We start from the raw sequence: 72,089 nt of genomic DNA, 5'->3' as shown, positions 1-72,089 counted from the left end.
TAAAATTTACGACTTTCTTATAATTGTATTAGCTGTAACATTAAATCGGTAACTTTTCTTATTGATAATTGTATTAGATTTAACCAGATTTAACCATTTTAAATATACTATATTAGATGTAACCTTAAATCGAACATATTTTATCGATAATTGTTTGAGATGTAACAGCAAACCTCCCACTGCTCAATTGACAATTATACTACATTTTACAGTAAATTTTACTACTTTTTGATAATTGTATTTCATGTTACCTTAAATTGGGGTCATTTTACAAATTCTACCACTTTCTATAGAGCATTGTCCTAGATATAATCTTAAATCAGTCACTTTTTTTTTTTATTGATAATTGTCTTACATTTTACAAGATTTAAAATTTTAAATATAATATATCAGACGTAACATTAATTCGAACATAATTTATGGATAATTGTTTTTGAGATGTAACAGCAAACCTTCCACTGCTCTATTGACAATTTTACTACATTTTACAGTAAATTTTACGACTTTCTTTTAATTGTATTTGATGATACCTTAAATCGGACATTTTACAAAATTCTACAACTTTTTATAGAGAATAGTTTTAGCAGTAACCTTAAATCGGTAACTTTTCTAATTGATAATTGTATTAGATTGAACAAGATTTAACCATTTTAAATATACTATATTAGATGTAACCTTAAATCGATGATTGTTTGAGATATAACAGCAAACCTTCCACTGCTCAATTGCCAAATTAACTACATTTTACAATAAAATTTACGACTTTCTTATAATTGTATTAGCTGTAACATTAAATCGGTAACTTTTCTTATTGATAATTGTATTAGATTTAACCAGATTTAACCATTTTAAATATACTATATTAGATGTAACCTGAAATCGAACATATTTTATCGATAATTGTTTGAGATGTAACAGCAAACCTCCCACTGCTCAATTGACAATTATACTACATTTTACAGTAAATTTTACTACTTTTTGATAATTGTATTTCATGTTACCTTAAATTGGGGTCATTTTACAAATTCTACCACTTTCTATAGAGCATTGTCCTAGATATAATCTTAAATCAGTCACTTTTTTTTTTATTGATAATTGTCTTACATTTTACAAGATTTAAAATTTTAAATATAATATATCAGACGTTACCTTTATTCGAACATAATTCATGGATAATTGTTTTTGAGATGTAACAGCAAACCTTCCACTGCTCTATTGACAATTTTACTACATTTTACAGTAAATTTTACGACTTTCTTATAATTGTATTTGATGATACCTTAAATCGGACATTTTACAAAATTCTATAACTTTTTATAGAGAATAGTTTTAGCAGTAACCTTAAATCGGTAACTTTTCTTATTGATAATTGTATTAGATTTAACAAGATTTAACCATTTTAAATATACTATATTAGATGTATCCTTAAATCGAACATATTTTATCGATAATTGTTTGAGATGTAACAGCAAACCTCCCACTGCTCAATTGACAATTATACTACATTTTACAGTAAATTTTACTACTTTTTGATAATTGTATTTCATGTTACCTTAAATTGGGGTCATTTTACAAAATTCTACCACTTTCTATAGTGCATTGTTCTAGATATAATCTTAAATCAGTCACTTTTTTAAAATTTATAATTGTCTTACATTTTACAAGATTTAAAATTTTAAATTTAATATATCAGACGTAACCTTAATCGAACATAATTTATGGATAATTGTTTTTGGGATGTAACAGCAAACCTTCCACTGCTCTATTGACAATTTTACTACATTTTACAGTAAATTTTACGACTTTCTTATAATTGTATTTGATGATACCTTAAATCGGACATTTTACAAAATTCTACAACTTTTTATAGTGAATAGTTTTAGCAGTAACCTTAAATCGGTAACTTTTCTTATTGATAATTGTATTATATTTAACAAGATTTAACGAATTTAATTATAATATATTAGATGTAACCTTAAATCTAACATATTTTATCGATAATTGTTTGAGATTTAACAGCAAACCTTCCACTGCTCAATTGACAATTTTTTCTACATTTTACAGTAAATTTTTACAGTTTTTGATAATTGAATTAGATTGATTGATTGATTGTTGTTTGCTTTACGCCGCATTAGCACAGAAAGGCTATATCGCGGCGAGAGCTAATTCGAATATTATAACAATTTAAGGTATATTTTTAAAATCAGACAAAAGGTCTTTCAATAAACTAAAATTCTAGACTAAAGCAAATTGATTATTTACAAATAAAAATCAACACTAAGATAACGTGATAAAAATTAAAATCGTTTTAAATATAACAACATTTTTATATTTTATAATATATTCCAATTTCTTTTAAGAATGAAACAATATTTGTAAATGGAATATTATTAAATAAATCATACATATTATTGACATTGAAATGCTTCTTCCGAATATCAGCAAAGTCAATACAATTGATTAAAACATGTTTAATAGTATACTTGCAGTTACAAGGTATACATTGTGGTTCTACTTCATTTTTTAAAAGATATTCGTGTGTTATTCTAGTATGACCAATACGACATCTAGAAATAACACACTGATCTTTTCTGCACATAAAATTATTGAAAAGTTTACATAAATTAGGTTTAATTTCATGTAATTTATTACCATCTTTTTTACTCCATTCATTTTTCAATATATTAAAAACATATTCTCTAATATTAGATTTAAAATCGGTATATGGTATATCACAGTTAGATAAAGGGTCACCCAGGGCATTCTTTGCCTCAAGGTCTACAGCTGTGTTTCCAAGGATTCCAACATGACTCGGCACCCATAGAAATAATATTTCTTTAAGAAGAATTTTTAAATTCCTCATTACATATAAAATTTTGAGAATTGTTGGGTTTTTAATTTTAGTATTTTGTATAGCTTGTAAGCATGACAGTGAATCAGAACATATAAAGTTTCTTGAAGACAAAATGCAGTAGGTAAAAAAGACTGAACTAGAAGCGTTAACTCGAGAAGATTTATTTTAAGACCTCGGCAATTCCATTGGATGATATTAGTCATGTTTTGTTAATAGACGGGCGAATGCTATCGAGTTTGCCAGCATTCTTATTTCGCTCACCCTGAGATTGTAATCTTTCGGGTGGCGGAACACTTTCGATTTCCATTTCTGATTCGTCGTTAAGTGTTGAAAATCTGTTGTGTGAGGAGAGTCGTCGATCTCCAGGACCATGCGCAGCTGGTTTTACTCCGCCTCGACCCCTACCCCGCGACCTCGAATCAGAAGACTTCTGAGAGGATGTATTTACTGGCTTCTTTTGGACATCCTTCTTTTCTGGAGAACGAAGAGGAGACGGGGCTCTAGTAGACTTTGTACTGGGTGTAGAAGATAACTTTTTAGATGCAGATGAAGGAAGACTATTTGAGATGGAAGAATCATCTATGTCATTGGGAAGATCCCAGACAGATTCACCGCCCCAACTGTCTGATTTAACTGCATCTTTTTTATCTGATTTCTTTTTTTCATTTTTTGTAGATGATAACATTGAGCTCTGTAAGGAAGATTGAGTTGATTGAGTACTGGTTTTAGAAGGCTTTGATTTTCTTGGAATAATTAATTTATCGGAAGTTTCTAATTGAACAGGCAACATTGTAAAAGTTTCAGCATCAATTGGCCACGTCATGCGAGTTTGTGTATTCTCATGACTGAATGAGCGGCCAACTTTGCTGGCGTACGATGGTTTGTTCGAAACTAGAGGATCACTCGAAACAGAAGCTATCTGTTTAGCTTCTGGGTAACTGATGTTTCTTTCTGTTTTTATTTTAATAATATTTGTTTCTTTCAGGTAAACAGGGCAGTCCCTAGATGATGAAAAATGGGATTCACCACAGTTTACGCATTTTGAAGATTCAGAGCTACAGGTTGTTCCCTCGTGTCCTTCGCCAGAACACTTGAAACATCTCTGCGTACCACGACATTGTTTGGTTCCATGACCAAACTTTTGACAGGTGAAGCATCGAATTGGGTTAGGGATGAATCTGTCAACTCTGATTCCGAAGCAACCTAAAGTAATAGATGAGGGAGGAGTTGGAGTTTTAAAGGTCAAAAGATATGTATTTAATTTGGTTATATTTCCATTCTTTTTTATTTGAAATCTAACAACATCAGATACACCTTGGTTTGTTAATTCATCACTAATTTCTTCCACGGTAAGATCACCCAGATATTGACTTCTGTCTCGAATGATTCCTTTGCAACTGTTCAAACTATTGTGAGGAGAGACAGAAACAGAAAAGTCTGTAATTTTTGTCATGGTCAGCAAATTTGTTGATTGACTTTTGTTGGAACATTCAACCAACAAATTCCCTGATCTCATTTTTGAAACTTTTTTAACTGTACCAGCAATGCTTTGAATTTGTTTATGAATTACAAAAGGAGATATTTTTGAAACTGGTTTTTCATCTGTTCCTTTTATTACAATAAATCGGGGCCAACTATCATCTTCCTGACAGGGCGCAGAGTCATCACATTTTCTTTTTTTTGTTGAAGCTAATTGAGAAGTTTGGTTTTTGTTTGCCATATGAAAGGAGAAAGATTCACTATCCTTGTCATCCACCCACCTCGGAGTGCCTACAAGGGCGATGCTGTGTTTCCGTGGCGAGCCGGGGTCAAGCGCTAATGCTGAAAGCAAGCTGCAAGTATAATGCAGCCTGTCCCCAAAATTAGCACCCAAGATCCACTGCGGAAAGCACCAGATGTTCCAAGAATAGTATACTCAAGCAGAGCGTATCCATCAAGCGAAATAGAAAGCGTACCACTTGATTGACCCATGAGCCATCGCCTTCTTCAGTTATCCGAAATATAAATAGCTTAATTTAAATACATGTGTAAATAATGAAAATTGTTACAAGAAAGCTTATTGTTGAGGATTAACTGAAGGGCTCGACATGACCAGCCGATTGATCGAACCGGGTCCATCCGACCTCCCGTTTAGATGATATCAGAGCCAAAGCAGCTTATTGAACTATAGTCTCGTCCGTCCGGGTATTTTCTGACCGTAAGGAGTCTGACTACAGCCCTCATCCGCAAGGATCTCGTCAACCACCGACACGGGTAGCAACCCACGGCCAACGGGTTGGAGAGCCTATTTTATTCAAAACATCGGGCAACTCGTACGATGTTCGGATCACTTTAGTCTGGTCTCTACCCTTCGACCTGTCCAGCATGGGTAACCCTACCAGGAGACGAAGCTCCAGCTGGCATAGCTTTTGGGGTCACTGAGACACGCAAGCCCCCCGACCACGGCAAGGATAGCGATCCACCGGGGGGAATTGAATTAGATGTTACCTGAGAAACTGTGGTCATTTTACAAAATTCTACCACTTTCAATAGAGAATTGTTCTAGATGTAATGTTAAATCGGTCACTTTTCTTATTGATAATTGTCTTGGATTTTACAAGATTTAAATTTTTCAATATAATATATCAGACGTAACCTCAATTCAAACATAATTTATGGATAATTGTTTTTGAGATGTAACAGCAAACATTCCACTGCCCTAATGACAATTTTACTACATTTTACAGTAAATTTTACGACTTCCTTATAATTGTATTTGAAGTTACCTGAAATCGGTCATTTTACAAAATTCTACATTTTTTTTAGAGAAAAGTTTTAGCTGTAACCTTAATTCGGTAACTTTCTTATTGATAATTGTATTAGATTTAACAAGATTTAACCATTTTAAATATACTATATTAGATGTAACCTTAAATCGAACATATTTTATCGATAATTGTTTGAGATGTAACTCCTTCTAAGTCAAGTGCATTGAAGTGTTTCAAATAGTAGTCAATCTTCAGCATGTAAAAGATAATTTGAAAAAACCCACCGATTCATTTGTCTGCACCTCAGTGAACTCATTACTCTCTCAGCATGATTTACCCAGCTTTCACATCTCACATGAATCGGCATTTATCTAAGTCAAATTCACGAAATAAAGCTATGTTCGAACAGCTTACTTTTTCCCACCATCTGTTATTGTTCGTAAGATAAACCTACGTTCTTCTTTTTCCAAATTTTAGTCATAAAAGCAGCATGCCTGAAAGGTGAATCGCTTGTAAAATCATCATTGACACACGTGTAAACTCCAAACTTTAGTCATAAAAGCAGCATGCCTGAAAGGAGAATCACTTGTAAAATTCATCATTGACACATGTGTAAACTTTGCCTCTAACAAATGATTTATCAACCATTTCTGACATTTGGCAGTTAAGAATAACTTCCAGCATCAACCCAGTCGACACAGCACACTCTGGGTCACCAAACGAAACCGTGGCTTTACCATACAAACTGTTTGACAAAACTGATTTGAAGGGTTCTGATCATAAAGGTTATTTCTTTCCATTATATATATTTATAAGGTTTGAAGACAAAGTTGCGATGGGGTTGGCTAGAATAGAGAGGACTCTTATAGAACACGCGCAAGTGTTGAGAAGATTAATCAGTGGCCAACCATACAGATCTGCTGATGGAGTTTAAGACCTTGATGATTTGATACCAACTCCTATGGAAACAGCAGATGAGCTGGCAGAGCTATATGCCAGATTTCTAAAAGACAGTGATTTTCCTTGGAAAACTGGTAAGACCAATCTTCTTTTTATTTTTGATTGATTTTTTTTGTGTTTTAACGCCATTTTTAGGCACCGCATTTAGGTTATTTCGTGGCGGTCAGCAAGTGCGGGGTTCGAACTCATAACCTCAGTGATGACTAGCTAGTGATTTCAGAAGAACTACTTATACCACTCGGCCCCTCTTATTACTTTGAACTAGTGCAGAAAAACATTCAAGCAAAAATGTCAATGGTAATTCTGATCCGTATTTGGTGAAAATCTGGGAAACTTAATAATTATCCTGGAATTGGCAAATGTTTACTTCATTCTATTCTTTGTTAAACGAATGTTTTAAAAAAATGTGCCCATGATATGTATTTTAGATCACAAGTAAAAGGTAATACTGAAGAAGCAGAAGTTGCAGACACTTTTCTTAAAATGTACTAGACAGCATGAATGGTAGATATTTCTTCAAAAGCCTTAGCTCCCCTAGAACAAAACTCAACTATTGCCTTTCGTCGGAGATGTAGTGACTTTAAGTAATCACTTAAAATCAATTGCTAAAAAATTAAAGAGATCAGGTATAAATGACCATGAACAATATGTGGAATGTACAAAGATGTGTCTTGCAGAACATTTACTTTTTTTAGACGAAGAAGCGGTGAGGCGGAAATAATGTTAATAGAAGAAAGCCCTTCAGGGAGGTGCTATGGTCCAGTTTTCTACATAATATGCTTCCAGATCCTACTCCTTTGACCACTTGAAGTTTCCTTAATCCTTTTAAAGTTTGTAGTTGTGGTGTCTCTGTACAGTGTGCATCTTCGTTCTGTTGGATGTCTTGGGCGATATCTTGTTCGGCTATAACGTTCTTCAACTTAGAATGAAAAATTATTAGAATGTCTCTTTTTGTTCTTGACAGGCGAAGTCTGTAACCATTTAATTCATTCTTTAGTGTTGCTTGGTATTCTTTGTCAACGATGTTCTCTAGTAGATAGAACTTTTTGACTGGTTTTGTATGTCGTTCATCTGTCGTCTTTCATCTTTTGTTACACAAACCATTGATGTATCCTTGGTCGCATCTACATTCTCAAATTTGGTGTCGTAATATTCTGTTCATCGGTTCGTTGCCCTTTCCTGGAAATTTATCAGATCAGAATCTAACTCAATTCCTGACAAAGAATGATGGGTTTTGGTCTTGTCTAAAGGCGACAATATGTATTCCTTCGAACGTAGCAGTACTCTGTATGCCGTTATTTGTTCGCTGATGTTATTATTTCTTTGGCCTGTCTGTCGCCTCTTCACTCCATACAATTCTTTGCACCTTTTACCAAGTTGCTTCAACTTGTCTAGATTTCTGGTGACCCGTATCCAGTCGTTTCCATCTGGTACACCACGAGGCATCCATGCTTGCACAGGTTTGAAATCCAGTCCTTCGCCAGTATAAGTGTCACCATTCAGCGAAACTGACTCTGTTTCATTGAAGAATTGTATCAGTTCATCTGGTACCGCTGTTCGTTGAATTGCCTCAACCATTTCAAGGTCTCTATATTTTGGATGGTTTCTGGCATGAAACAAGGGGGCAAATGCCGATTTCGCCGAAACTATTAGGTCGGTATTATTCTTTCTTAATCCGGCTCTCAGAAGATACGTAAGGGTCATCAAAGCCATATAAATGTAGTTAGGATTCGCAGCCTGAATAGTTGTATATGTAATGAACCCTTGAGGTGTGGCATCAACTCCATTACTGTGACAGTTTCTGACGTAGGGAACTAAAAGTTCTTTCATATTCCCTTCATATGCTGTTTCAATAATGGTCCAGGCTTTATGGTTGTCTGTGCAGTTTTTGGCAGCTTTTTGGGCATTTTCTGAACAGAATCCCATCAACTTGGCAAGTTCGTCCATAAACACATCCCAGTTAAGACTTGTGAAACTTTTCATCATGTTCATTTCTATGTGACCATTACCGGGCCTTAGTATTACCCACTGGAATTCTTTCAGTTGACACTTCTCTGTATATGGTATTTCTGAATGACAGTTGTTATGATGTTGCAGAAATTGGTCTTGCCCATGGAAACTGTCTTCTGATCTGACCATACACTTTTCATTTTATTTCAGCATTGACTTTTATAAAAACAATTATTAATAAGGTTATGATTTTGAAAGGGGTGCTTATGTTTTAGCCGTTTAAAATAGCGCTTTATGCGCGGGCTTTCTCGGAAGTGTTCATACCACTTTTCATTCTATTTCAGCATTGACTTTTATCAAAACAATTATTAATAAGGTAATGATAATGAAAGGGATGCTTATGTTTGAGCCGTTTCAAATAACGCTTTATGTGCTGGCATTCTCAGAAGTTTTCATACCAATGTCTATTCTAACTCCTTCCAAACTATCTCTCAATATTCATGCCTTTTTATTTCTCTTATGATGTGCAATATTTCATACATGTGTATTAGCCTCTACAATCTGTCATCATAATGAAATGTCTTATCTATGTGAATAAATACTATTTGTTATAAATTTTATGATTTTATAATTTTAAAGTTCAAAATCGTAAGTGACTTTTTTCTTCTTTTTTAGGTCTACTTATGTTCAATTAACTATGTCTAACAGCGGGGGCAGATTTCGAACAGGCTGTCGTAACCATCTCCATGAATCATGGCTCCAATTCCTTGACAAATATGAAGACGAAAATGCCACCAAATTAACAACAAACCTTAGGAGACCGCGTAATGTCCAGCTAAAACAGCTAGAACAATTATGCGAGAGACCATTCGTTCAAGACAAGCGACAACCATTAAAAGTATGTGAGCACTGCTTGAATGTCCTGCAAGAGCTCTGTCCTGCAACTACCCAGACTGAGATACATGGTCATGACTATGTATTGAATGCAAAGAAAAGATTGAAGGTAGACGAGAATACACAACCACCATCAGAATTTATAGAAGACGACAGATTTACTGTAGAATATGTATTATCTCCCAAGTTTTACCACCAGCTATCTACAGCACAATTAGAGCAAGTTGCAAGGATAATAGGGGATATTTTATCTAGTAGGCTTTCCAGAAGTTCTGTTGATCGTTTATATAGGGACATAGACTATCTACTCAACATAGATCCTGATGACTACAGCGACAAATATGACAGCATATTTCGCAGTTTTGTCAGTGCATTTACAAGCCACAACACAGAAACAACACAGACTTTGAAATGCCTTCTCTATGAAAATATTCTACATTTAAAGTACCAGAATGCTATTTTACCATTGTCATTTATGCAGAACATTTTACTATATACCCAGACCAACAGTAGAGAAGCAGTTAACTTAATTGGATCCAGTGGCCCATATTTTGAATAAGCATAGAAACTTTAAAAATATCTTCTTTTAAACTCACAAACCACATCTATCTTAACTGTAATAAGGTAATCAAGTAATATCAAAGATTTCTAAAAAAAAAAAAAAAAAAAAAAAAAAAAAAACATTTCATGAATAAGGAGTTGATGACAATAGGTCTATTCCAGGATAGTCTATTTTGAAAGATAGGTATCCACCCCATATCCCATGCAACTGCAGCATTTGGAGTATATTTACCCACTCCAAGAAAAAATATGCAAGCTCTATTATGGATGGCATTAATAAAAGAAAAGTTTTTGCAACCCCAAATACCAGCTCCATATTCAACAATTGGAAGCACCAAACTCTCATATAATTTTGAAAAGACATTATGAGTAACACCACTTAAGATTTTGCATTTAGCTATAACAAGGCCAAGTGCTCTATTTGCAGAAGCTGCAACAACTTTAGCAGTTACATTATAATCTAAATATTCACTTAAAACTAAACCTAAATATGTATAAGTAGTAGAGTATTCAATGATATCATTCCCACATTTAAATTCAACATGTGACTTATTAACAGAAGGTGTTCTAAAATGCACAATATTACACTTTTTGGAATTAATGGTCATAGAATTATCTCCACACCATATATTTAATGCATTTAACAGAGTTTGTAATTCTTTTTCGTCGTTTGCTACTAAAACCATATCATCAGCATAAAGCAAAATACAAACTTTTTCATCATTAATATCTATACCACACTCATATGATTTCAAGATTAAATAACAGAGGTGATAATGGACATCCTTGTTTGAGACCACTGTTGACATTAAACCATTCTGTTAAATAGCCGCTCAATCGTACTGAATATAATACATTTGAGTAAATAGACTGTATAGCAGCACAAAAATTTTCTGCAACACCCATCACATTCAACTTGGACCATAGTATATTTCTATTGATGGTATCATATGCCTTTTTAAAATCAATAAACGCAGTAGATCTACGAAGCATCTTTCGGACTTCAATTATGTTTGTAAGAGAAGACAATTGATCTATAGTGCTTCGATTTTGACGGAAACCATTTTGTTCGTCGACGAATATATTATTGTCATCTATCCATTGCGTTAGCCTTTCGTTTAAAATATCACAATAAAGCTAAAAAGAAACACAAGCTAATGCAATACACAAGCTAATTCGAACCAATTTTGAACACAATTATTTGAGTGTTATAATAAATTTTTATTAATGATACTGGTGCATATTTAACCTTTCATTCAACTCTTTAGTGCAGTTTTTATGAATTCGTCAAGCTTCAGTGGATTCAATCAACACTATGATAACTGGACACATTACACACAAGTTGGCGCGTGCCACGTAAAATGGTAACAAGTCTTTAATTTCTGAATATATTTACATTAAAAGTTAAATATATGCTCTTTATTTAAAACTTCATCGTACTGAATGACCTTGGTGCTTATATGACTGTTCTATCATGGCCTTAGTGCAGTTTCAGGACATTAATGCACCAAGGCGGCCTATGTTGTGTTTAGACGTACAGTTTTAATAGAACAAAAAACGCAATGACACGAAAAGTCACTCGTTCAAAGCACACCAGCGAATAAAGAAAAATAATACAAACACATTGACGGGATGTATAAGTACCGAGCGACGTCAAATGGGTATTACTGAAAACAGACCGAACAATAAAATTAATTTTGATAATAAAACAAAGACATCATCATTACATCTGAAAGTGAAATTAAATAATCTGGCTTCTTTGATCTTCTTGTTTTTGACAAGTGTCTGACGGAACTCCGATTCATATGAAAATTAGAAGAGGTCAGCAAGGACGGGCGCATATTGTTCTCATAGGAATTCCGACAATTTGTTGACAAGAGTTTTGACTCCAAATTCAACAAATATGTTGCAACAGGCCACCTACGGACCCCTCAAAAAGTTGTTACAAGGGTTCTTAACGTTCAAAGAGCGTGGCACTCTCTTTAAACGAGGCATCGGATTTAACGTCCTTATTCTGACCGGACGTGGCTGCAAACTTGATACATCCCTCACAGCCAAACAGATGCTCCACTTTGGCAAGCGTTTTACTGGAATAGCCCTTATAGTACAAAATGTATCTGGAAAAAAAACATAGTTAACATGGTTAATGAAAAACGATATGAGGAAAGCGCAACATCCGATATCATCATTTTTAACTGTTTCAACCCATATGAAGAAATAGCATTCACTTTCTGAATAGAGGAAATGTTGCCATTTTATACTCCGAGCTTTAAAGCTGGAACAAAATAATACTTATTATCTACCTCAACTGACAACAGAAATAGATTGGGGGAAAATGGCGGGGAAGAATGTCGCAGTGATTTGCGATTAATTATGGACGTTTTCTCTTGGAAAAGTGCAATTGTCAATAGTGAAACATTCTCATTTAATTATACATTTGTTAGCCTTTCAAGTGTGATATCTTTTCTTTTCATATTTGGATTAACATTACTGATTGTGTTGTTAAAACAATACTGCAGTAACAGGTTAATTTGTAATCAATATTTCAAATAAAACACAAAGAATCAGCGGCGAAAACCGAATAAAATAATCATCATAAATAGCTAGATAACATAACTTGGCAACATGTATTTTGAATCTTTAGATGCGTTCACTTTAACATATTTAAGAACCATTATAAAACAACAAAAGTGTATACACATCTTTCAGCTTCGTACGAAAACGTTAACAGTTAACGGTGTATATTAACGCTGAATCTACTCAAGAGTTGCCGAGTTTAGAAAAAAAATAACAATGCACATTGTGTCCTTTAAGACTTACAGTAATCACTATACAAAATATCAGTTTCTACCTTCGGAAATGCATATATAAGTTAAAGAAATATATGATTGTTTAGTATTGTATAGCAGATTGATTGATTGATTGTCGATTGCTTAACGTCCAGTGGCAAATATTTCATGCATATTCAGGACGAGAACAAATTAACAATAAATACAGTAGGTAGGTCCTGTAATGTATTCGTCAGGGAAGAAGGTCTGGAAAATGAGGGTTTATTGGATAGGGACAGACATTTTGCCTTGCAACAGGTCACCTACGGACCCCTCAAAGAGTTGTTGCAAGGGTTCTTAACGTGCAAAGAACGTGGCACTCTCTTTACACGAGGCATCGGATTTAACGTCCCCATTCTGACCGGACGTGACTGCGAACTTGTACATCCCGCACAGCCAAACGGACGCCCCACTTTAGCGAGGGTTTTACCGCCGGTCGGAGGAAGACCAATGGTGACCATATTTCTATCCCCCAGTCACCCTTGGGGGTGTTGGCTAAGAGAGTTCAACAACAATGTCATTATTATTTTATTGGAACAGAGTTTTTGGGCGATATGGCCATGAAATCTAGCAGGGAGACATCAATAGACTGTCAAAAGGTCATTGGTTGGGTGACAGCATTGTTTATGTTGCAATAAGGTGATTACTATTCAAGACTTATACTGCTTATATGCGGCATTCATCACAAGAAAGCATTTTGTTATCAGCATTATTCTATAGTATATGTTACTTGAATAAATAAGAAAAAAACAGGAATATAGCGAAAAAATGTTTGTTAGAAAATTTTTTACCAGGAAGATTACTTTAACACTTTAAGTTGTTTTTGATAAGTAAATATTATATGACCTTTGAAAAATAAAAATACATCCTTTTTTTTCAAAATATACAATTAATATGATTTAACACATACTGATTAATGTATTCCGAAGATATTATCAAGAGACATATGCAACAGAATCAACAGTACACATGTTTGGTCCAGTCTTCAGCAGGAAGCTTTTGGCAAAAGAAAATTGTTCTGATGATGGGTGATACTTAATTTATCACAAGTAATGTAATCAAAAATATATGAAAACAAATTATTATGCTTCACGTTAAAATGCCATATTATGATTTGCTAATAAGAGGGTATTAATTTACTCTATCATATGGCTGAAAGGGTGACAATTTTTTCATATCAACCTCTCGTCCAGATCAGTCAAACTGAATCAACAATTCAAAGGACAATGAATTGATAACATCAAGTTATTTAAGACAATTCTTAAGTTCTACATTGATGCTCAGATTTTATTATTTGACTGTCAAAATCAAATAATAAAACATTTTTCTTCACTAAGAACTGTTGATTTTTCTAATACCCATAACATTGTTATGTACATGTTACATTGTCTTCAAACCATTATAAAAATCAGGAGATTTCCATTAAAAGTATACAATTTCACTGAAACTAAACAAAAATTGATCTTACGTCATGGCCCTATGTAATCTTTAATAGTTTTATAAAAATATAAAATTCTTAAATTTTCTCATAAATAAGATTTTCCCCATGTAAATAGAAAAAAATTGCTGAATTGTTGTATAATTACAAGCTGGGGCATCTAGCTGTATCCCATGGACACATTCTTCTTTTATTTCTAAATATTGTTGTCATGTGGATAATTAAATTAAATTTTTTTTTCAGTTCGAGGTTGATGCTCCATTCATGTAATATAGATCTTGTTATAGTATATAGCCGGAGGATTGCATTTAAAGAGAAACAGTTGATATTGGTCCCAATATGTGACAAGTTAGTTTAGTGATGTATCTTCTTGAAATCATAACTCGATATTCAAAAGTATTATCTTATTTAATTTATTATTCATTTAAATTTTTGAAATTGATTTTGTGAAAGAAAATATCATTGAATAGACCAGGCTTATCATTTTGAATGACAAGTGCACATTTCTTAATACCAAGACGCTCGAATCAAAATAGTAAAAAGGTAAAAGAAAAAAATGTAGCATTTGATTAATTCAAATTAAGGCAAACAGATAATTTTGAAGTATTCATCTAATTAAGTAAGATATACCTAAAGCTAATATTATATGATTCATCTTTTAGTACATACTGGATCCTGGCATCCTTTTGGAAAAGACTTTGAGTTTAACAATAATGTGTTCAATGGGAGGTTGATATCGGAAGACAGCACAATCACTTGGAAGGTAACAAAATAAATAAACAAATTTCATTAAGGAAATAGTTTTATACCGATTTTTGAATCTCATAAATCAATTTGAATAGAAACAAATCAGTCATACATCTTAGGAATTTGAAACATACAGAGATATAATAAACATCTTGTCATAAATGTACCTACCGCCATGCATAAACAACACAATCAGAACTATTGCACATTTGATAATTTTACATATCAATCTAAAATGATTATTTACAAATGCAATAAAAAAGCATTTTCAAATAATAAATTTTGAGTTAAATGAAAAATTATGGAGAAGAACTTATAAAAATCGAATACTTGTTAGTTTAAGTATGAGTTCATCAAAATCAGAGCCTAATTATTAGGTTATAATTTGCCAGAGTTATGATTTGTACCAGTCTGTGTTTCTGTCCATTTTCTTTATAAACAAAGATCAACCAATAACAATATCCAAATCTATGTTAATCAAGATCAAGTTTTTTTTATTATGCTTTTCTGTTTTGCAGATACTATGCTGCAATGTATACAAAATCATTGGAAGATTTCAAAATCAGTCGTGCAAAGGTATAGTGTTTTGTTTGGTCTATTTTGTATGTATTTACTGCAATCTATTTTGTATGTATTTACTGCAACTAAGTAATTAACTAGTAGTATATGTAAAGAAAATGCTTGTGACAAATTAAACCCAGGATAAAATATCACAGAGGAAGAAATAAACAATTACATATACACTTATTTGCTAGTTTGTTATAAGGGTAATAGCAAAATTGTTGTCCTGGGTTATCCACTTTTGATTGAAGCAAAACATGAGGGCAATAGTAGGTATTTAAGGGACAACAAACTTGCTATAACCTAAATGAATTTGCTAATGAAACAACTATCTACCAAAAATCAAATAAAGTGGATGTGACAGTTTTCAAAGATGCCCCAACTATAAAATCTGAAACAAATATTCACACTCTTGTACATGCAAGCAGAAACCTGTAAACCATAAAAATTCTGTACAATTCTAGAGCTATGTCATTATATTATCTTAATAACTGAAAAAGTAAAAAGGAAATGTTGCTTTCAGTGGCATTGCAAAAATCTGCTGGCCTTATTCACGGAATACCCTGCTTATGGATGGAATTTCTTACCATCAGAGTACAAACATTACCTCTAATTAATCTGGATAGTGATATAACGGGAAAAGCAGTCTCCTCAGACAATAAGTTAACAACATTCAAGAATGTATTACCTCAGAAACAGAAGACCATTTTGAATTTCAGAATTGGTACAGGAAGAATGTTAAACAGAATTGACAGAAATGGCAAAGGAAAAAAATGCATAAGAGACATGACAAATACAGTGTATATAGTGTTTCTTCACCATAAACTCTGCAGAACGTTCATAATATGCTGATGAATGTTAATTCGTTTCTTCAATAACAAATTCCCAAGCTTCCTGGACTAAGGACAATATTCCATGGACAAAAAACGCAAAGTAAGAAGAAATGTCGAACAGAAAAAAAAAACAAGTTAAGGTTTATAACCCCTTCTGTAGCCTTTGAATTAGGAAATTTTCAAACTGCGATAGTATCAAAACAGCAAATATAATGAACCATAGAGATTGGCCATTTTGTTCATACACAAAGGGGAAACTTTGAGCAAAGCATTTTTATTTATAGTCTCATTGAATTTAATAGTTAAACGGGATTTTGAGGCAAATAAACCAAGATTTTTGTAGAAAATACAGACTTTAAACACGGAGAGTTTTGTTATAAAATTTGACATAGACGAGTTAATTTGTGTCACTACGCTTTTTGATTGAGTTACGCTTTCCAATTGATATTTTATAGTGTGTCTTTCTATGTTGTGATGTTATATTATTGTTTCTGTAAAAGGTAGAAGGTTTGGTACCATTAAAACGTTTAATCCCGCTTCAATTGTTTGCACCTGTCCTAAGTCAGGAATTTGATGTAAAGTGGTTGTCGTTTATTTACGTACTTCACAAGTGTTTCTCGTTTTTATACAGATTAGACCATTGGTTTTCCCGTTTGAATGGTTTACACTAGTAATTTATGGGGCCCTTTAGAGCTTGCTGTTCAGTGTGAGCCAATGCTCCCTCCCTGTTGATTGTTGGTTGCTTAACGTCCAGTGGCAAATATTTCATGCATATTCAGGACGAGAACAAGTTCACAATAAATACAGTAGGTAGGTTCTGTAAAAGATTTAGGGATTAAGGTCGGAGAAATTTAGAATGCCACGGAAAATAAGGGTATATTGGATAGGGACAGCAATTTAGCCTTGCAACAGGTCACCTACGGACCCCTCAAAGAGTTGTTGCAAGGGTTCTTAACGTGCATAGAGCGTGGCACTCTCTACACACGAGGCATCGGATTTAACGTCCCCATTCTGACCGGACGTGGCTGCAAATTTGTACATCCCGCACAGCCAAACGGACGCCCCACTTTAGCACGGGTTTTACTGCCGGTCGGAGGAAGACCAATGGTGACCATACTTCTATTCCCCAGTCACCCTTGGGGGGCCCTCCCTGTTGAGGACCGTACCTTGACCTATAATGATATACTTTTATAAATTGTAACTTGGATGGAGAGTTGTCGCATTGGCACTCATACCACATCTTCCTATATCTATAGATTACTCACTTGATTTTCTTGAACCACGCGCTGAGACTCTTAAGTCGAGCGCACCCGTGAAGGTGGACTTTAATTGGGCCATACTTATATTTGTTTAAACCAATATCTAAATTTATTAACTTGTTTAAAGGAAATTATTGCTAGCACTGGGGGCAATAATCCTTCATTTATCAAGCACCGAATTGCAAACTATGAGGGTACAAGGGGAAATGCTCTGGGCTTTCTATAAAATTTACATGTGTTTACATTGAATCAACACAAGGTTGGTTGTTGGTTGCTTAACGTCCTGTGGCAAATATTTCATGCACGTTCAGGACGAGAACAAGTTAACAATAAATACAATAGGTAGGTCTTGTCATAATAGAGGCCATTCGGGATGATGGTCAGGGAAATTTGGACTGCCACTCGAAAATGAGGGTATATTGGATAGGGTGAGAAATTTTTTCCTTGCAACAGGCCACCTGAAAGAGGTGTTGTTGCAGGGTTTTTTAACGTGCAAAGAGCGTGGCACACTCTTTACATGAGGCATCGGATTTAACGTCCCCATTCTGAGCGGACGTGACTGCGAACTTGGTACCTAACGCACAGCCACACGGACGCTCCACTTCGGCAAGCGTTTTACTGCGGGTCGGGAAAAGACTGAGTGACCATATTTCGTTTCCCCAGTCACCCTTGGGGGATATCAACACAAGGGTATATCATCCTTAAGTAATCCAAAATGTTGTTTTTTATATTTATTTAGTTCTTCATTTACAATTAGGGACGACATCAAAAGATCAATGTAAGATAAAAAAAACTTAAAACCAAACTGCTGCAATTTTTGTTTATCCGACATTGATTTTTACATATATACATATTGGTCAATCAATTTTTTCCAAATTAAGCCAAGAGGGGGGTGGGGGGTAAGTGAAAAAACTATGTGAATTAAGTTTTTTTTATCCTTCATTGAACTTTTGATGTCGTCCCTTAGTATACACCGTCATTGAAAATGAGAAATGAGGCCTCATTTCTTTTTGTTCTTTCCTAGATATTAACATAGTATTTAATACAACCAGTCAATGGCTGAAACCTTTGTAGGTCATTTCTTATGGACAATTTGTAAAGTCAGTCAAGCTCGTAAAAACTTCCATCATCAAACTTGTGACATAATATATTACATTAAATAAACTAGTCCCAGATTCAACTAGGGGTTCTTAATGACAAGTTTGAAATAAACGCTTCAATTTTTTTATTATCACAGTCTGTATAGTTCTATTAATTTTGGTCAGCGCTTTGGTTTTACTCATTTTTTTTATCACCCAAACCCTCAATATCTTTTCTTGTCATTCGAGTTTTCATCTAAGTTTGAACAATTGATTACAAATATTAATTAATTGGTTGAATCAGGATTATAAACTGTTCAACAGGCACTTCTCAAAGTAGGGTTTTACTTTCTTAGGTGTGTGTTACATCTTTTTAAAATCTTGTCGTCTGTGTCATATTATGATCAGATAGATTTGGAAAAAAAAACAGCGCTTTCATTCATCATCTTCTGATTCAGTTTGATTTCAAGTATTATTGATAGTGAATATTTCTTGATATCGGAACATCCTCTACATTAGTATATATATACAAAAAATAGATTAGCATACATGTCCATATTTACCTTTCCATATTAAGTAACAGTTTGCTGTCAGACTAGAGGAATATAGTAACAATTTGTAAAAAGAATAGCCATAGATAAGTCTAGAGTAATCAAATACACTTCTCTTGTGATTCTCAGTTCATCTGTTATTTTCAATGGTTGGGCATACTCATGGGGATATAGATACTGCATTCAGTAAACTATCAGATAAACTAAGGAAAAATGATGCAGAATCAATGGTCCATCTTATGAGCATGCGGCCATCAAGTCAACGAACCCAAGAATTATATAATGACTTGAATGGTTGGAACCCAATATAACTTTAGTAACGAGACAAACTGGGCCGCTCCATTACAAATTCTCCAGATATTAAACAAACAATCTTATAGAGGAATACAAAGGCCTTAAGCATAGACCATGGAAAAACAAATTTGAACTTTTATACAAGAAAAAATATGGAAAGGCACACATTTTTATTCTCGGACAATGTTTTTGACACACAGGACAGGTGGTGGCAGAGATTTCTAAACCATATCGAGGACTTTACAAAAAAAAAGCAAATGTTTATGCCAGGGAAAATGCAAAATGGCTGCTACCTCTGTTACCAAGGCGATTAGATTGCACGTTGCTTAACGTCCAGTGGCAAATGTTTCATGCATGTTCAGGACGAGAACAAGTTAACAATAAATACAATAGGTCGGTCTTGTCATAATAGAGGCCATTCGGGTGGTATTGATTCCTGATATTTTAGCCGTCTTTAGAGTATTACAAACAACTCTAAATATAAAAAAGAAGATGTGGTATGATTGCCAATGAGACAACTCTCCACAAGAGACCAAAATGACACAGAAATTAACAACTATAGGTCACCGTACGGCCTTCAACAATGAGCAAAGCCTTATTTATGTACAAAAAATGAACGAAAAAACAAATATGTAACACATAAACAAACGACAACCACTGAATTACAGGCTCCTGACTTAGGACAGGCACATACACACATAATGTGGCGGGGTTAAATATGTTAGCGGGATCCCAACCCTCCCCCTAACCTGGGACAGTGGTATAACAGAACTAGATAAGAACGAACTATAAAAATCAGTTGAAAAAGGTTTAACTCATCAGATGGACAAAAATATAAGTGGACGTGGCCGGGTACTTGTACATCCCAACAACAAAAAGACACTAGGGACAGATCTGAGAGTACTCGCAGTTAACTGACAGCTAGTTCAAAGCCACTAACAACTTATAAAAAAATCATGCATCTTAGACTAAATTATCAATCCGTACACATCCAACATCCAGTGGATTTAGTGTAAAGACGTCATAAACAGTCAGAGAAAAACATGACCTTGTGCAATGCCAAGATACAGGTAACGACAGATTGTAGATTGATGAATGTGTATATGTATATAACATACTAGTAATATTTAGTTTGCTTTTAATTTACTGATAACAAAATCAATATTTATACCAATAAAAAACAATATTCAATGATCTTATTATAGTGTTGAATTGGTAACCTTTTAGAATAAGTTTATTTAAAGGAGCGATAAGTTTACCAGAATCATTTCTAAATTTCCGGGCACGGTTAACAACATTTCCGTAAAAATGAGGATGTGCTATCCCGTTTGAAATAAGTTTTCTACAGGTACAACCAAACTTCAAAACCAAATCTTTATATCTATGGAAAAATTTAGTAAAGGTTTTAAGTAATTTATGGTAACGAAATCCCTGGTTTAATAATTTACCAGTAATACATAGATTACGTTCGTTAAAATCAAAAACGTCACAACAGACACGGGCATAGCGAACGAGCTGTGAAATATAAACATCGTAAGATGTTGCCAAAGGAACATCACCATCTAAAAATGGAAAATTAACAATAGGGAACGAAAAATCGTCCCTTTTGTCGTAAATTTTAGTGTGGAGTTTCCCGTTTAAAACCGAAATATCTAAATCTAGGAAAGAACAGTTATTACCGTTTAAATTTGATTTATTTAAAGTAAGTTCCTTGGGGTAAATGTCAGCAGTATATTGAGAAAATTCTTGATTATTTAGCGAAAAAATATCATCAAGATAACGGTACGTGTTGTTGAATTTATCAATTAAATGCAATTTTGACGGGTCTTTACTGAGTTTAGTCATAAACTGCGATTCATAACAGTACAAAAACAAGTCTGCTATTAAAGGGGGATGTTTTATGACTGGTGTAGATCAAATGGAGATTTAAGATTGGTTGAAGATGTTTCAGCAGAGGAGTTAGATGCGTTGCTATCTCGTTTTTATATATGCATTTGTTGAATTTTTATGTTTTATTCAAACGTACACATGTAATAAACATTATTTATGTCATTAAACAGTAAAATGCATATTTTTCAGCCCGGCGGTCGTGGCAGTCAAAAATAATAATCCCTATTTCTCTTTTAATTTATATTGATTGATTGATTGATTGCAAATTTGTACATCCCGCACAGCCAAACGGACGCCCCACTTTAGCAAGCGTTTTACTGCCGGTCGGAAGAAGACCAAGTGACCATACTTCTATTCCCCAGTCACCCTTGGGGGTTGTAACATTTGATACCGTAAAAAAAGACTTTAATCATGTGGCTGTTCTTCGGGAAAAAGAACATATCATCACAAAACAGCTATCAGATGGCACTTTTATCAAGAGCATGTTAGCATCAGTCACCCTTGGGGGCCTTTTAATGTATAACTTGTTCTCCTCTTGAATATACCTGAAATTTGTTTAATGGATTAACATCCATTTATCAAACAACGGGCAAAAAAATAACAAATGACTAAATGTGTTGAACCCAAATTGTATGTAACTACATGTACATGTATCTCTTTTTTATGTAAGCATGATTGTACAATAAACCACAGGGATTTTTATTTAATTTTAGGCGTTCGAAGAAAAGATGGAGAGGAGTATGAGCCTGGGACTCTAACTGGTGTCCAAAATAGTATAGATCGCCATCTAAAAGACAATAAGAGCAAGATCGACATTAAGAAAGACAAATTATTTGACCACTCAAGAAAAATATTGGAAACTAAACGTAAGGAATTAAAAGGCCAGGGTAAATGCAACAAAAATAACAGAGCAGAAGCAGTAGAGCCTGAAGACGTGAAATTGTTGTACAATAAACAGATACATGGAGCTGGTATGTTTATTATGTCATCCTAGATTTTGTATTGTTTTAGTTTGGATGTTAGATATACATTTTGTATGATAAACGTTCCTTATTTTACACCTAACTGAATCTTGAGCTCCCTCATGGATGGATAAAAATTTGCATTAAATGTGATCTCGCCACCTTTATATACAAATGTAGTTGAAATATTGCTGATTGATTGATTGATTGTTAGTTGCTTAACGTCCAGTGGCAAATATTTCATGCATATTCAGGACGAGAACAAGTTTACAATAAATACAATAGGTAGGTTCTGTAATAGATTAAGGGATTAAGGTCGGAGAAATTTAGACTGCCACGGGAAATGAGGGTATATTGGATAGGGACAGAAATTTAGCCTTGCAACAGGTCACCTACGGACCCCTCACAGAGTTGTTGCGAGGGTTCTTAACGTGCAAAGAGCGTGGCACTCTCTTTACACGAGGCATCGGATTTAACGTCCCCATTCTGACCGGACGTGGCTGCAAATTTGTACATCCCGCACAGCCAAACGGACGCCCCACTTTAGCGAGGGTTTTACCGCCGGTCGGAGGAAGACCAATGGTGACCATATTTCTATTCCCCAGTCACCCTTGGGGGGGAAATATTGCTGAAGTTGGCCTAAAAAAATCAATCACTATCATAAATGGTTCTTTTGCTGTAACATTTATAAAGTTAGAAAAGTACATGGAATAACATTTGTTTTTTACTGATTTATTTGAATTGAATTTCCATTTTAAAAAAAAGCTGAGATATGATATTTTTTATATTCTACACACATTTAAAAATGTCTCTCAAACTGTTGATTAAATTTTGTTATCATAACCAGTCTATTACACACTCTTAAAATTTGCATATTTGTACTATTTTTCTAATGTTTAGCTAATCCAACATCCTTGTTGAATACTGTCTGGTTTAATAATAGAATTTTCTTCGCATTCGACAAGAGCATTCAACCTTACTACTAGGTGATCTTGAGATAAAAAAAATGCAAAAGGCTTAGAATTAGTTGAATTTAATGGTAAGATATTATATTGATATTTATATTAGGCCAAACAAAAAAGTATGTGTGTTTACTGTTACATGCTGAAAAAATAGGGTATGTAGGTAGGGATTTTTTCTATTTTCATTTTTTTTTACATTGAGTCTATGGGAGCAACATTGTGACTTTAACAGTGCTTAATCAAAAAATGGTCCAAAAAAATTTAGGGTAGGGGATACAAATGGATATGGTTAAGAAACTATATAATCTGTAATTGCCACAAAATCGAAACATACACAAGACAAAAATTACAGAAAAGGATCATTGCTTTTATTGCAGTTCGATATCTTGAATGTTGAGGTTAGATGTTATATCGAAGATAGATTTCTCACCGTAATGTTAATGCAATTTTAAAACGAACCCTATTACCGGTCTATTTGATTATTATGTTATTGAAGACAAATTGAAACTGATTGCTGGTATATTTATTAAAGATTTTTTAACATTCATTATTTTAAAATTCTATATTTCCAGACGCATGCATGTACCTGTAGAAGAAGACACCAAATTCATTGTGTTTTAAATCACACTTAATGGAACTATTTACAACATGTACAGAATGTACGGCTGAAACTGTTGGAGAACTATTGTACACTAATGGCTCTATGGTGAAAACTAAACAAGTGTGTTAAATGTGTTTGAATGTTCCTAACTGGTTCAGTCAGCCTTTTTTTTGAATAAACCAGCCGGACATTTGACAATATCAGCAGGAATTTTGTTTTCTGGATCGGTACCAAGTAAGGCATTAAGGATGTTGAAATTTATGATGTTTTACTTGTACCCTGCAATAGGACATGTATGGCACAATTCGTTAGATGTGTTTTGTCATTTGATTTTGCCATGTGATTAGGGAATTTCCGATTGAATTTTCCTCGGAGTTAAGTATTTTTGTGATTTTACTTTTTAACAGAATGATTTATATGCCTATAATATACAGCAGCAAAAAAGATCTGTGACACTTGAAGGAGATGGTAGAGTTGACATTCCTGGACATTCAGCCAAGTTTGGCAATTATACCATGCTGGATCTAGATGAGGGAGTTGTTGTTGACATTCAACTTGTACAGGTTAGAATTTAAATATATATTTTGCATAAAATATTTAAATATAAAAAAGATGTGTTATATATATATGTATTGTATGGTCGTATGTGTTTTTTAGTTAAGTCGTGAGAGTTGTGTCCCTTTGTATGATGATGATGCATATTTGATGTGATGTTATCTGTCTCTTTGATTGATTGATTGATTGTTGGTTGCTTAACGTCCAGTGGCAAATATTTCATTCATATTCAGAACAAATTAACAATAAATACAATAGGTAGGTTCTGTAATAGAGGCGTATGGGGTTGAGATCGGAGAAATTTAGACTGCCACGGGAAATGAGGGTATATTGGATAGGGACAGAATTTTAGCCTTGCAACAGGCCACCTACGGACCCCTCAAAGAGTTGTTGCATTGGTTCTTAACGTGCAAAGAGCGTGGCACTCTCTTTACACGAGGCATCGGATTTAACGTCCCCATTCTGACCGGACGTGGCTGCAAATTTGTACATCCCGCACAGCCAAACGGACGCCCCACTTTGACGAGGGTTTTACCGCCGGTCGGAGGAAGACCAATGGTGACCATACTTCTATTCCCCAGTCACCCTTGGGGATCTGTCTCTTTGAAATAAACGTGCTATGGAAATAGATGTTTTTGTTGCTCTTAAGCAAATATAACTTTAGCGGCATGGGGAGGCAAGTATATGTCCCCCCATGTACGTAATAGATGTGGTATGATTGCCAATGAGACAACTCTCAACAAGACCAAAACGACACCAATGTTGTGCCGATATGGTACAAATAAGTAAGGTGTGTGTGTGTTAAACAGAATACCTTTAATATCTGTCGATATCACTCATTCTCAAGTTACGGTGGCTAAGGCATATGCTTAAATCAATTATAATAAAGGTTACAAAATTACATTAAAACCTTTCATACATTATACCTAAATGAACCTGTTAATTAAAACTGCTTTTCTTTTCTACTCACAAACATGGATAAAAAATTTACCAGCTCTTAGTTTTGGCGCCTTTAATGTCCAATTTTTGACAAAATATTTACGTGATCTGCAACTGACTGTTTTAAACATATTAAATAAAGCCAATGCTCATCAATATACTTCAAAATATTGAGTTGTCTAAATAGAACAACAGTTTTGACTTTCAAATTCACTTCTGATTACCATGGTCCGAAATTCATATGACCGAATCAGCCAAATCAAAACTGGGTCCGTTTTTAAACTGTAGCTGTTCCTTTTACTCTATAAAATCACTTTTTTTGATTTATTTTTTTTTCTCTGTTCAATGCATTGTAAGCAAACAATTTATGGCTGATACCTTTTTTTGAATAATTGCAATGAAAAAGAAATGTTGGCATGGTAGATATTTTAAACTTTTCATAGACCTGTGTAAAGGTAACGTAAATATCAATAATCTAACTTATAAAATTTCAATCCGAAATTCTGACTTTAAACATTGAAAGTTTTTTTAATGAATGTACAACGAATTTATCAACTCAGACATTTGTCTACCAACAAATAAGGGACAAAAATTTCAAATTTTTAATTGGTAACGTAAATATCAAAATGCAAAGATAATGCATGTTAAACAATTCAACAAATATGTTTTATTTATTTGTGTTCAATTCATGAGCTTCAAAGTTGTTCTCAATTCTAGTTCTGTCCTCTGGGCTTATTTTCCAAAAGCGTTTGCTCTTGCCGGAAGGCTCTAGATGATCAAGTTTATAGAAGACGTCTGATTTTTTGCACCATATCGTGTCAGGTGAAGTTGGCCACCTAAACATAGCTTTCGCTCTTTCGAGAAAGGTAACCTGTACATCTTCGTCATCCATATCTAAAATTTTCCCGATGTACCACTGACCTTCATAAACACATGCAATAAAGTCATCCACTGACACTTCTACTATTATTATTTCATGATAATCTTCATTTTGGATCTCATTACTTTCTTGCAATTCGTTTTGTGTGACTGTTTCTTCTGTGTGACTGTTATGATTTGTGTTACCTTCATATGTCTGTCTATTCCAGGATTCACAGAATTTCCCTTTCAAGCATGTGTCACAGTAGCATGATGTTTCTCTGGTGCAAAGTTCGGCCGTCTGTAAGTCATAGGCTACAGCATGAAACTTCATTGTTCCTTTAATTGGCTTCAGCTTTAGTTTATTTAGTTGGTCGAGCTTCTTCTTGCAATCTTCTTTTTTTACAAACAAAAACTTCACTTCTTTCATGTTTGAAGTTATAGACCAATCAAAAAATTCTTTTGGATCTTGAATAACAACTGCTCCTCTCTTCACTGCTTCGTCAGCCATTCTTTTGATTGTTCCACCAAGACCGTCGCAAGGTCCCTTGCCATGCCCAGCCTCAAAATAATTCCAACGGGCCTGAATTCCATAAACTGATGAATGATTTGCAACGAGGTCAAAAATGGTTTTATTGCGGTATTGGCTTGATGGACTATCCGTCCAGTAGTGGACAAACTCGACATTTGGACAGATTTCCTTCAAGACTGGAACTAAAGAATCAAGAAATGTGCACACTGTACTGGTACAATGAGAAAGTTCATCAGAAATTATTGCGATGCTTTTGTGTTCTAATTTTGATTGGCCACGGAAATATACAACTACTGGGTGTATGGTGACTGGGGTCTGGTTCCAATAGGCACTCTGTACCTCTACAAGAGACTTACACGAATAGTTCTCTGCAAAGTCCATTTGGACTAAAATTTCTTTCCCTTTAAGGCTATCTTTAAGTGTTTTGATTTCTCTATATTGACACCGTACTCTGTCAACGTGACTTGCAAACTGATTCATTTCAACTTTCATCATCTCTATAAATTCATTCTTCTCTACTGTATTTTCTATAATCTTCATTTTCTTTTTATCTTCAACAGCGACTTGTTTCCATACTCGATAAGCCACTCGATTTTCTAGCAGCTGGTCCATAGAACGCTCTATTTCAAGACTTTGACCTATTAAGTGTTCAGGATTTTCTCTTACGAAAATGTTGTATTTCTTAAGTGTCTGACACTCGAGGGCCATATTCTGATGTTTTATACATAGGCAGGATGTTCGGGATATGAACTTTGCTGTTAAGATATGGCGTGGACGTAAACGACAAAAGGTTGCCAACGAAATTTTCACTTGAGGGTTTTCTGCAGAAAATTTCTTATGTAGATCAGCAAGATAATTTGTTAGAATAATTGTTTGCTTCTTTTCTCCCTTCGAAATCTTAATTGCATCCCCTTTTCCTGGTTGCATGCGACTATTATCTTCTCTGCTCATGAAATCTTCAACATCTAAAGCAAGCTGTTTGACTGCACAAATACGTCTGTCTGGTCTTACCCGCTTTGTGGACACTTTTGTCAAAGTCTTTCTACATATACCAGTTCCTTTACTTATAGCAAGATTGAGTCTGTATTTCTTTGACAACTTTCCAGACGCTAGTCTAGCTATGGACTGTCTCTCATACATGGACGAAGTTGAAGCTCTTGCTTCTGAAATTTCGTGCAACACCACATTCTTCAACATTAACTTTCGCTTTACCCTCTCTCTTCTTCTGGGTGTCAAATTTAATTCTCTCAGTTCTAATTCAGTTTTGCTGTTAGGTGTACAAGGTTCAGATGGCCTTCTAGTTCCGGAATTAATCTTAGTGCTGAGCCTTTTCAGTTGTCTGGACTTTGCTTTTAATTTTTTCAGAAGCTTTTCCTTTTCTACTTTCAAACGCTTCATTGCACCATGGGCTCTAGCTAAAGCTCTTGTATTTTTCTTTTTTCCTCCTTTCCTCCTTCCAACAAGTGGCAACTTTACCACCAATGGGCTACCTATACTATCTTAACCACTGCTTTCTGTAACAGATTCATTCAAAACCATTGCTGCTGCATTTCTTTTGCGTCTATGTGTTTGGTTGTGGACTTTTGCTCTTTCGTTTCTTTTTTTTCTTTCCTTAGTTGGCAATTCAGCTGCTGGAACATAGTATTTAATCACCCTGGCTGATTCTTTCTTTAAATAATTCTTTCCCTCTTTCAATTTCTTTCTCTCTCTGTACTCTTTTTGGATTTGACTTCGTGACTTAGCCATGTATACCTGAAAAAGGAGTACATGTTGCATCAAACTGAACTATAATGTTCCAGTTTTATGTTAATTTAGTGATATCAAAATATGAACTATATTAGCAAACACTTTGTTTTGAACGAAGATAGGAATAATAAGAAGTCTAGTTAGGTAAACATAATGTATGTTATAATAATGTAATAAAAAATTTACCTTTAAGCAATAATAAAATTTTGATATTTACGTTACAATTAGACCCATAGGCAGATTAGTTGTAGTAATTGGTAAACTTGTATGTATTGTTTTTTGTTCATTTTGTTATCTTGATATAGCATAATATAAATGTTGAGATGCATTTTTAGCACGTTTTATTGATTTGATTGCTTAATTAATGGTGAAATTCCACGACAATTCTAGCATTACTACGCATCTTTTTAATGCAGCTACAGTAGAAAAACATTGGTTTCTATGAATTTTAACCACTGAAACTAGCATCATATATCTATAAACCAACTTTAAAATCACAAAGACAACTTTTTTTTTTATTGTATTCACTCTATAATTCAGTTATAGTTAGTAAAATTGTTACGTTACCCAATCGTAACGTAAATACTTTCCCCATTCAATTAACTTGTGTAAATGATCAGTACAAAAAGTGTATTTGAAAATGACAAGAACTAAGCATGGAATACAATTAAACTTCTACTTCATCAGTTTATTTCAAAACGTAAGAAAAAATATATATCAAACATCGTCATAGTTACATTGCTCTTCTATTTGCTTTTATCTCTCTACTGTAATGTATGGATATGTAACGCCATGAAATCTTGTAAACAACGTGTTAAACAATGACGTCATAGACGCTGTTTTTGAAAAGTGCTAAAATGATGATCAGTACCTGGGTCCGTTCCAAAGGTATATTTTGTATCGTAAATATCCCTAACGTAAATATTTTTGGCTAGATAGTAATTCGTTGTTAATACTAACTGTTTATGTAGAAGACAGTACAGATGTCAAAATTGTACATATACTTCCACCTCTCCAATAACTAAGAGCTGTTGACATTTGAGTTATGTGTTATTGTTGTGTCGTGCAACACGTAAATATCCCCTGTTTTTATAACCATGATCCTTGGTATGGAAAAAAATGCAAAATCAATGTGAACAGAACAATTTTGCTATTTGTCAGCTAAAACAATGTGTCTAAGGAATAAAACAAATAGGTTTTGTTTACTATAACTACATTTAATGCAGTGCTAACGTCGTTTAAGAAACACATTAATTCAAATAGTTTGGACTTGGTGACACTGGAAATTTAGAGTTCGTTTCAATCTGATTTTTAAAATGTGTTATGTGTATGCATTTTACAAGTATCAGTTGAAAAGTATGATAATTCTTCAAATAACTGCAGAATTTTTTGTGCACAAATAACTTAAATAACACGAGACTGAGATTTTAATAATTTGATACCTTGCCGTGGACAGTAACGTAAATACTGTTTTTGACGTTCATAAAGCTGGATTTTGTTTAAATTGTGAGAGTTACATGTGGAAAACAATTATTTCTATCTCCGCACCGGTATCCCCTATCCGACTATATATAGAAATGTACAAGTCTGTGGTTGAATATGTCTTTTACACTGCGGTACATAGAATTGCGACCCTAAATTGAGAATGAGTGATATCTGATGATTATTCTCAGTCTAGCAGACAGCAATAATATAAGACATGTGTTAATTACAGTAAACGGAACCCCAAGGGTGACTGGGGAAACGAAATATGGCCACTTGGTCTTCTCCCGACCGGCAGTAAAACGCTTGCCGAAGTGGGGCGTCCGATTGGCTGAGCGGGATGTATCAAGTTCGCAGTTACGTCCGGTCAGAAAGGGGACGTTAAATCCGATGTCTCGTGTAAAGAGAGCGCCACGCTCTTTGCACGTTAAAAACCCTTGCAAAAACTCTTTGAGGGGTCCGTAGGTGACCGCCGCTTCAACTCGAAAATAAATACATCTGATAAATAAAAGAACTAAGTGTTTTCAGTGTGAAAACCAATATTTCCTAATTTACTCCGGAGAAAATTCAAAACGGAAAGCATAAAAAGGTGTGTCAAAACTGCACCTCTTCATGCTATTAACAACAAATTTATTTTTCGTTACCTGTGTGACGTACGAAAAATTATTGTCATTTATTGTCTTTTTTTTCTTGTTAAACCAGGGCGGTATCTCCAACTGTAAAATCAGGTACTTTAAATGAATGACTTCATTTTACTTTAGTTTCAGTTATCTTCTTTTCGCATTTACTATCGGCTTGATCATTTATTAAGTCCTTAATGAATATGGCAAAATCAAAAGCTCTAACACATCAAATAAATGGACAACTGCTTGTCTACGTATGATCCTCCTTTATAAGGAGCACCACAATGAGTTATGGCGTATAACAGGATAATGTAATCCCTCTATAGAAGGATTATCCCTATATAAAGGTACAAACACCATATAGAGGGTTTGTTCCCATCCTGTTTACACTACTGGAACAATGCCCCGTAGATTGGCCGTGAAAATGTCCGTAAAAATGCTGGTGATTTTTAGTGTTTGTCACGGATAATTTACGGTGGGCCGTGAAACTTATCCGTGACAATGCCGGGGAATGACTGTCGTGAAAAGGCCGTGAAGAGGTGCCACCTGAAAACTTGGGTGAAAAGACCGTAGAAACCCTGTGAAAAAAAAATGTACACCGTGAAAAAGTCGTGATAATGCATTATGTGCCCATTGTGAAAAGACCGTGAAATGTAGATATAGTACAGTATATGCCTTTTTTTGTCGTGAAAAGGCCGTGAAAAGGTGCCAACTAAAAACTTGGGTAAAGAGACCGTAGAAACCCTGTGAAAAACCAAAATGTACACCGTGAAAAAGTTATGTGCCCATTGTGAAAAGACCGTGAAATGTACATGTACTACTGTGATAAACATCCATTCACTGATTGTGAAAACTCCTGTAAAATGTTAAATGTATTTTTCAGGCCATAATTTAACAAAAAAATTAAATGCTGTTTCAATCAAGTGAAGTCAACTGAAAACCTAGTGTAAACATCTACAGACAACTTATTTAAGTACAATGCAAGTGAGACTATGAAAAAACATATTAAAATGCTGTATTTTATTTAGTAATATTTGTGACAAAGAATAAAAATATTAATTTTAATAGAACTGTAGTAATTATGTAAAGAAAACATAAAAGCACACAAATGTCAATGTGATTAATAAGTAGCTAAAGTCAGCTGTAACATGTATTGTAGAAATTTTGTACACCGCTTGGGTCTGATTTTACCACTTCAGCAATATTTGTCTAATGTAATCCTTCACACTTCACTCTCCTTTTGAATAACTATTCCAGAAAAACATTTATAGAAGTTCCTGTTAATTCCCAGGAAATACTTTTAACTGAAAAGCTCTTCTTTCCAACTGGATTCCTGAACTATTTTATATAAAGACTGCTATATCCTTTTGCTCTTCATTCCTAGAATAAATCCCCCCAAGGGTGACTGGGGAATAGAAGTATGGTCACCATTGGTCTTCCTCCGACCGGCAGTAAAACTCTTGCTAATGTGGGGCGTCCGTTTGGCTGTGCGGGATGTACAAATTTGCAGCCACGTCCAGTCAGAATGGGGACGTTAAATCCGATGTCTCGTGTAAAGGGAGTGCCACGCTCTTTGCACGTTAAGAACCCTTGCAACAATTTTTCGAGGGGTCCGTAGGTGACCTGTTGCAAGGCTAAATTTCTGTCCCTATCCAATATACCCTCATTTCCCGTGGCAGTCTAAATTTCTCCAACCTTAATCCCGGACGGCCCCTATTACTGAACCTACCTATTGTATTTATTGTTAATTTGTTCTCGTCCTGAATATGCATGAAATATTTGCCACTGGACGTTAAGCAACCAACAATCCATCAATCCTAGAATAAATAAAGAAACATTACATATATTATACATGTATATAAAAAAACTATTTATATATTCAAATTAATTTTTGGCATTTATGTACATACATGTACTTAAAACAGCTACAATATTATTCCATGCAATACAGGACTTCACAGTTAATGACCCCATATTGAATAGGGGCAGATTTTCATACTGGAGGTGAAAATCGTATGAAAAATACTAAAAAACATCATAGATACAGAACAGCCACTTGGAAACATGCATAGGTTTTCCAATATTTTCATACTATTTTCCAGAAAATCTGCCCCCTATCCAATATGGCATCATTAGTTAACGAAGTTCTGTATTGTCAACTTATATTATTTTTTTAGATTTTTTTAAAGACTAAAGACACTTTTAAGACAAACTATTAAATTTAAATGTTTCTTTGAAGTAATAATATTATGGCTAAAGCCAAACTTGTCTAGACTAAGTGGCCGTAATGAGTCACAGCTATTTATTTTACAGGGGGCCAGGGGCGTAGCAAATTTTACTGCTTTCTGTTGTTAGTGTGATGAATTGTGATATTAATAATACTGTATATTATCTACAGACTCTGTGTGTACCCTTTCTTTTGTATAAACAATATTTGGTTGAATATTCGTTATGCCATAATCATGATAAAAGTTTTCTTTTTTAACTAATTTGTATACATATATATATGTTTGTTCCTGTTTAAAACCTGCAGCTACATGTTCTCCTGGATCTTTGGAAATGCCATACTTCAATCCAAAATGTATATACATGGAATGTAGCTGCGTTCCTGTTGCCTGTTTTATTGGCAAGAGGAAATTAAAGGTATTAATATATATATATACAAATTTAAGAGAAACATTCTTGAGTTTAATTAGTTCTTGTTGGAGTGATTACCAATCTTGGTAAATGTGGAACTCATTCTAAGTGATAGATTTTCATTTTTTCGTTGTCTAGGCATTAAGGTAGCCATCAGAATATGCAGGAAAAAGAATGTTGTTTGATCCAGGAATACAACCCCGTTTAGTTTTTTTTTCTACAGATGAATTACACATTTTGCATTATCAAGTTTAATCCTGTTTAATACCAGATATAGAATGCTACATCCAGTGAAAAATTAGAACCCACATATAAGTTTCCAAAAACTTCAAACTTGTCTTAATCAGCTTAATGCGTCTCCAACTGCAGACTTCATTAATGACACTTTTAAAAATTACACCGTCACAGAATCTCGGGCCTTTAACCTTGAGGAAGCAACAGGTAATCAGACAGTGAGTGCGTAATGGTTTGAACAAAGGGAAAAGCAGTGTAACTGCATCAAAATCACATGATGTACACGCATGAGGGAACAAACATAACCAGATAACCTAGTGAGGCGATTGTATAATAATAATCTAAATAGCTGGCATATTCAACAATACATGTACTTCAAAGTATTATTTTATTGTCCCGCCAGCAAATTATGCTAAAATAGTTATTCAAATTTCATAGGGTACATTTTTTGGAGTTAACCCAAAGAAATGTATTCATGCGCCAGGCCAATTCAAAAACACAAATATAGAATTTATGTGTGATAGAGGTCACTAGTAGAGAAATTTAATTCCTCATCTCCAATTTAACATAGTTATAGACTTCTATTTGTTTGTGAGTGATTTGGTCTAGTTTATACACCCATAAATTCCTTTAAAAAGCGTTTAATCCTATAATATTACAACTTTCATGTTGTTCTATGTTATAAACTGAGATGTACTCCTCCATAGCTTATAAGAGCAATATATTTTCCCCTAAAATACCTATGGTGATATATAAAAATAAAAAGATGTGGTATAATTAATAATGAGACAACTCTCCACCAGAGACCAAATAACAGAATGTTATTTCATTTTAAAATACATCTTTTCATTCTGTAATTTACCGTCAACTCTTCTGAATAAAAAATCTTTAAATAAAAATAACTTTTATCATAATTGGAAAACATAATTAAGTTAGAAGACGAATTTAATCCATCATTTTATCAGCAATATTCAAGAGTAAAGTTGTTATGGTTTTGTCTATCCTTTTCTATGATTTTTGATTAGTCACTTGTTATTACTTTTTGGTGTATTTTCCTTTGATCCTTTTTGTGACCATTTTTAATTTTCTCGACTTCATCTCACCTTATGGCTTCCATGAGCAACTCCTGGATTGAAAAGCTATTGTCAGGCCAAACTGCACGATCATTGATTCATGAAGCATTTGCCTACAACTTTTTGAGATTTTGATAATCAAATACCTGAATAAAACATAGCTGCTGATGTCCAGAAATTTTATTGATGATATACATGTTTATTGATGAAATACATATTTATTATAGCTGACTATGCGGTATGGGCTTTGCTCATTGTTGAAGGCCGTACGGTGACCTATAGTTGTTAATTTCTATGTCATTTGGTCTCATGTGGATAGTTGTCTCATTGGCAATTATACCACATCTTTCTTATATTATAAAATATAAAATTACTAAACTTGAAAAATATACTCACAATATGGGATGATCAAATTTTATTTTATCAACCACCATTTTGCATATCTATATACATAAAATAGAAAATTGTGAATATCACGATGATTACACTTATTTGCAGATGATTCATACAAATATACATTTCAAATGCAATTTACTTAAAATTAAATATAACTTCTATTTAAATATGAAAGATATGAATATTCTTTTATTCAAGCTAAAACCCTGTTAAACAATAAGCAAATCTTACAGAAATGTCTATTTATCTGTAGTGTGATTTAATATACAACCCATTTTGGAAATTGAATTATGACTTTAAGCATGTTTTTTCCATGTTGTATTGGAATAAGAAGTATAGAATAACCATAAACTCCATTTTCATTCTCAATTTTATTGTCCCGAAATATAAAATTTATTTGTACAAGGCTTAGAAACATCTGTTCATCTATCCTGTTTTGAGCAGAGTAAAAAAAAAAATATATTTCGAGACAATGTATGGCTATTCTTTATATACTACAACCCCTACAACTGTTCGAAATGTTATTTCAGGTAATAACCATTACTTTTTTAATTCGGAGTGAGCAACGTAAAAATTCCGCGAACCTGTACCTTTTAATGACGTCATAAATAAAACTCTACCAAAACGCATTGTCCATGTCATAAACAATGCAATATACGGTCAGTGACTGTATATCACAGATGAATATACACTACCAACAATTTGCCTAACGTTTACATGTACATTAAATGCCGCTATATAAATAGTACTTTTAGGAAACACCACTAATCAGTACATTAAATACCACTATATAAACAGTACATTTAATGCCGCTATATGAACAGTACTTTTAAAAAACATCACTAATCAGTACATTAAATGCCGATATATAAACAGTACTTTTAAGAAACATCACTAATCAGTACATTTATTTATATATCATTTTTAGTAATGTTGAGAAAAAATTGTTTTCGGTACTGAAAATTTCGGTCACTTTCCAGTACTGAAAATTTCAGTATTTTTTCAGTACTGAATATTTCAGTCATTTTTCAGTACTGAAAATTTCAGTCATTTTTAAGTACTGTAAATTTCAGTCATTTTTCAGTACTGAATATTTCAGTCATTTTTCAGTACTGTAAATTTCAGTCATTTTTCAGTACTGTAAATTTCAGTCATTTTTCTGTACTGAATATTTCAGTCATTTTTCAGTACTGAATATTTCAGTCATTTTTCAGTACTGAATATTTCAGTCATTTTTCAGTACTGTAAAGTTTAGTAGTTTTTCAGTTCTGAACATTTCAATCAACTTTCAGTAATGAAATAGTATTCATATTTTATACCTAATCAAAAAGTCATCTAAGAACTATACTATTGTAAGATGATTTTTGTTAAGTATTCTTTCATTTAACTTTCCATTTTGCCTTGAAAGTTTTTTCGATGAACCACATGCTTACGCTGCATTTTGTTTATATATCTTATTAACCTTGTTTATATCTTGTTTCATTTTTGGCTGCTGCTTTAATGTTAAAGTTGAATATTCAAATAGACACTTCAGCTAGAACAGATGTGTCTCCTAAAGGTAAGGAGTGTTACACTAACAGAGATTTGAGTTTCCATGCAATATTATATCCTCATTGTTAATGTGTATGAAAAGCAGATTTTCAGCAATGTCATTTATAAGTCACAATGCCACAGTCTTTAACAGTAGGTAGTCCATGCCATGCAATAAGCTGCGACTTGCTTCAACAAAAATTAAAATGGTAATACTATTCTGACGTGCAACACAAAATTTCACTCAGTAAAGTAAATGCTAAACTACACAATTACATACCAATGGCACTATGTCCTTTTTTGACTTTGGACAGACTCATATAAATGTGGCGGACTTACACTTTTGCTGACCTCAAATGTAAATTACATTATGATTACTGGTTACTCCTGTTCTTTGGTTGAAAGATTGCAATCCTACCACATGTCCTTGTTTTTTATTACCACATTAAACTATAGATTATAAAGTAGTCCATATCAGAACTGTTACTGTTTAAACGTCAAACAGTGGTTATAATGATAAGACAGTTTACTTGTTTGAACTACTTAAACTGCAAATCCAGTCTTAAATGTAAAGTTCACATATTTCCTTACTAGATACAAAGTTTTTTTTCTGGTACATTGACTATTTTGTATGGTTATATTTTGCAAAGGTACTTTTTAGAAAGTACACACCTATCAATATCTCTTGGCCCAGTTTAACCAATTTTTTGGGATACCTCATTTAAAGTGACACTAGCAGACATTGTCCTTTGACATTGTAATGTCTAATATTTGCAGGGTATTTCTATGGAGAATTTTGTGGAGACGATACCCATGTTGACTCCATATCAATACGGATGAAGTTTTCATGATTTTTTGGTTATGAAATTAAGCATGCAGGGAGAACTTGACAAAAAAGTTAAAATGTTCGTGATTAAATTGTATTTTAGGTATCTGACAATTGATTATTTTTTTACAAAAAATCTTTTTTTTTAAGAAATGTCTTGAAATACTCAACATTAGTATTTTGTATTCAACGAGAACAAATTGTAAACCGACTTTATGGTTTTCTTATCTTTTTATTTGTGTGGTTTTAATGTTGAAGGACAATTTTGAATGAAGAGCTGAATAATTTTAGGGTATTAAGGCATCATTCGTTTATACTAATTTGAATAAAAAGAAATGTTAGCTAGGTTATTGCACATGCACATCAATTTTTAACAAGGATATTCAAGTTAATTACATATTATAGTTATTAACCAAGCAAGTCTGTATACATCATTTAATCTGCACGGCTCGGGTGACCCTAAATAACCCGAACAATGTAGGACGCCTATCTGTTGTTGAAAACAATACTATACGTTGTACTCTGGTAGTCATTAGTTTGGGTTTTTTTTTTGTCATTTGCTTGCTGACTTATTGACGTACAACCTACATCTCCTACAGTTTTAGTTCCGTTTTGTGTACTTTTAAATCGATGTATGAAAAATCATAACTGAAAGGGTTATTGAGTATATTAATTTACTTTCTTTCCCTCAATAATATGCTTAGAGGAAGTGAACCGAGGAGAAATTTACCAATATTTGAAATATTAAGTAAACAGAAAAAAAAATGTTTCACTTTTCAATCTTTGACTTCCCCCGTTCCCCCTTCAATTTTTTTCTACTGTATTAATTTTTAAGACAATTCGCATCTAAACAATTGATCTGCAGCTTATTATCCCTCGCCCTGTTTGAGGTAGTTAAAGTTGCACACGTTTGCTGTGCATTATCCAGATTATAGCACAGTAAGAACGAAGAGATTTCACCCATTTGATGTGTTAACCAGATGTTATTGTACAGTATATATGCATCAAGACTATGCAAGGTCCTAAAAACTGTCCACATTTGAGTACGAACATGATTAAATATCTTAAGAAAACATTAATCCAAATAGTCCAACAACAATGAGTTTCAAGTTTTTTATTGTTCTCTTTCCTCCCTCCTCAAGAGTCCTTGGTAGAGGGAAAGGCGTGTTTCTTTTTCCTTTCCCTCAATTTCAGTATGTAGATCTTCCACCTTTCTCCAAAAGGTTCCCTTTGGCGGATTTTCTCTATGAAGAAATCTCTATAAAATAAATGAATACAAAAATTGATTTAATTCCCACTAAAAACAAAGGAATTTCCCGGCATAATATTTTAGTAATAAATTAATAAAATGTAAAAGAATTTTGCAAATGTTTGAATAGTATTGTTATCAAATATATCATTTCAAGACTGCGTTCAATGAAATCCAAAAAATGGCGGCATAAACAGGCATATCAAACACAACGTGAAAATGACATATCGTAAGGTCAGACTTAAAGAACATTCCCATCTCAAAATGATTAATCAACTTTATCTTCATTTTCCGGTAAAACTCTTAATTTTCAAAACAATTACAGTACCTAAAAGTATTTGGTCTTGTCCGAAATATGCCTGAAATATTTGCAATTTGACATTAAGCAAACCATCAATCAATCAATTGGTATTTAGTGTAAATTTAAGTATCGTGTCTTTCTTAAGTAACAGAAATATTCATAATAGAAAAGTCATTTTTTTTGTCAATATATTACAAGAATATTTTGTATGAATGCCAATCAGACAACTCTTTGCTGGTGATCAAATCACACAGAAATCAACCACAATAGGTCACCGTACGGCCTTCAACAATGAGCAAAGCCCATACCACATAGTCATGTATGCAGCTTAAAAAGGCCCCGAAATGACAAATATAAAACAATTCAAACGAGAAAACTAACGGCCTAATTAATATACAAAAAATAACGAAAAGAAAATATGTAACACAGCACAAAACGACTGACTTGGGACAGGCACATACATATAGAATGTGGCGTAAATTTTATATGTGATTGATTTTGTTACTGGATGTGGTGGTTTTTTTTAATGAAAATTCTTATTTACCATTATCAACACCATTTGTTTTCTGTAATCAACAACTTCTTTGTCTGCTGTTGATGCGTCGGTGTAGTTTCCGAACAAACTCCGTAGTTGCTTCTCTTTAGTTTGTTCCATAGTTGCTCTGAGCTACAATACGAAATTTTAAATTGATCATGTGACAGCATGCAGTGTGGAAGCAAATGTAACTAGTGAATACATAACAGATTTAGCACTTAGCAGTCAAATGAACTTCTACGTTTTTTTTCTTTTTCTTAAGTTCGAGTAGATGCAGGTGAATGGCATTTTCTTGAACTTAATGTGAACTTGCTGACTGTGAACTTCATGCTTTGCTTAATCTTAGCTTAATTTCAGCCTTCATTGTTAAGTGATAATTAAATTTAGTTGCAGTTGATTTGGATATTATTCAAAATATACATTATTTGGTTTTGTGGTTTGGTTTTTATTTATTTTAGTTCATTTATATGTTTTGGAGTTTAGTGCGATGTCTATTTTCACTGAGCTAGTACTCATTATTGGTTAGGGGCCAGCTGAAGACAGCCTCTGTGTGTGGGGTTTACTCGCTGTGTTGAAAGCCCGTCGATGGCCTTGGGCAGTTTTCTGTTCTGTTGTCGGTGTGTTGTCTCTTTGACACAATGCACATCTCCATTCACAATTTCATCTTGTTAGTAGATAGGTATAAAAAAAAAATCTGTTTTTTTTTATTGAATTGTATGACAGTAACATAACCTAGCTTTATTCAAACTACATTTACCGTTCTATAAATGGCTGGCCTGTATTCAGTTGAATACTTTCTTTTTACAAAAGATAAAGCTTTCTTTATTTCGGAAATTTTTGCCTGCCTGCCCATTTCCTCTTGTATCAATTCACTTACTTCAGTCTACAAGAAGAATAGAAAGTTTTCCTCCTAGACCTTATATTAAACAAGATTGCACACGCTGAAATATCTTGCCTTTCTTACTTACCATTGATTTTATGTTGTTAAGCTTTAATTACTACAACTATCACATAAACTGAACTGGATCCAAGACAATGAGGTCAAGGTCAGATAAACCCAACTTGAAATACTTGTACATTTTACAATCAATTCATACACCAAATTTGCTTTGAATATATTTGATATATTGCACAATGTTTCTATGAAACAACATTTAACAAGGAAAATTTAACATTGATCAATGAACCATGAAAATGATGTCAAGGTCAAATGAGCCCCGCCAGACAGACGTGTACATCATATATTTATTACATGCTTTATATATTGTTGACATATTCCATATCATAGAATCTGAGAAACAAAAAATAACTAGGACAATTTAAGATTGACCACTGAGGTCATGGTCAGAACATTATTGCCAGATAGACATATACACCTTACAATCATTCATACAACAAATATAGTTGGCCTATTGCTTTAAGTATTAGACACCCGTCGTGACTTTATTGAGCGAAAATACCATCAAAACGTAGAAAGTCACTGTTCATGCAATATATGAAGCCTCAAATAAAGTAATCCATTACACAGTTTAAAGATCAACTATAAAAGTCTATCTTGTTCAAGTAAGTGTGTTAAAAACGGCCATTGACTATACTCTTATGGATACAAGTTTCCTTTTTAGACTCATATCTTATTAACGAAATAGACCAAGTACCGGCATTCATATCAAATAAGAAGATGATAAGTAAGTATCGTTGTCAATGAGACAGCTCTCCACCAGAGACCAAATAACGTAAAAGACAACAACTTTAGGTCACTGTACCGCCTTCAACCGAATGAGAAAACCATATCGAAAAGTAATTTATAAAAGGCCCCAAAATTATAAAAGTAAAAAAATTCAAACGAGAAAACTAACGTCTTTATTGATTTACAAAACAATAAACGGAAACAAATATGATATACTACACCAAACGACATTCACCGATTTACAGGATCGTGACTTGGGACATACACATACAAAATGTGGCGGGACAAACATGCATGTATGCTGACCTGAGACAGTTGTGTAACAGTAAAACATCAGGACAAGCTATAAATACCAGATCGATACAAAACACAAATAACACAACTTACAGAAACACCAAAGACACAAAGTTTAGAAATACCCGTCGATACTGAAAGCTTCTTGAAAGCCAAAACAAGCAATAAAAAGGTAACGTTTATGATGCTAAAGTATCAAACCGAAGGATTTAACATATAGTCGTCATTAACAGTCATAGAAATACATAACTGTGTGCAATGTTTAAATATATACATGTAAGTAGCGACAGATTGTAGGACTGTGAATGCTCATATGTTCAGATTGATATGAATTTACTGACAACACAATTAAATTGTATTGAGCACCGACTAAAAACCAGCAAATATCGAATATAACAGCCGTTTCCACGAATTCCGAAAATGATAATTCCTGGTTGACGAAATACAATCAATACAATAAAAACTTTATTATTATAGCACTCACTTTGCAAGCATCCGGAATTGAGAACATATTACGGCCAAAATACCGCTTTGCAATTACGGCTATATCCCTTTTTATCTGGCCTTCTACCCTAAATTGATGGCTTTGTTGCATGGTCTGATGCATAGCCTTAATTTCCATTTCCATGTCCTGTAACATTTTGAAGATGTTTCTGTCTGTAAAATAATACATTACGGCTGTTTGACCATTTGCTTTGTATGTTTTAATATATATGCCCCAAAAAGAAAGTGTGAAAGTACTAAGGAACCCAAAAAAAGCAATTTTAAGATAAATACCTTGACATTATTAAAGTCGAAATTTACAGGGCCGTAACTAGTCTCTTTTAAAAGTGAGGCAAAATATATTCGGCGAGGGGTCTGGGAAAAAGCTTTGGAAAAATTGACGCAAAATTGTGCATTTTGAGCGTTTCTCGGACCCGTTCTCAATCTGAAACGCAAGTTTTGTTTTAATTATGTTTTCGACAATATTCTGGTCTCAAATCAAAATATATAGATTCATTGTAAGACTCTTAGTTTTTAAGGACAACATCAAAAGACCGATAAGAAGGATTAAGCAAAAATCGTATTTCACATAATTAAATGTGTGGCTGCTGTTTTTTTTGTTTTTTTTTTTTGGCAGGCAGAAAACGTATTGTACCTGTCAATTATTTTTTTAAGAGTTAAGAGGGGGCTGATTATCATTTATTTAACTATGTGAATTCAGATTTTATAACGCATTTCAATTACAACTACTTGATGTAGTTGCTAACTGGGATAAAAGGGTACACTCAGGGTAGTCTCAGGAAAACTGTTCTTAGACCTCATTGCTACATTTTATACCGGCTGATAATGTCGGATCTGTCTGTTCTGGTCTTGTATTGTGTTTAGACTTTGGTGTATTTTTTTGTGACTTTGAAATTTATTCACAGTACAATACTTTAAGTATCGCTTAAGTTGACGCTAGGGGCCGTCTTGACCTTGTTGTAGGGTATGAATGATTCTTTCATTGTTGAAGACCCTCAAGCGACTGTCAAGATGAAGAACAAAAATAAAAACCCTGCATGTTCATTGATAATTTGTACTTTTTCTATGTAGTGTGTGCGATTTTGCCCCGTGCACATTTACTCCATATCCATTTACTTTCTATTTAAGGGCCTGAACACAGCTAAATGCAAGTTTAGCCTTCAGTGTAAAAGGTCGTATGGCAATACATGATTTTTCTTTTTAAATGATTTGATTCCGGGAGATTGGTTGTCTCACTTTAATTTAACCCATGTCAGCTTTTTCAATGAGTTTTATTTACAGAAAAGAGAGCCAGTCTTGTATTCTTTAATATAAAGTTTAATTTTCCATGAAAAAAACGACCAATTTTTCTATGTCCGGTAGCATGGAATCTTCTCAAACCATTTTTTCGAACAATATCTGGACATCGGTGGACATGCAACATTGCCAAACCACACAACCTTTCACCCGTCATCGTTGATCTTTCTCAAGTCTTAAGTCTACTCAAAGCAGAGAATGAACGTTTACAACATACAGATGTTACGAGAAGAAACCAACAACAGCTTAATATTGGACAACTAAAGCGTTAGTCATAAAGATTGATTGATTGATTGGTGTCCGCTTAACGCCGCCTTAGAACAAAAAATTGAGAGCTAATTTCAAATAGTTTTACAATTTAAAGTAGGTTTTAAAATTAGACAAAAGGTCCTTAAATATAATAAAACTCAAGTTTAAAACAAAATTACTAAATTAAATTTACAAATGAAATTCAACACTAAGACAATAGTCATAAAGAAGGGCAATAAACGACCAAAAGACAAACCCGGTAACAGATAAGACACATAACGACAAACAATATAGACCATCAACACTGAAAACTAAAAATAAATGAGGAACATGGATCCCGAAAAACAGGGGACGACATCAGAGGATGAACAGAACTTGCTTCTTGCAAGACACTCGCCGTGAAAACAATTTGATATGAAGGCAAGCTTTTGTTTCAATTTATCATTTTTTTTTCGAAATGTTCAACATGAGACATTTGCCTTATTTGCCTCCATGTAGTTACGGTCCTGATTTAATTAAAAAGAAATGGAGAAAAAAATAAGGAGGTGTGGTATGATAACAATGATTACCAATGATACAATTATCCACCAAATTTCAAACGAAGTAAATGTAAGCAATTAAAAGGCAAATGTACGGTTTTCAACAATGTGAAAAATACACACCAAATATTTGGCTATAAAGGAGACACTTTGTATTTATATTAAATCTGTTTCTGACCCTATAATCATCTTACATCTTTAACTGTTGATTTTGTTTTACCGACACCACATTGAAGAAAAATCTACGTATCAAAAGTTTTAAAACATTTTTATGCCCCACCTACGATAGTAGAGGGGCATTATGTTTTCTGGTCTGTGCGTTCGTTCGTTCGTCCGTCTGTCCCGCTCCAGGTTAAATTTTTTGGTCAAGGTAGTTTTTGATGAAGTTGAAATTCAATCAACTTGAAACTTAGTACACATGTACCCTATGATATGATCTGTCTAATTTGAATGACAAATTAGAGTTTTGGCCACAATTTTACGGTCCACTAAACATAGAAAATGATAGTGCGAGTGGGGCATCAGTGTACTATGGACACATTCTTGTTTTAAATTTAGATCGTTTTTCGTAAATTTTATATATTTCCTATACAATATTTATGTTCACCTATTTTGAAAGATATAAATCATATATACTTAAGACTAGACAAAGTGATGCCCCCGCACTCCACTGTGAAGTAACTGTATTATAAAAAAGTCAATGTGAGACTTTCTTTGAGATATTGTTGTGTATGGGAGACAAATTGATGCCCCACAGATGCAACGTGTTATTTAAAAATAACTATAACATTTAACCGCATACACCCCAAAAAATGACAAAGTAATTTTATCTCCCAAAAGCAAAAATTAATAAATTAATCCTGACCACAATCACACCTTCAACATATGTACAAACAGCCATCATAGTGAAAACTGCCTAGCATTAAAACTGTAGGAGGAGTTATCTGGAAACAGTTAACGCTCCTCTTATGCAAGTATATACATCAAAATGGGATGGACTGACGGACGGAAGGACAGACATACAGACAGACAGACAGACAGGGGTAAAACAATATACCCCAAACTTTCAGTTACAAATCTAAGAGATAAAAGGGATTTTTTTCGATATTTAGTTGTTCAACGAGCCAATTGAAAGGTGTATGCGAAATATTTTAAGAAAATCTATGACATAAATTGAGAATGGAAATAGGGAATGTGTCTTTATCACAGCTAGAAAACTTTGGTAGTGTCACTTTGATCTTTCTTGCGTTTATGGCCTTTTATAATCTTGTATGGATCATCTGTGTCTCATGGACACATTCCCCATTTATTTCTTAATAAGACACTTGTTCTCCACTTGTAGTAAACTGTTACTTGACCTTAATTGCCAATTTCTTACCTGGAACATGGTCTTGGTTGTCACTTGTTCCTGAAACATTTGTGTGAGAAAGATGCGTATAAGAAATTGCTAAGTAAAAAATTATAACGAACAATAAATAAAACTTAAGATGATTTGCGACGTTTAACACACCGTGCAAATCCCGCACCCTTCAAGTGGGCTTCACCTGGCCCCGTAACAAAAATGTATACTAGTTAAACGAAAAAAGACCTAACCCTTAGGTCAGAAACATATAAATGAACCACAATTAAAAAGAACATAAAAGACTAACAAAGGACAGAGGTTCCGGATTTAGGACAGTTGCCAAAAGCTACGGGGTTATAAGTGTTTTGTTTTCCTCTAGCCAATGTCGAATAAACAAATACACACTTACACCGCTGTTCCATGTTAGGGGAGGGTTTAGTTCCTGCTAACATGTTTATCCCAGCCACATTGTGTATGGGCCTGTCCAAAGTCAGGAGCCTGTAATTCAGTGGTTGTCGTTTGTTGCTGTGCTACCTATTTGTTTTTCGTTCATTACTTTCTACATGAATTGGGCCGTTAGTTTTCTGGTTTGTATTGTTTTTACATTTGTCATTTCTGGGCCTTTTATAGCTGACTATGCGGTATAGACTATGCTCATTTTCGAAGGCGTTACGCCAACCTATAGTTGTTTATTTCTGTATCATGCTTGTATTAAGTCATAAATGGCTCTATATTGCAACCCTTATATTTTGCGCAGTCATGATGCATTGACTGTATATTTTTTTCCAATTCTTTTTTGTATATACTTAGCAATTAAAACATATTTCTAAGTGCAGAATATTATTTTTTCTCATGGAGAGTCTGCTTTTTATAATTTTATATTAGAAAATATCTCTACATAAAAAGTAGTTTTCTCGATTTGCACCTTGCATGTAATTTAAACTGATTAGAAATAAGGGAAATAAAATAACTGGTTATGGATTCTGGAACTGTGTTACTACTAGAGAAAGAATAAGATTTGTTCAACCCTTGATTAGCCAAATGTTCCAAGAAATGATGTATTTGTAGTTGTTCATAGTATTTTATAAAAATCTAATGGCTAAAGTGTAATAAAAGAGTACGTATAATTCACCTTCATTTCTTTCAACAATCTGTGAAATTGTTTGGCTCTCAAAGCTGTCTGGAACATAATCCAACTGATCCTAAATTAATGAATTAAAAACTTCATAAACTGATTTTGAAATTGTAGTTTCTTAATCTGTATTCAAATAGTATTTTTTTTCATTGTATGGTTACTAAAATAATGCTAAGGGCAGCATAAATCGTTAATGACGAATACTTAGGAGATATCTGTATTGTATTTTAAGCTACGACGGCATCTATTGGTTATTTGATGGTCGCAAATTAAGAGTACGGGTATTTGTCACCATCAAATCACCAATTGATGCCGTCAGAGCTTTAAATACAACATTGTTATCTCCATTCTAATGAAAATGACAGAAAACAACGTCCAATATACATTTAAATTTGTCATACGTCGATTGCACATTCGCGCACGTTTAAATAGCACCAATTGTTGATACCATGAAAATTGGTGACGTTATCCTATGAAAATGAACCTTAAAACATTTTCATAGAAAACTATAAATTCTGCTTATGTGTTGTAAAATTTCACTTTATCTTTCAAACAAGTTGAAGAAGTGTCTGCATTACAGATCAAAACTTGAGTAAACACTTAAACTGAAGTTTCATGCTCCAGTCAAAATATATGACATTTTTGCTCCTGTCCAAATTCAGGAGCCTCTATTAGTCTTGCATGTTTTTCAATTTTAGTTTATTTATATGTTTTGGAGTTTAGTGTGACGTACATTTTCACTGAATTAGTACACAATTTTAGTAAGGGGCCAGCTGAGGACCACCTCCTGTTGTGGGATTTTCATGCTGCGTTGAAAACCCATTGGTGGCCTTCGGCTGTTGTCTGGTTTTTGGTCTTGTTGTTTCTTTGACATATTCCCCATTTCCATTCTCAATTTTGATAATTCTATTTGATGCCAAGACAACTATGACGAAAATTTATCTTGTACCATAAACATTTGAATGAATCGTTTAAGTAGATTCAATGAGATGTAAAACGTTGATCGAGGCACACTTTGTGTGAACCTCAGGAGCTTGCTGAACATGTGTGCTTAGTCAACAATTTAACAGCCATAATGTAATTACAAAAACGATGCTAAAATCACTATGTATAAAATCCATTTCTTATAAATAATCAAAAAGTCATTTCACTTTTGCTATTACGTTCACAGAACCTTTGTCAGTTGTTACCTAAATCTTTTTGTGCAGTTGTATGTCTGCTTTGAATACAGTTTGTTGTGTCAATTGTTTCTTAAAAATATATAGAAGGTTAATGCCAAGTTCTACCAACCACTCTATTTTGATTTCTTTGAAGATTTTCTGCACTTTCTGTTTCTTCTTCTACTTCATTCTATTTTATGATGAAAGACATAAAGACATATATAGTTTAGCAGCAAGAACTTTTTATCTACAAACCATCTAGATGATGAATTTAAAACTGCTGACAGTATTCACTTTTAAAGCTTTTATATGATCATATTCATACATTTTAGTATAAGCTTTTTGTTTAATTCTATGAAAATTTTGAACTGTCAATTCTTCACATTTGACTTCGATTTAACGGAATTTACCATGTATTTTTTTTTAAACGGACGAAGAAGAAAGTACAAATAACAATCTTTCGAATGTTATACATCATGAAATGGCCGTTTGTGCGGTGGCTACATTAAATTCGTTCACTTAAATTCTGTTTGAAGTTTGTCACTCCAATTGAAGACTTCATTGATTGTTGAGTCTTTAAAAAATATACCTAATTCTGGGCGACATAATGAGAATAATCAAAACAAGAAGACAACTTTTGTGTTATCATCCCAGCACAGTTTATCTAATTTTTCTAAGCGTAGATGTTTTCTACTAACTAATACTTAATTATGATTTATATACATGTAATACCTCAAGTGGCATCAAGAAAAGTTTTCTCAGCATTTCAGCCATATCTGGATCTAGGAATGATAGTAAAGAAAATATATACTTATTACATAATTAAAGCAGCAACTTATGTCTGTAACACGGTAAAAAAGTCAAATTTGATCAAATATGCATTGGGATTACCCAGTTGTTTAAACCCATTGCCCCAGCAGTTCTGTATGGCTAGGGATTATAGACTTTGCTCTTATAAATAGCTATTAGGTAGTACTTCATCGAAGGGGCAACGAATTTATGGGATGAACATTCCTAGGGTACGAAAATTACGTCCGTAACATGGAAATAAAGCCAAATTCGATAAAATACGCGGAAAAATAGTCCAATTTTATCAAAGATGCACTGGGGTCACCCACTAGTTTAAACCCATTGCACCGGCAGTTCTGTATGGCTAAGGATTATAGACTCTACTCTAATAAATAACTATTGGGTAGTACTACAACGAGGGGAACGATTTTATGGGATAATCATTCATAGAGAACGAAAATTGCGTCCGTAACATGGAAATAAAGCCAAATTCAACCCATTGTCTCGGTAGTTCTTTATGGCTAGGCATTATAGATGCTGCCCTAATGAATATTTATTGGATAGTACTTCAAGGTTAGAGTAAAAAATTTCTGGGCTAAGCATTGTTAAAGGCCCAAAATTCCGTCCGTTACACAGAAAAAAAGTCAAATTTTATAAAATATGCACTGAAGTCACCCACTTGTTCAAACCAATTGCCTCGGCATTTCAGTATGGCTAGGCATTATAGACTCTGCTTTAATAAATAGCTATTGGAGAGTACTACAACGAATGGGCAAAGAGTTTCCGGGGTAAACATTCGTAGAGGACGAAAATTGCGTCCAAATCAGAAAATAAAGAAAAATCTGATCAAATATACACTTCGGTCACCCACTTGTTCAAACCCATTGCCCCGGCAGTTATATATGGCTAGGAATTATAGACTCTGCATGCCCTCATAAATTATATAGCTATTGGGTAGAACTACAATGAGGGGGCAACGAATTTCTGGGGTATGAATGAAAATGTTAATACTTTAACACGTTTAAACCCGCTGAATTTGATGCCCAGTAGTTGTCGTTTGTTGATATGGTCCATAAGTGTTTCTCGCTTCTCATTTTTTATATAGATTATAGACCGTTTATCTTCCCTTTTCAATGGTTTTACACTTGTCATTTTTGGGGCCCTTTATGGCTTGCTGTTCGGTGTGAGCTAAGCTTCTGTGTTGAAGACCGTACTTTGACCTATAATGGTTTACTTTTACAAATTGTTACTAGGATGGAGAGTTATTTTTTGATATTTTATAAAAAAAATTTGGCACTCATACCACATCTTCTTATATCTATTTAGATGATAATCACAAGTTAGTGTTCACATCCTTAAAAATTGAATAACAGATGTTTTGTTCAATTTCTTCAAATATTTAGAACAACCTGGGAACAGTATATCTAACATATATGTTCCTGGAAAACTTCACATTAGTCCGTGCTCACTTTTCATTTTTTTTTAAGAAATGGATGCTTGTAACATATTTAATTTGCTCATTCAGTTTAAACATGGAAGTAATATTGTTTGAATATTACTTCCATGGTTTAAATGATGACTTTTTGAGAACGTTGCATGGCGAAGTTTCCATAAATTTCCTTTTTTAAGTGAAGAATTCATCTGTTGATATATACTGTGAACGTTTTGTGTATATTCATATGCGGACCCAGGGGGTCTAGTCCGCCCCCTTTCGTGGGAACAATTTGGTTGATTATATAGGGAATCACTGAAGCATGACTCGACCCCCCCGGCTCATTTTTAATTAAGACTTGTATGACTTGTATATATGACGGTGCATTACGTTTGCGCGCATTACCATTACATTTGTGAGCAAAAATCATTACGTTTGCGCACAGCTTTTGATAACATTTGCGTGCATTTATTTGGCAGGTAACTACAGGTAATAGTACTTATTTATTTATTAATTTATTCAATTATTTACTAGTACAAATACCCTTTCCGTTAGTCTTACTCTGAGTCCCCTACACACCAACGAGGAAGTGGAACCCAAGTGGGATTTCAAGCAGAATAAGTCCGTTTTATTATATTCTGTCAGTATGGAAAGTAAATCCATCGTATACTATAAATGATTTTTACCCGGTTTGTAATTTTTTGGCCCGATTTAAAAAACATAACAAAATAGGGCCAATTTTAACCCTTCGTGAACCTTCTCCTTTGTGACGATGACCCTCGGCGACTGAGCTCGGCGATATTTGATCTTTCAACGTTCACGTCTCCATTAAATCGGAATAGATCTACTCGTGTTCCGTGCGACAATTTCTATTGCATTTTTTTTTAAACATACCCTGAAGACCCTCAATGGTTTCAATGTTTTTCTATTATCTGCTTCAGTGAAGACACCAATGGATAGATCGTATGTAAATTAGCCACGTGTAAGTGATTTGTTGGACTTCATCTTACTTTTATATCAAAATATACGTTACTTTAGTGTTTTGCAAATCACCTGTTATTGTCTCTCTAAGACTATCAAAAATTCTTCTTTTTTTTGTTTTAAAAATATGTCTTCTTTTAATCTTTATAATATGTCTCGTGAAATAGTTGCAGACGAAAATTATACTCCAAGGTTTTAAAAACGTTTGAATCGACGCGTTCTAAAGAGCTTTTACAAGCGCTTCAATCACCTGATCACTGCACGAGCATTCTGCTTCTGATTCTGCATTTGAAATGTTTCAGTGTAATCCTTGCGAATTTTCAACAGAAAAACAGAGCAATTACTACAAACATCTAGAAACAAAAAAGCATAAAGATGTAATAGGTTTATTGCAGTTTTGTGAAGAAGAACAAAGTACAGAGACAAATGATGTGTGGCAAGAGAACTTCAACATTGACAGTGAAAGTGCAACTAAACAGGAACTCGATGACTCAGAGATTTTTACAGACGACTACTTCCCTTTCGCCAACAGGCTAGAGCTACTGCTCTACGTGTTACGTGGATCAAAATATCACTGTATAGTAAGCGCTTTTATAATCATATATATTGCAATCTTCAATCTTGCAATCATGGTGTCCGGTAGTCCAAATAGTTATGACGTCTTGAAAGGCTATTATATTTTTTTTCTTTGACGCCTTACATCGATGTAAGGCGTCAAAGAAAAAAAATATAATAGCCTTTCAAGACGTCATAATTATTTGGACTAGGTGTCCGGTCAAGCAAATTAGTATCAATCCCGGGGGGGTTACTGACTATCCTTTTGGCTATAACTGTGCCGACAGCACTTGCCAAATCATACCCTGTTCTAACTAGAAAACATTGAAAAATATACCCTGTTCTAAACAGATATATTGAAAAACATACCCTGTTCTAGACACACCCAAGAAAATGTAAAATAGATGCTGTTCTAGACCCGGGACCGGGTTCTAGACTGTATCTTAAACAGTTAAATAAGCGATCCTGTTCTAGACAAATACTTTGTTTAAAAAAAGACCCTGTTCTCACCAGCAGGGCATGAAAAAGCGACCTTGTTCTAACCAGCAGGACATGAAAAGGGACCCTGTTCTAACCAGCAGGGCATGAAAAAGTGACCCTGTTTTGCGGCACACTCGTACCACTAAAAATATAGGAAGTAAACCCCCCCCCCCGGGTATCAATTTCCAAAAATACACTTTATATGGATGCATAAAAATATGAAAAAATCTTGCACTGAAGTTTCTTTATGATATATAAATGCATTTCACATGTTTCAAGAATTGGATAAATATTATTTTTCACCAGTAATTCGTTTCATATGACTTTAAGAAGATGTGGTATGATTGCCAATGAGACTATGAAATCATCCTGATAGTGATAATTAAATGACAACAACTACATGTCTATGCACAACCTTCAACTATGAGTAAAACTAATGCATCAAAGTAAGCTATATCATGATAGAAGGCCCAGAAATGACAAATAATAAACAATAGAAAAAAGAAAATTAATGGCCTGATTTAATTTATACTGTACAAAATATTAAAAATGAAAAACAAATATGATGTATAATTTAACAGCCAAAAAAGATGACTACTAAAATTGTGAACTACATGCATGCAGACTTCCACATACAGGAAGTTGTTGGTTAACCAAACCCTTCGCCAAACCTGGAACAATGGTGTACATTGCAACTCTTTCTATTTTTAGGATCAAGAACTTTTTAAGTTTATTTTACACATAATCAGAGTAGTAGTTGAAGACAATATAAAGAGTATTCCTCCATTCCATAAGATATGGAATCTTGACATTGAAGGATTAGAACTTAAACCATCAGTGGTAAGATACATGTAATCTAGCTGTTTTGACAAATTTGCTATTTTTAGAATACTTTTAATTGAAAATGGATAGTAATGAAATTTTCCCTACAAATGTATGTATGTTATAATGTACAATGTATTACTTATTTAAAAAAAATTGCCATGATTTTACCACTACAAATTTTAGATGAACATCGAAAAGTCAGAAAGAAAAAATTCCATAGCACAATCACAAATTGCTAATATGACCATGCAAAATTTTCAACAAAAAACCAGAAAATTATGATACTAAGAATTTCAGAGAACTTTTCAATATCTTACAAAGCTGTAAGATGAATATAATTATGCCATATTTGTCATTTTTTTTGGTTTATTGCTTTGTGCATGAATTGTGCAGTTAAGTTTCCTTGTTTGAATTATAATAATGGATAGATTATAAAATGATAGGGTTTGGAAATTAATATAGGGACCAGGAGAGGCAATTTATATTATTATACCTTACATATATTACAAACAATTCTATTGGGTAACACCTTATCATGTGACATGGAATAATTCAGTTAATTTTCATTTAATTGCAAGGGAGGACAAATAATCCTTAAAATATACACCAGCGATGAATGACCCTATCATTCACCGGCGAATAACCTTTTGAGTGTCTAGATTTGCACTTGAGTTATCTCCCATGAAAATGACGTCACAGACGTAAATAAACAAAATGGCATTGTTCACGTTACACTGACAGCCTATCGAGAGACGAGGAAATAAGGCTTTGGACACGACTAGAGTGCCAGCAGCCAATGAAATCTCTTATAAACGGTCCTTTTCAGGGCCATCAATATTTAACAAAAAGATTCTACCTTTGTTGTACATTCGAGAAATTCCAGAACACAAATGTATTTTCAAACCTCAGCTTGTGTTTGTTATTAAAGAAGATAGTAAGTGTTCTAAATGCCCTTCCACTGTTAGTTCGGTATATCATAAAACAATTGTGGCCCTTAGAATCCATGAATATCCAAAATTGTCAACCCTTAAAAGTTATTTCACTTCGGGCTGCGCCCTCATTGAAATAACCTTCTTGTGTTGACAATTTTGGATATTCACCTTTTCAACGGGCCATAATTGTTTATTGTTTAAAGATAAACTTTAATGTTATTTCTTTCAGTCTTCTAATAAGGGTTTGGAAATTAATATAGGGACCAGGAGAGGCAATTTATATTGATTAAAGACAAACTTTAATGTTTTTCTTTCAGTCTTCTAATAAAGATACCGACAAAGACATCTTTTATATAAAGCCATCTAGTATAATTGAAATGCAGCTTTCAAAGAAAAACACAGCAATACAGTTACAAAGGTAGTTCATAATGTTATTTTTCTATTATTCTTTATACCAGCCTACCACTTAATTGTTTCATCAGCTTTAAGTTATTTAAGTGTTATCTTAAGTCTAAAAGAGAGGTGAAAGATACCAAAGGGACATTCAAACTCATGAGTCAAAGATAATGGCTATAATAGAAAAATACTCAACAGTCACAAACAATTTAATGGTTCTTTGAAATTTTTTATTTATTTATAGAAAAGAAAGTTAAGAATTTTAAAAATATTGAAATATGTACAGATTTTCTTTACAATTATCAAGATTTAGTTGGGCAAAGCTTGAAATGAAATACTGGTAAACTACCATGTAATATACCATTGCAAGTCTTGATATTTAGGTGTATCATAAGCAGGGGTCAAAATTGGCGCTGGTCTGGTGGACCGAGACCAGTAGAATTTGCGTTGGACCAGTAGATTTTGTCAGCTGGTGGTCCGGCGGACCAGTAGAAATTTGTCGATAAAACTCCGATTGCAACCCAAAATCGGTTTGTTTGCAAACAATTTTACCTGCAAAATCAATTACACTGTACTGGCGGTACTAAGTATTACAATTGATCAAGTTAATTAATATCGTGAGCGTCCTTCACAACAACACAAAATGTGGAAATTTTTGGAAGGACATCTCTACAAAAAAATAAAAAAGTGTCTTTCAAGAGGAAGATCGGAATAAAGTTTAAGAAATTGACAAAAGGAAACGTTAATATAAAAAATCCTTGGAAAAAGATCGCGAATTGTTAAATTATATAGTCGACCGCAATGTAGTGAATTAAATAACAAGTGAAAAATTTGTCCCGGCTATTCAAATGTGGCATTTCTGGGCAGCGCTCCAGACAACCCAGTCAGGCGCCCTATGGTCGTCGTGATGATTGTGATGACATGGAAGACAATGTTGACATTTTTTCTGTTCTTGATACTGATTTTGATAAAGAAAATCATTTAGATTATCAAAACCATTATCAAAATCAGGATGGAGACTCTCTCTTTTTCTTGTCTAACATATGTAAAAGAAAGCACGAAAATAAAAGTAAATACCTATCATTTATATTAGTGTTTGTCAAATTAATGTCATTTTTGCAGGACCAGTAGATTTGCACCGGGACCAGTAGATTATTCAGTCCACTGGTCCGGCTGGCCAGTATACATAAAAGCTTAAATTCGACCCCTGATCATAAGCCAAAGATCAAGACTTAGTGACTACCATGTACTTCATCAATAATTAAAACATCCTATACCCAATGCTCAAGCCCAAATTTGGGTTATATCATCAGGTCACATGTTTTCTGTATCATGTCAAAAAGTTTACCGTATCATGTCAAAATGTTTACCGTAACATGTCAAAATGTTAACTGTAACATGTACATTAGCTTAATAAAGATTAGGTACTGTAACATGTGTAACCATTGAACATCCCATCGGGATTTTTCACTGACAGGGATAATTGAACCTGTTTAGATATCAACAAGATTCATATTTATCCACCTGATATATATCTGATCTACCTGATAACTGTACCGCCAATTAACGGAACAGCCTGTTTACTGAACAGCTCAGGTTAACTCTGAACCACCGGTTATCACAGTTACTGTATCTTTATTAAAAGGGTGCAAACATTAATCTTCCATTCCTCCTCTGATGATGGCCCCTTTATAATAACATTTTTTTTCTTTCAAAAATAGATTTCCCAGACAAAGCAACTTTTTTGAAGGTCAAAGTAGTGGAAGCAAGTGGAAGACTGAAATAAAGTCTTTGATGGCAAAAAATTCATCTTCAGAAAGAATATATATTGGTGACAACGTTCAGAATGGCACAAATGGAGAGTGTGGGACTGTTGTTCAGTTTTTTTCCCAGGTAATAATGTAGATTTAATGAAGAAATGTTATTTCCACTTCTGAGAGACCAAATGACACAGGAATAAGGTTATTTTAAGTCAATAAAGTACAGCTACTCTGACATGTTGTACGTTGTATAATTGAATTAAAATGTTATCATTGCATGTTAAGTGTAACAATTCTGAATATATATGAACGAAAGTTGTGGATCTTGCCTTAAACAAATAACACATTTTAAATTTAAACACATTATGTAAGAAAACCTTTGTTCACACATGTATCTAATATTTTTATAACTGTATATGACTTCTTTAGCTCAGATTCAGTCATCTGTTTAGACATGGCAACTACATCCTATATTGTCATTGACACTTATTATTATGTTTTTTAGGAATTTGAAAATACACATCAAGTATATGCATCTGTAAAGTGTGAAAGGTTGGTATAAACACTACAAATGTAAAGAGAAATAAAATAATGAACTGGTATACATTCATTTTGTGTACATTATAAAAGTTGAAGACAGCAATTGAACATCATTAAATGCTGTTTTTTCTTCTTAAAATTACAGTGCATGGTTATTTCAATGTGTAGCAGGAATTTATCTTGCTATCAAACCAGTGAATCTGCATTTTTTTTTAAATTATTAACATTGAACAGATTGAAAATATAATATTGAATAAATACAACATGCACTCATGCAGTTTTTTATACGCCTGTCAATTTTTGACGGGACGTATTATGGTATACAAATGTCCGGTGTCCGTCCGTCTGTCTGTCCGGCGTAAACATGTAGCACCGTAACTTGAGAATGACTTATCCAAATTTCATGAAACTTAACATAGTTGTTTCTTTTGATGGTCAAACGATCTGTATACTTTTTGGTGAAAATAAGATTAAAACTTTTTGAGTTACAGGACTTAGCAACTAAAACAGGTGTGTGTTTTTTTCACATGTCACGCCGTATCTCAAAAACAGTTTATCATTATTGCTTAAAACTTTACACACTTCTTAGTTATATTTACCTTAAGATCTGTATACTTTTTGGTGATATTCAAAATTTTATTTTTGAGTTATTGAGTATTTTGTAAAAAAAGGGGGAGGGGTTTTTCACATGTCGCGCCGTATCTCAAAAACGATTTATGATTATTGCTTAAAATTTTACACACTTCTTAGTTATATTAATCTAAAGATCTGTGTAATTTATTGGTTTTGATTCAAAATTTTATTTTAGAGATATTGAGTTTTTTGTAAAAAAAAAGGGGGGTTTTCGCATGTCACGCCGTATGTCAGAAACTATTTATGCTTATTGCATAAAAATTCACACACAAGAGGACGGGCGTATCATGCGCTCATGGCGCAGCTGTTTATTTTAGTTGATATATGCACATTCATCTACATGAAGGATATTTTTTTACTCAGGTAGTGATGGGATTTCTCTTTAATAGAAGAAATTAAAAGGTCCCAGTGAATAAAAATAACTGAGAAAATAGGACAAGTGAAGTTAAAAATGTTTAAATCCAATTATCAATAGGGGAGATCTCTGTAAATAGTTTCATTTAAGAATTGAATGCTTCTTTTTGTAAATTTATTGGGGTGTAAAAGTAAATCATTGGGGTGTAAAAGTAAATTCATTGGGGTGTAAAAGCTTTGACCGAAGTACATTTTGTATGAAGCGTGGAAGCGCTTCATTCTAAAAATGTGCGCATGGTCAACGCTTTTACAACCATATGAAATTAGTAAAAGAAGCATTCAATATTTATAATTACATTTTTTCGCTATGACAATGGACAATCTATTTTTATCATTTCTTTAAATAACCTGTGCACTTTTTTGGGATAGCACGTGTCAATATGAACTTTTGGGCTATGAAGGTGAATTCTAGTATGACGAACAAGCGTTGTTATCCAATCAAAATAACGGATTCTTCTGAAACATACATGTAATGTAATCATTTGGTTCACATTAAAACTTCTGAAATTAAGTTACTAATTCAAACTCACCATATCTAGATGTAAAAATTAAATCATATACAAAAATTTCAGCAGTACAAGTAATAGATATTTTCAGGAAATGTTTATTATGTTTGTATTTTTTGGTAACTGTGAGTTTTAATATAATTGTAATCTCTATTTGTAGTACAAGAAATATATCTGTGATAGCAAATGATCTGTTGAAGTTGGACCAGACAAATGTGAGTTTGTTATAAAAAAATATTATGAGCTACTAGATTAATACCTGTGTGTTTATATTTTGATGATGATGCGATCAAAATTAAATAACCCTGTATGAAATATTTCACACAGAATGAACACGGAATATAGTAGGAATATTGTGATGAATTCCTACCAGAAAAGAGTTATATTCCAGTCAGACTCCTGTAGGAATCCACACGGAAAGTTATAAGACGAAAAATTTAAATTAGCAGGAATTTCTTAGTAGGAATATTGTATATTCCTACCAGGAATATTTAAATTATTAGGAATAATTTGGCGGGAAAATAAAATTCCTACTAGAAAACCTGGTAGGAATTTTTCAAAATTCCACATAGAAAAAACATATTTTCTAGTAGGAATCTAAAAATATACAAAATGTAAGTGTATATTCACAAATACACAACTGGGTCAATCATTTAAGTTTGAATCTCAACAACAGAGAACAAAGGAAATGTCTGGAATAGATTTATTAAAAAAAAATGACTTTTGAAATGTATGAGGAAACTGTGATGTATTCAAGTTAGAAATTGTGTTATATATGTAGATGGACAAAAATGTTGATTAGATGAAATTAAAGAGTTATGAACTAATAATGAGGAAAGTTATGCACTGTTGTTGAATTAACTAATATATATTGGCAAACAGATAACAAATTTCATATTAAAAGTATAAAAATTACCTTCAATCAACATGAGCCATATTTTCTCATATTTCAATATTGTAGTTGTTTGATCCTTGCAGCGTTCTGTTCCAACACAACTTTTCATTCTTCTACCCTCCAACTTTTGAATTTGTGAACTGGAACTTGGTTGCATTCAACACAGCAAAATTTGTGTCATTAGCAAACAGGAATCCAGTTTAAGATAATTAAAAAGATTCCATGTAAAAACATTTTCTAGTAGGATTAAATAAATTCTGGTAGGAATCTTGTAGTAGGAAAATGAATAATCTAATCATATTTCCTGTCTAAATTCCCACTTAAGATTTTCAAAACAGAAAAAAATCCATACAGACTTTTAAAATTCCTGCTAGATGGTAGGATTTTGCTAGTGAGAAAATAAAAAAATCCAGTCAGAATTTTGTTCATTTTCCCTGTCCGTCTACTTTCTATACAGAATCTTTGATTCTAGGTAGATTCCTACTACATTCCTACTAGTGTCTAGGTGGAATCCTACTACTTATTTCATACGGGACACTACGTCTATATATAAGTAATTACTAAAACAAAAATTACCAATAAAATAAATTTTAAAAAAAGTATGCCACTAGTTTAAAAGAAAAACATATGTTCAGTCACTAATCATTATACAAAAAAGTAAGTACTTTAGCAGGGAAAGCAAAAACATTACTCATTAATCTGTTTGTCAAGTTGTTGAATGGTTATTTTTATGGAATCAAAAAGACATAATTATCTTCAGCAAGACAGATGACATGACAGATGAGATGAGGCAAATACATGAAACGTTATTTTTTTTCTCAAAAAATTTGAGAGAAAACTAGGTCAAAAATCAATTAAGTTTTTAGTGTATTTTGGATGATGTTTGTTTCACTTTCTATTATTCTTCACTAGGTGTATGAGGGTGATGATGTTGAAAGAGTACAAAATCTGATTGAGATGTCAAAAAAGCTAGACATGGACATATACACAGTTCCTATAAATATATTTGTAGATGACACAAGTGGTAACAGGTACATAGAGTATAAACATGCAAGAAATTGTAAAATTATTTAAATTTTAAAATAGTGATTTGATAACAGGTATCAATACCCCCAAAAGGGTTAGTGAAAGTTATTGTCATTGTGGATCGTTCTTTATCTATCATTAAATATGAAAATAAATCTTCTCTGATGAAACCACTGAACTAGTGTAAACCATATTTGTTTTTCGTAAATTGTTTTGTTATAAATTAAACATTTTGTTTTCTCAGTTGAATAGTGACATTTTTTCATGTGGGAAATACTGTATGGATTTTTTTCATTGTTGATCAACATGATCAAAGCTGTGTACACAAGCCTACAATTGCTTACATAAACTTCATTAGACTGTATAAGACAATTACTTATATAAACATTATACAGGTCAAAAAAATGGAACCCATTAAGTGTGTGGACTCTTCAGTTGGCAGGATTACCAACTTCTGAAAAGATGAAGAAATCATCACATCATTTCATTGGAGTAACAAAACCAGAAGACGGGTCATTCATTACACCTGTGGTGAATGATTTGAATGACATGTTTTAGTAAGTGTAAACATTAATTAGCAAAATAGAAAAAAAAATACTTTCAAGAAAAAGACTCTATGATGTGTTTATTTTTACAAGAGAGGGTCAGTGTAGAGCAACACCTGTAAGGTGGTAGTTGCTAATGGCTAGTACTTCATCTCTGTTTGATCAGATTTAGGTTGAACAGAGACAAACATTGAAAAGAACTCAATAACATGTCTAGCGGAGTCATCGATCTCTCGTTTGTGCATTGGGGTCTATTTAGGGGTATTTTAAGGGGCCTGAATAAGGGAAGGGTTAACTAGAACACTATGGGCCCGATCCCCACCTAAACCATATATATACTTGTATAGGACAATAAAACAAATCAATTGAAAAATATTAATTAATTTGCCTTAATCAATTCATTAAATAAATATACATGTTTAAATGATTTTACACTATTCATTTTTTGGGGCTCTTTATAGCTTGCTGTTCGGTGTGAGCCAAGGCTCTGTGTTGAAGACCGTACCTTGACCTATAATGGTTTCCTTTTATAAAATGTGATTTTGATGGAGAGTTGTCTCATTGGCACTCATACCACATCTTCCTATATCTATGTACAATGAATGCTTAATGTTTGTTCTTTCAAATTGTTTGCATTGATTTTTGGTTAACTGTCTATAGCGCTATGATTTATATCGCTTATTATCAGTGGTCCAATTGACAGTTATTTATATGGCGTCTAGACTAAAATACACAAGAAACGAAGCTACATATTATCGAGCTATTATATTGTTTATTTTAGAATTTTTATAATTTGGATAAATATTTTACATTGTTATAAATCAAATATGAGAATTTGAGTCAAATCAGAATACATGAAATCCCAAACTTGATCAATGTATTTAAATTTTAGTGAAGGAAAAGTAATGTATGATGCAGCTTACAATAAAAATGTTATTGTAACATCCCAAATAGCAGTTGGGTTAATGGACAACAGTATGGCCTCAGAATTTTGTCACCACATGGGTGCTGCATCTAAAGAAAACTGTAGATTTTGCAGGGTAAGACAATTAATGATAAATATTATCACTGATAAATAGTATCTGAGTCAACAATAGTCTCAGGTTTCCTTTTTTCCATTGCTGTGTAATATATTATAAAGGTTTATTGACATATGATAAATTGTTTTCTTTTTTTCTTCTGTTGAAATAAGCTAGGTCTACAGGACACAGTTTTAAATCTATGACTTATACAATATGAAATTCATGTCAATAGCTATAAACAGTTCCCAAAAGTTCATGAACACTGCTTACAGCTCTTTTGGATTACTTGTCCAAAAACTAAAATCCTCTTTTAGCCCTCATGGCCCTCACTTGGTAATTTCTGCCATCGTTCTTAAACTTTCACAAAATTCTTCTATGAAACTATTTAGCCAAATTGAACTTATCTTGGCAACAATCATTATTAGGGTGTCTTGTTTTAAGATATGTGTCTGATGACCCCCACCTGCCAACCAACATGTCCTACATGGCTGAAAATAGAACATAAGGGTAAAAAGCAAGTTTTGTTTATTATTTTGAAGCTGTTATAAATATTGAAAATCTGAAAGGGGCAAAAATGTTCAGAATGTTTAGCTCTACCAATTGTAAATATACGTCAAAACTTTTCTTGATATTTCACAAAATAGCACTGAAACTGACTGATTTGCATTAACAACCTGTTTAAATATTTATTATCTCCCCTTGAATTTGATCATTATCATTTCTTGCTGATAGAAATGACATTGCATTTAAGGAATAACAGTTCTGTAGTTGAAAAGTTGCCACCTTCAATTGTCCATTTGACGGTCGCAAATGTAGTTTTACTGGTGACGCGTAGCGGAGACAGTAAAACGGAGATTTGCGGCCTTCAAATCAAAATTAACGGTAGCAACTCTTTAACTACAGTACTGTTATTCCGATTCTAATACATTACAAAAAGAAATAATACAATAAAGCTTGAAAAAATGTATAAATTTGACATACAAAATAAATTCTGCGAAACTTCATGAATGATTTTGGCGCGAAGACGTCATGGCTAAACGTGACGTCATACAAATGAAAACTTACAAACTGGAGGTTATTACGTTACCTCTGCGATTCAAATTCGGATAAAATTACTTTAAAACAGTGAATTCGAGGTAGGTGTTGTTTTATTTTCGATGATATTAGTAATTGAACATTTATTGATTCAATCAATTCAAAATGGCGGGTCCCTCCTTAGTTACCCCTGGTCAACTGTGGATTTGATGGTAACTTTTAGCCAATGAAAAAAATTGTTACATAAAAATTGCATTAAACTTTATTAGCCATCAATGTTCCCAGTCTGCTAATTTATTCAGGTCCTATATTTGATGGTCTTGAATTGGATCACATTTTTTTTTTACAAAAACCCAATGACTAAAAATTAATCATATATATTTTATCTTGTTCCTTTTTTTGTCAGTATCGAAATAACCACTTACTTATTGGAGAATTAAGAACAAAAAATAAAACTGAGGAAATTCTAAAAGAGATTGAAAATAGTACAGAAACATCAACAATGACTGGGATAAAAAAGAAAATATTGGCTGAAGAAATGAACAAAGCTGCTCATTGGGATCCACACAGGTATGCATGACTTTATTATATATTATTATATATGGTGTGAAAGCATTATTAGAATTACAATATTATATAATCATTTTATAGTTATATATACAAGAAGCAAAAACAATTACATGCACTGAAAATTGAAACTTAGCTTTGGACATGCACACTTCATATATATTGTGATGCCCACACATACACAGGAATGTTGAGAATGCTGAGCTCTGCCAATTGTTTACATTACAAAAAATCTGAACTTTTTTTTTCAAATAATCACTGAACCATGAAAGTGAGGTTAAGGACAATGGACGTATGACAGGCAAAAGCTTATGAACATGAGGCATAAACAAAGTATGAAACATGCATGTCTTCCAACTTCTTAGATCATAAAGCTTTTAAAAAGTTAGTTGGCATCGCCGCCGCTGGATCACTATCCCTATGTCTAACTTTCTGAGACAGAAGTTGTGGATTACGGTAATGTTAACAATAAATCATAAGGTACAGGTGCAGGGTAGTTAATTTAAGAACCATATATATTTGTATTCTGTAAATTTGTTACACCTAAATCAAGATTCATTATTGATTTAATCAATAATTTATAATAAAACTGCAATAAAAATATTCTTACAATTGGTATCACATATGATATCAAGAAATCCACAGTTTTACTAAAGCTAAACAACCAGCTGCACTGTTTAATTATTGTTTTCTTTTTAATTATAATTTCAGGGACATTCCTCCAGATATGCTTCATTGCATATACTTAGGAGAAGTTGCAATCCTATTAAAATGTATGCTAGGCAACTGTACTGACCAGCAGAAGGTAATTGTGACTTGATATCTTTTGTTTTAATGCTAATCATTCTTTTAAATACTATAAAATTTATTTATGTAATAGTCTGATTTATTTCTTTTGGATGCCTACAATATAATTTTTTTTTCACAGGTCTATGTTCTAAGTAAAATTAATTAGTGTGATTCAAATTCTTAATCCTAATCTCAACACCAAGCTATGGTATCTATTGGTGCATTATAACCACAATTTTTTGAAGCATCAAATGTTTATTATTTCTATTGGGTCAAACACATAATGGCACATAATGTTGTTAAATTCTTTCATATGGAAAACATGTTATCATACTGACACATCTGCAACTTACATTTATGAAAGCAAGTTATAAATTATAAATGTAAAAATTAACTCAATTTTAATGATTATTGATCATAAGTTAATGTGTATATATAGGCTTTACTCATTGTTGAAGGCCGTACAGTGACCTATAGTTGTTTATTTTTGTGTCATTTGGTCTCTTGCGTAGAGTTGTCTCATTGGCAATCATACCACATCTTCTTTTTTATATTTATTAATTATTATTTACTGAACATACATTGAAATCAAATTGACATATACTATTGTCCATTAAAGAAACAAATTATGAAATATGAAATACATATTTGAACTTAACCATTGAGACTTTTGGACTGAGCTATGCAAATGTTAGAATAAGTTCAATACCGTAATGCATTCAGGGTAATATTTACAATAGCGTACACCAAAACGTTGTGATTGGTTTAAAACGTGATAAACAATAGAAATGCAACCAATGACGTAAATTTATTTTCATTTTGGTGTACGAACAATGAGATTACCCATAGTCCTCTAGATTCTGAAAAGGCGAATTTACAATATGTATTCCCTTTACTTTTAATGGATCCTGAGTAATTGTCTCTATTATTGGAAAATTGTAGAATACAGTTGTGAATTCCAGCTGATAAAAAGCCAGTTTATCTTTATGAAATGTTTATACATTGTATTTAAATTTATGAAGTGTTTTGTAACACAGCACACTTTAAGATCAATCTTTGATAAAACATTTTTGGTAAAGATTACATAATCAAAACCGTTTTGTTGCTGGCTAAGGATAGTTGAAGATAATTCTGGTTCTTTCTTACAGGAAAATTTACAGCTAACGTTAAATGCAGCTGACTGGAAGGGCTTTCATCACAAATGTGGAGAAAACTTTGTGAAATATCACAAATCAAGCCAAGGGAAAGACTTCAGGTCATTTGTAAGTGCCAACTCATTAAATTGCTGAATCCAAGAATTATATGTTTTATATAGAAATCTGGAATCAGTTGTGGATTGGTGATTTCAATTGAGTGTTACTTATTACTTAGCAATGCATGGGAAATTGCAGTTGAATCCAGAAACAGACCATGTAAAATATTGTGACTGTCATAATCATCACTTTGCATCTATCCATGAAACCTATGGCAAATAACATCTTACACATTTGGAACTGTATCATAGTAACAATTAATGTACGTTGAGGTTCCAATTAGGGTTAAAAAAACCATCTGATATACCCTTGCTTTTTTCCAGTTTTCCAGAATATATACTGTTATTGCTATTTTAAGAATTTTCCTTTGATCTTGTTGACTGATAATTTCCTTTCTCAGTGGAGTCGTCAGTGATATGAAAATAGAGTTGAGTGATGAAAATTATGGCTAGAAATTAAGGGAACATGTGCTGTTGTCCAGGAAATTAACAACATCTTCATAGGCTAAATAGCGATAAAGAGATTATCATTGGTCATCTCAACTCAATTGCTTATCTTACTTTCCCCGTCCAGCTGAAGCAAGAAAATCAATCTCTTGAGATGATCAACGATAATCTATAAATATCTCTTGTTTTTAATCCTATGATTAAAACTATATAGACATATTGTAATCTGTAACTATTTTAACTAATTGATCAACAAGTAAAATAGTGTTACCATATGCAGTATCTGTTTGAAATAATAAAAATACTGCATAAATGTATATTTAATATAGAGCATTTTTATTTCTAAATCTAGGTACAACTTGCACCCTTTACAGTTCATCACGCAGGATTTAGTAAAGAAATAGTAAAACTTTGGTGTCTATTGTCTGAGGTAGGTAAAACTAAAAGGTTTAACTATCTTACAAGTATCATAACTATTTATAAATTGTTTTATATTACATAAGCAAAAGGAAGCATTCTTAGGAAAATATTCTCATTTATACTGCAACTAGTTGCAATAAAGCAACACAGCTATAGTTTGTGCAATGTCAATTTCATCATGGAACACTTTCTCCACAATCAGTGGTTCATTAAGAGATGAAAATAAGTTGGACATTTGTGTTACAATTTGAAAAGCTATCATTGTATTAGTTTAAATTGCACCCTTCCCCAGTTTCTCAGCCTCATACAAAAAAGTTTATATTTTTCTGACATTGACCTTATATTGTTTATTTACTTCTTGCCAGAAAATTAGGCACTTATTGGCCTAGTTTTCTTTGTAGATAGATATAGGAAGATGTGGTATGAGTGCCAATGAGACAATAATTTAACTCTCTATCCAAGTAATAATTTATAAAAGTAAACCCTTATAGGTATACATTACATATGAAAACTAGCATATCATCTCTTGGTGTTTGTTGCTAAACAATAGTTTAGTTATGCAGTATACAGTAAAGTTTGATGTTTGCTTAACACATAATTTACTATTTCAATGAGTACTTACTGTGACACAAATTATTATTTAAATAACCTATGTATGAGCTTTCCATACTTTTTTTTTCGTGCTTAAAGATACTGATTTTATATTTGATTTAAAGTTTTGCATTTAGTTCTGGTTCTAAAAGTTACAGAATTATGGTCTCTGGTGTTATAGTAATGTGTTTTAATCTCACCTGGCTCAATGGGCCAAGTGACCTTTCTTCTCATCACTTGGCATCTGTCGTCCGTTGTCTTAACTTTTACAAAAATCTTTTCCTCGGAAACTATTGGGCCAAATTGAACCAAACTTGTCCACAATCATCCTTGGGGTAACTTATTTTAAAAAATGTGTCCGATGACCCGGCCAACCAACCGAGATGGTCGCCATGGCTAAAAATAGAACATAGGGGTAAAATGTAGATTTTGGCTTATATCTCTGAAACCAAAGCATTTAGAGCAAATTAGACTCATCAGTAATGCTCAGACCAAAATAAGTAAAAAGCAAAACAAGTACAAAGCTGAAGAGCATTGAGGACCCAAAATTCTAAAAAGTTGTGGCAAATACGGCTAAGGTAATCTATGCCTGGGATAAGAAAATACTTCGTATTTCAAATAATTCATACTTTTTCATACAATTAATTTAAACATATGACCATATAATTAATATTCATGTCAGCACTGGGTTTGTGGTTCATTAGTAATTATTATTATATTTATATTTTCAGATTGTTCAGTTGAGTAACAAAATGAAATTGCTGGAATCGGAACTCACTAGGCTGGGTGATCTGCAGTACCAATTTAATGAAAACATTTACAAGCAGTTTCCAGAAACATTGAAAAAACAGAAAATACACCATAATCTTCATACTGAGCAACAAATCAGACTTCATGGGGTCCCTATAGGTTATACTACTGGTAAAAGTTAATAAATGTTATTTTTATACACCTAGCTGTTGATTATTTGTTAATTTGCTATTCAAGATGTTTGGATTTTTTAGTACTAATTTATCAGTTGATTTTTTTTTTAAAACAAACTACAATTTGGTTGAATTTTAACAGGATTGATATTCCAGCATATAAAAGCATGTAGTCAAGTAATTGTTAAAACGATTTTCAAATTGAAAAAATTCAAAATTGAGAAAAGTAAAAAAAAAATATCCGGAATTGTTGAAAGACATGTTCAAGATGAAGAGACAAAAAGACAACTCAGACCACACAGAATTGTAAAAATTAAGAACTGAATGTTATATAATGCAACTTATTAATTTGACATATTTTTCAATTTACCTACAATTGTATAATTATTTTTTTTTATTTTAGAGACAGGGGAAAGCTGGTGTGGTATAGTCAAACATTTTCAGAGCATTACAAACCACCACAATGCCAACAAAGACACAGCTTTGAAGTTAGCTCATGTTGAGGAAGTTTGCCATATCATTGACAGTGGGACATGGTTTTCAAATGGGAAAAGGTATAGGACAGCATTTATCATGTGATAATTCTTATATGATTTGCATATTTGGGAATACATTGATATGATTAGTCGAGAAAACTTCGAGAAGTTGTTCTTAATGTTGTTTTTTTTCCGATAGACGACATTGACCTAACTTCTTTTCATAACCAATGTAAACAAGATGGTGGCAATGATAACACAATCTGGAACGAGGTTAACAAAATCTATTTTCACTTAGCATTAATCGTTAAATCAAAAAATAAACACAAAACATTTTTTTGAATGGTAATAAGAGTTTTTGTAGTTTATTCTTTATCAGATAGCAAATTCACGAAGTACATATATTTTAGTTTACCATCATATATATTCTTGCGCTAGGCTTATTCAATTTCACAAAAATACAATTTACGTGTGATATGGGTTATGAGTATGGTTAAATGTATTCCTTATCTCCAATTCTAAAGAATTTTATCGCACGGCGGGTAAATTATCACGTTTTGATTGGATTTTACTAACCCTCTATGGATCGGTAGGGGTCAGTAGCAAACCATATAACTTATAATAAGGAGTAAACACCTTTTAAAGGAATTTATTGGTGTAGAAACTGGACCAAGTCACTCACAAACTTCGGACTTTTATTTGTTTGTGAGTGAATTGATCGAGTTTATACAGGGGAACTAAAAGTAATATATTTTTTTACAGAGTTCAACCTGCACAACAGACAATTGAAGAGATAAATCATCCACGGATTCAAACTTTTGTAATGGGAAATAGGACACAGAAAGAAGATGGTAGGATTTTAGTTTTGGATACAATAATTTTTTTTTAAAGTTGCTACAAGCTTTGAATGAAGTTGCAGAGGGTATCATGTTTTTGACCCGTTGTCTGTCCTTCTGTCAGTCTATCAGTCCTGTTCTTGTCATCGCAACTCCTCTAAACCACACACCAGAATTTCATGAAACTGGTAGATAATAAAGACATACTTTGAAGGTGTGCATATTGACAAGAAATTGATTCAATTTTTTTTTCTAGGAGTAATGCCCCTTTGAACTTATTTGCCTCAATATACTTCTGCAACAGTTTGTCATCGCAGCTCCTCTGAAACTGCACAACAGAACACCCTGTTGATATCTGTTGGGCTGTTAATGTATGATAAGACACCTAATTGCAGGATAAATTTATAAACCAAAACACTGAAAGCTAAAGTTTTAGGCATTATGACTTCCCACAAGAAACTGGGAGTTGAAATCAGATGCTATAGAATTGTAAGCCTATTCTCCTTAACTAATGGCACCTGTAATGTTAAACAATTAAAAGTCAAATCATTAGAAGTCAAAGTCTAGTATTTTAATGAGTCAATAAATAAGTTAAAAAGGAAGAATGTAAGGAAATATATGTTCAGCTGTTCTTGAAACACTTAACACCATTTTCTATACAATAAAACTGAATTCTTAAATAATTTAGCAGATATCACTTAAATGTATTATAGTCTTCTTAAATAAATTGACATTTTACAATTTTTATTAGAACAAATTATAGAAGTGAAAAGAAATGTAGGAGACGAAATCAGAAACATGAAAAGGAAGGATGGAAGTAAATTAAACATTGGAGAAACTGTTTATTTTAAATTAGATGACCATGTAAGTATGCCATTTTTTTTATTCCAGACAAGTTTGTTCACTGTGATTTTCTCACATGCTTTTATCATGATAGATAGACAATAATAGTGCATTGACTTGACATTTCAACGATATAAGGATGAGGCTTAGAAACAGGTAAATGCGAGGCTCTGCAATCTAGAAAAAAACATTTTCAATTGTTGTTTAATGTGTTAATATTATTTATTTGATTCAAATATTGTGAAAAATCGCCCTTTAAAAGGCCTCATATCAGGCGGAGAAATATACAACACAGTGAACTGTACATTACCTGTTGAAACCCTCAATCGATGGTGGACAAATTTGTTTGAGTATGGACTAAATTATCAACTATACATAAATCATTTATAGATTTCAAACAAATATTATTAACAAATGAAATATGTTTTTCCAAAATATGTAAAAGAAATAATTAAGTTTGAGTCGTTCCACTCATCATTGTTACATTGGAAACAAGAACAGGTTGAAGAGGTAAATATTTATGAGGAAAAGTGATATCAGGTCAGTGACGGTATGTGACAAAGAAATATACAGTCAACGCATTTTGACTGCTCAAATAGAATGAGTGCAGTATGAAATAATACAATATGAGGATGAATACCATTAAACCCTGGAGCTTGTTCATTGTCCAATAGTTCCAAGCTAATGATTGCCATATTAGAGATATGAACATGTTCAATTTAAGATGAAAACACTAAGTTAATATCAAAAATTATTACATAAACATGTATGTTTAACAACTAATCTGTGTATCACCGGGTGATTTAAAACAAAAACAAAAATCAGATGTTACACACCTATAATGTATTTCCCCAGATAAATCACTCAATAATGAAAATTTTTCCTTTTGATAAGTTCATTGTTCATTTTTAGAATTTAAACAATAAACTGATACCAAGGGGTAGAGATACATTAATAAATGCTTATAAACGATTTTTTTTTATGGATTTTTATTGGTTGGAATCTAAAAGTTTTTACACCTACCTTAATCAATTGTTGTAAAAGATGCAAAATATCATAAATTATGCAAACAATTCAAATTTAAAGTTGTTATTTTTTTGAAAGATAAAGTATCTTTAAAATGTTCTTTTTCAGATTAATTATGGTAAAATTGACTGCAAAACCAGTTCAGATGTTACTGTTTTGTTGATGATACCTCACCAGGAAGATCCCTTATTCCATTGCAAGAGCCTTACACTCACCACAAGAAGAAAAAGTTTGCCTTACAATATCATTGAGGGCTCTTTGTTTGTATCTCATGATTGTAGAAATGGTGGATGCTGTTCCATGGTTACAAACCAATCTATTAGACAATTTCGTCATAATTATAAACATGGTGTCTATCTTATTAACAGATTTAAAATTCATTTTAATTATAAACAATTTAATTCCTGATTTAAGGGCATACTATATAGTTAAGCTATATGTTCAGGTTAAACACAATAAAGGGAACAGTCCAAGTTTGCACCTGGGGTAAGAAATAGAGATCAGCACAATTGAAAAAGAATTGTTATCCTCAATTAATAATATTCGATTTTTATAAAACTTATTTGGTAAGTGAAAAAACTACTGGAAATGTTTTACATTTTAATTTTACATTCTAATTTGTATTTGGTTAGGCAAGTGCTCAGGTCACAGACACTACTGGTAATAGTCACCTCTGGAAATATATGTCTTTAATAAAATATAACAAGTCTTTAAAGCACTATTATAATTCCAAAATCAACTAATCATTATACCAAACAAAGAAATTATAGGAAAAATGTTATATCTTTTATATTCAGAAAAAAATAATACCACCATTCTTAATAAATGAAAAACCGGATTATTGGCTACCTTTTTCCATAAATTTTCTGAAAACATCAATACTTTAGGTGAATAAAATTTAGTCAAATATATTTTTCCGTCAGTCATACTACTGGAATTGTAAATAAGTCAAAAATAAAGGAAAATTTACCATAGAATATACTTGTGGTCATCAAAATAACTTTTAAATGCATTCTTCAAACAAACAAAAAACTCTAATGTCAAATACAGATCTATAACAATTCTACATGATTGTGTTCATAATATGAATTTGAAATAATACCAAAAAAACTCATCTTTTCAGTTTATAACCAACTGTTACAAAATTGTTTTTTAATAATATTTTCTGGTTTTAAATTAGTACATCAAGAATTTTAAGCAAATTATTGTTTTCATCATTTTTATGCCCTTCCCCCCTTTTCCTGTAGACATAGGCAATAGGGGCATTAAGAGTTACCCTTTACTGTCTGACCATCCCATTTTCGTCTCTGCACTTTAAATTAAGTATGACTTATAGAAATTTAATTAAACTCCTACACAACTCTAAATAAAAACTCACTCGCAGACAAGATCTAATTGAGCAGTACGTCAATAACCTTTCTAGAATTATGCCCCTTTATAACATGGAAAATTGCAATATT

The 72,089-nt window shown here is 33.0% G+C and overlaps 3 protein-coding genes across 3 annotated transcripts; 1 reads left to right on the top strand and 2 right to left on the bottom strand.

The window, feature by feature from the left end:
- Window positions 1–26,132: 26,132 nt before the first annotated feature.
- On the bottom strand, window positions 26,133–27,236 carry LOC127710332 (uncharacterized). Its single transcript, XM_052216128.1, has one exon. The coding sequence runs from the start codon at window positions 27,234–27,236 to the stop codon at window positions 26,133–26,135; it is 1,104 nt and encodes a 367-aa protein (XP_052072088.1).
- Window positions 27,237–38,370: 11,134 nt separating this feature from the next.
- Window positions 38,371–48,751, bottom strand: LOC127710327 (uncharacterized). The gene is made up of 8 exons (XM_052216123.1): window positions 48,426–48,751; window positions 47,824–47,883; window positions 46,531–46,600; window positions 45,435–45,464; window positions 41,953–42,125; window positions 40,245–40,370; window positions 39,497–39,619; window positions 38,371–38,660 (listed from the first exon to the last, which is right to left on the bottom strand). Exons 1-8 carry the CDS (start codon window positions 48,465–48,467, stop codon window positions 38,517–38,519), a joined length of 768 nt encoding a protein of 255 aa, XP_052072083.1. The 5' UTR covers window positions 48,468–48,751; the 3' UTR covers window positions 38,371–38,516.
- Window positions 48,752–51,262: 2,511 nt separating this feature from the next.
- LOC127710330 (uncharacterized) lies at window positions 51,263–68,813 on the top strand. The gene is made up of 16 exons (XM_052216127.1): window positions 51,263–51,476; window positions 52,642–52,770; window positions 54,005–54,105; window positions 55,805–55,976; window positions 56,349–56,395; window positions 58,097–58,151; window positions 59,744–59,862; window positions 60,253–60,414; window positions 61,295–61,442; window positions 62,866–63,029; window positions 63,738–63,831; window positions 64,964–65,077; window positions 65,867–65,944; window positions 67,257–67,446; window positions 67,852–68,002; window positions 68,687–68,813. Exons 3-16 carry the CDS (start codon window positions 54,065–54,067, stop codon window positions 68,811–68,813), a joined length of 1,662 nt encoding a protein of 553 aa, XP_052072087.1. The 5' UTR covers window positions 51,263–51,476; window positions 52,642–52,770; window positions 54,005–54,064.
- The last annotated feature ends 3,276 nt before the right edge of the window (window positions 68,814–72,089 follow it).

Source organism: Mytilus californianus, unplaced genomic scaffold (genome assembly GCF_021869535.1).
Source record: "Mytilus californianus isolate M0D057914Y unplaced genomic scaffold, xbMytCali1.0.p SCAF_71, whole genome shotgun sequence".
In the NCBI taxonomy this organism is placed as follows: domain Eukaryota; kingdom Metazoa; phylum Mollusca; class Bivalvia; order Mytilida; family Mytilidae; genus Mytilus; species Mytilus californianus.
Note: the sequence above shows the minus strand (reverse complement) of the source record. Positions and strands in the feature narration are given on the sequence as shown.

Coding starts and splice junctions, on each gene's coding strand:
- LOC127710327 (XM_052216123.1), bottom strand. CDS start 48,467: ATGGCTGAAATGCTGAGAAAACTTTTCTTGATGCCACTTGAG. Junction 47,884..48,425: donor TTTTCTTGATGCCACTTGAG/GTATTACATGTA, acceptor ATCATAAAATAG/AATGAAGTAGAAGAAGAAAC. Junction 45,465..46,530: donor GATTGTTGAAAGAAATGAAG/GTGAATTATACG, acceptor CAAATGTTTCAG/GAACAAGTGACAACCAAGAC.
- LOC127710330 (XM_052216127.1), top strand. CDS start 54,065: ATGCAGCTTTCAAAGAAAAACACAGCAATACAGTTACAAAG. Junction 59,863..60,252: donor GATGACACAAGTGGTAACAG/GTACATAGAGTA, acceptor AACATTATACAG/GTCAAAAAAATGGAACCCAT. Junction 67,447..67,851: donor CCCTATAGGTTATACTACTG/GTAAAAGTTAAT, acceptor TTTTTATTTTAG/AGACAGGGGAAAGCTGGTGT.
- LOC127710332 (XM_052216128.1), bottom strand. CDS start 27,236: ATGGACTTTGCAGAGAACTATTCGTGTAAGTCTCTTGTAGAGGTACAG.